Source organism: Thunnus thynnus, chromosome 11 (assembly GCF_963924715.1).
Source record: "Thunnus thynnus chromosome 11, fThuThy2.1, whole genome shotgun sequence".
Lineage (NCBI taxonomy): Eukaryota > Metazoa > Chordata > Actinopteri > Scombriformes > Scombridae > Thunnus > Thunnus thynnus.
The window spans coordinates 14234269-14306357 of NC_089527.1; the positions used below are offsets into that span (position 1 = coordinate 14234269).

The 72089-nt window shown below is 38.5% G+C and overlaps 3 protein-coding genes across 3 annotated transcripts in view; 2 read left to right on the forward strand and 1 right to left on the reverse strand.

The window, feature by feature from the left end:
* Window positions 1–30401: 30401 nt before the first annotated feature.
* On the forward strand, window positions 30402–43317 carry pou1f1 (POU class 1 homeobox 1). Its single transcript, XM_067602635.1, has 7 exons — window positions 30402–30656; window positions 32334–32495; window positions 32981–33079; window positions 40204–40467; window positions 40650–40814; window positions 41552–41612; window positions 41710–43317. The coding sequence occupies exons 1-7, from the start codon at window positions 30521–30523 to the stop codon at window positions 41948–41950; spliced, it is 1128 nt and encodes a 375-aa protein (XP_067458736.1). The 5' UTR covers window positions 30402–30520; the 3' UTR covers window positions 41951–43317.
* A 1122-nt stretch (window positions 43318–44439) lies between these two features.
* On the reverse strand, window positions 44440–55314 carry chmp2ba (charged multivesicular body protein 2Ba). Its single transcript, XM_067603275.1, has 6 exons — window positions 55108–55314; window positions 51881–51972; window positions 49206–49400; window positions 47958–48060; window positions 47536–47642; window positions 44440–46413 (listed from the first exon to the last, which is right to left on the reverse strand). The coding sequence occupies exons 1-6, from the start codon at window positions 55139–55141 to the stop codon at window positions 46300–46302; spliced, it is 645 nt and encodes a 214-aa protein (XP_067459376.1). The 5' UTR covers window positions 55142–55314; the 3' UTR covers window positions 44440–46299.
* A 15564-nt stretch (window positions 55315–70878) lies between these two features.
* vgll3 (vestigial-like family member 3) overlaps window positions 70879–72089 on the forward strand; it is a 3031-nt gene continuing 1820 nt past the window's right edge. The window contains exon 1 of the mRNA XM_067603276.1: window positions 70879–71324. Coding sequence (XP_067459377.1) covers window positions 71220–71324 — 105 coding nt within the window. The 5' untranslated portion in view covers window positions 70879–71219. The remainder of the gene's footprint in view (window positions 71325–72089) is intronic.

The following is a 72089-nucleotide window of genomic DNA, read 5'->3' on the forward strand; positions in this document are numbered from 1 at the left end:
GCATCATGCAGCAGGTGGATGTGACTCCCCTCATTGAGACCTGCTGATAGAGCAGAGGAGAGAGACTGAGATAACCTGTAAGCTGGTATTTGACATGTTTTTTTTCTTCCCAAAAACAAATAACTTTTAAAATATTTTTATCAAACAAATATTCGTATAAAACCCACTATTTGTGGTTTGCCGAATAATGTATTTGTATTCAGGCACACCCCTAGAAGGAAGGCTGGGGATTTTGTCCCCATCACTGAAATTGAAAGCCCATTATGAAAGAATCACTTAATGGCCAGTATGAAAATTAGGGATGATTACAGCAAGAACAATATGTATCAGTGTTTATTTGGGCACCTGACTAACTGTTTTAGGACAGACTTAAAAAATTGTGAACCTATTCTTTAAGCGCATTTACTACACAAAAGATGTACTTAACATTACTGAATCAAACCATAAAGTTCTACATTTCAAGCAACCATTGGTTTCAATGAACTCACAGAGCTTTTCTGTTAGTCAGCATATATTACTGTTTTGTGGTAATGCAGTGCAGTCTTGAGCTGCATTACAACTATATCGCCATGTAATGATGACAATAGGATAAGCGGATATGCATGGATTACCCAAGTCAAGCAAATGCAAAGTGTCTGCAAATTTATTTTAATACAGTAATGAAGTGACAGAAACCAATACCTGTCTGAAATCTAGGAATAAACTTTTTAAATGGTTAGCAGTAGTGTATGTGTTTGCATTAAACAAATTTTATTCCTTGAAGGGAAGGTATCCAATGGAGTTTTAACTGAGCAGCTGGACATGAAGGAAGCGTCTTGCCAGGAAAGTGAGTCAGAACCTCCAGTTAAGTGTGAGTGTGTGAAAGAATACCTAAATATCAGAACAAAATATCCCGCTGCAAATGTCACAATGTGATTAACAAGTGAAATCAATACTTGTGGACAACATGTTCAGAGGAGAAAACACATCATGTTCCAATTTGAGGTCCAACTAAAAGCCTCTGTCTGCTGATTGTTTATTGCTAATCTTAGAGAATCTTTGTTCTTACTGAGTGGTTGGAGTGTTTTTATAATCATCTGAGATGTTTCAGTCAGCATGTATCGGGACATCTTTCTCCTTTAGTTTTACTCACTCTTTTCTATGTCTATTCATCCATGATTTAGGCTAAGTCTACCCAGCTTTCAGACTACAGTATATGCAAGGGTGTTATCACCCAGAGACTGATGTTCAGTGTAATTAAACCCAAAATTTTATAGATAGGATGTCATATTGTCAAAGCAGTGTTTAAATCTCTACACGACCAACTCTATTAATAACCAGATGTGAACAGTCAAGGTCGTAAATATGGGAATCTTTTCATCCCTACTATCCATCACATACGACATCAACATGACATCAGCTCAACACACAATAACTGGTGACTGATGACTGTCTAAACCAAATGTCATTTCAATTTATTACATATATACAGTACCAGTTAAAAGTGTGTCCAAACTTTTGACTGGTACTGTACAAATTGGGCTACTTTTATGTTGATATATATTGAACTTGTTAGCAAACACTTGCTTATTTACACATCCAGCGGTTATGGAGCAACATTATCATTCATTTGCAGTTGTGTTTCTGTCCACCTGGTGAGTATAAGTCCAATATTCACTCTCCTTAAGCTCTGTTTTTGATCTTTATCAACTCCTGAGAGAAATATCGATTATAGCCACTTTAAAAGAAATACATAAGGCAGACCTTTTATGGGAAAGCACAAGCAGACAACTGCTCACAATACAAAATGTAGCATGTAGTCAAAACTGTTTGATAAAAAGCAACTTGCTACCTTTAATATCATCTTGGAAGTATTTTCATTGTTGGAAGGAACCCAGAAGAGACAGAAGATGAATATGATGATCATTCCTCTGTTGTAAGATGTCTTGGGATACACTGAGCTCTGACTGTCTGTGTATGCCCAAACTGAGAGTGAGTATGTATTTCTTCATCCACACCGGTGCAGGATTAGCTCTGCCTGAGTGACTTCCTGCTCCGGTCTCACTCCAGAAGGACCTGTATTCATTTCCACAGTGCCTATTACCCGCAGAAAGGGAATGAAACAACTTAGCAATTACAGGGCAAAAAAGCTTCAAAGCCCAAAGGAATAACTTTCTCAGAGAATGTGTAGATTTCTTTCACTTTTAATTTATTCAGGGAAATTCAACTGAGCATCATGACTCTTTTTCATCAAAAACTGCAGTCTCTGTCCCATAGTATGGTAAGGCAGCTTCCTTTCCTAATACCAGTCGCACCAGTTGTACAAATAGCTGTTAAGCGACAGGCAGTATCGCTTGCAAAGGAGTTTCCTGTGTGGAGGAAACCTTGTCTGCTAGAAATCACATTTATTTACCATTTGCTACGACAAAATTAAATGGGAAACATAATGCTGATTGGATTACGTTTTCTAATAACACTAGTGCAGTGTCCGTTCAAAACATGCCAATCTGCTGCCAATCAAACATGTCTGCACTCTTATTGGCTAGTTTTACTGCCTCTGCTTCTGTTTTTTTCTCCTGTGTATGCTCAGGAAGTATTTCGCCATGTGTACACAATATCTAAATCGGTGACTAGGTCTCTGAAGCCATAAGCATAACAGGACCTCCCTTTTCCCAACGGACACAGACTCACCACTGGTCATGATTTACCGAAATAAGCCTCTTTCAGCTTATCCCAGAATATCTTCCCACTTATCTGTGTCTTATCTGCGGAAAAAAACACCCTTAGTAGCACTGTGGGGGTTAAAAAAACACACACAACAGTCTTTTTTTCTCAAACCTACCAACCACTGACCTCAACACCAATGTAACATAAGATGGAAAATGAAACCCACTTGATAATAAATAAAATAAGTAAATAAACTTTATGTTTCTCTTCAGACACTCGGCAGCACTTGGTTAAGGTTAGGATAAGATCAGGGTCTTTATATAGAAAAATTAAGACACAACATGTTTATTAACCTTTAACTGAAGCCATGATCTTTCCCTAACCATAACCAAAATGAAGCAAAGACTGTGAACTAGTTCAACTCGAGTCACTGCTACACTCACATGGCATATTTTCATCACTGTAGTATTCAATGCACCCTTATAATCATGGGGGTGTACTTAAGCCATCAGTGCTCTGCTCACACTTTGCTGCATGCCTGCTGCCACACTGCTCATACCAGCTATGCCGTTCATATTGCGTTTCAAAGCCCCACCTTCACCCTCAGCATCCTCTTGCAGGCTCTGAGTCTAACCTCCTCTAGGGGGGAAATTAGTATAGTTAGTATTGTCACTCCCCATTCCCTGCTCTGCTGAGCTCAATGTTTCCTTGTAGGGAGTGATAAGGTCAGCGCTAAGATGCCTAACATTAGCGCTGTACATAATCTACATTTACATAATCTACTCTACGTGAGTTGGCTGACTGAAGAGCTTTTGTTTCCTAAATCTAACCACAGACACACAGATACACACTCCAGTCTCTGGTTGAAGAGTCTTGAAGCTTTGTACACATCGACCCCTTCCCTGCATGTCTGGTGTGGTATATAAATGTAGCTCTTCCTTCACTCAAGAAAAGGCTATTCCTGAACATAATCCAGGTGGTGATTAAACTTGCCATCACAATATAATAGGAAAAAAGAAAAAATTTAAAATATAAATGTAATTTCTTGGAGACAAGGCTGTCTGAGGAGGATTTGTGTGGTTGCGTGGAGGAGGAGTTAGAGGAGGTTATATCAGCCCTTCAAAAACAACTGATTCACCTATACAGTCTTTGGCCTTCAGCTGGTCTAAATGTCAGGTGAGAGGCACAGACGTTGGATGGTATTTCATGATGTCAGGATGATGCTGACATAATTTCTGGAACACTCTTGCAATTTTGCTTTTTCCACATAGCATCAAGTCTACACAGCTTATAGCATTATGACTTTTAAAATGAGGATACATTCCTTAATGTACCATAGAGAACGTAAAAGTATGTGTTGTGCATGTGTGTGCATGCAAATTTATTTGTCTTTTTTTTTCCCCGGAGTGGTAGTTGGAGAGAAAAAAAATACAGATGGGTTTTTGTCTCTACACAGAACTACTCTCTCTAATTGGCTGAACATGCTGTGTGTTGCAGCAGTGAGCATGAGCTATAGCTGTTGTGACTCATTGTTAGCTATAACACTCTGCTGTGCTCATTAGAAAGCCACAGTGCAGAATATTCCTGGTAAACTAAACCATTTACCAACAGTTGCTTCACAGCTGAACATTACCAAGCGTCAAAGTCATTCATCCAAAACTTGCTTATTTGATCAAAACATATTTCTTTTTGATACATTTTGTAGTATTGGTGGAAACAAGATCTCATTGATTTTGTAATGTTAATTGGAAGCATTTATAATTAGCCTAATCTGAGCTCTCTAAATTGAAAATGTATCATTGAAGTTTTGATGAAGTGCAGTCTGTAAAATAAGTTTTTAAAATAGCAGGCTGTAATGAACCCCGTGTTTACATTGCAAGAAACCTGAGTGACAATAAAATATAAATTAGTTTTTGCAGTCATGCTTAAACTCTGGGATGACTGATCGGCTATTGTCAATGCTACCCACATCATCCACATAAATGGCTATTTCATAGAATAGTCTCACTCATCTGGAAGTAAGATTGGTAAAATAAGGTTACCTACAATGCTCATTTGTGCAGTCACAGTCTTGCAGTGAGAATAGAAAGACCTCAATTCATCAATTTTTAATAGTGCTGCAAAGCAGAGACACCATGACACTGAGGTAGGGCTTCATTTTAACTTTCAATCTTGGAAAACGTTCTTAAAAATACTCATTAGTTCTACTATTCTTCGGGCCATTTACGTCTCACTGCTCTCCAAAAAGTAGCCTTGAAAACCCTATTTATACAATTTTAAAATAAGTACTTAGTGTTGCATTTCACTCAATAAAACTGTCTAGACGGTTAGCTCACTAAAGCCCCAGTAACAAAAGATACAGTGATGTTCTCTGGCAATGTGGCAACCGCTAATTAGTTAGCATCAATCAAAAACAAGATAAAAAAAATCAATCAAACAAACAAACAAACAAAGTAAATGCAATGCAATATTTTCTACAAGTTTCTGAGACATTTGCCACAGTATATCAGCTTTTTTGTCCATTTTGCACTTGGGAAGGTGAAGTCTACACAGTTTGTCGTTTTAATAGCTAATCTAACACCTGGCCGAGGGACAACAGTTGGACATTAGACTTTTGGCTACATAAAAATGTGCACATAAAAATCAAGTCAATTTCATTGGTACAGCCCAACATCACAAATCATAATTTGCCTCAGGGACTTTATAATCTGTACAGCAATACAACATTCTCTATCTTTAGACTCTCAGCTCAGATAAGGAAAAAATTTGCCCCCCAAAAAGCCTTTAACAGGGAAAAAATGGAAGAAACCTCAGGAAGAGCTAAAGAGGAGGGATACCTCTTCTAGGATGGACAGACATAAAATGTTGTGTGTACAGAATAGACCAGATATCAAAATTACAGAAATACAGAAAGGAAACACAGGATGACAAAATTATAGAAAACATATAAGAATAATAAAATTAATAAAGTCAAATAATCAAATCACATACAAAAAAAAAAAAAAACAAGATGGAAAAGTGACTGATGTTTTGGCTTTTGACGACATTTGTCAGCCTACAAGCTCGTTAAGAACCAGCTTACAGAGCGCTGTTCATTGAGGTCTTGGTTGGCCTTATAAAGTCATTGTTGCACTGATACTCAACACAACAGTCTCTTGAGCAAGCCCTTTATTTTGCTTTCATCTTGTAGGAGCTGGGGAATTTGGGTCTTTGGAAATGTAATCAGACACAGAGCAGCAACCTCCTGTCAGAGAGAGTCTGCTCTGATCTGACGTGGTATTTTGATCCAATACTCAATGGACTGATTACTATTTCAAATTAACTGTGCAATGGGAACATGCAGTAGATGAGACACATTGGTGAAAGAAGCACCAAACGAGCAGTTGGGGTTGAAGCTGTGCTTCTTGTGTAAACCCTTTGGAGGCCCTGTGGATTTGAAGCCTCATGCACCAACAGTTTACTTTTCAGAGTTTGGGGATTCATCGTCAGGATTACAACTTCTGAGACAGTGGCTTACAAAAAAAAGGACACATGGGGTCCAAAGCATGCAAATGTAGCTCATGACAAAAACTGGCGCTATACATTACCTGACATCACTAATGAAACACGCAGGGGGTAATTACAGAAAACACTATCTCTATTTACTGTGTGTAACTCCTTTTTACAGCCTCCCACCTACAGGCTGTTGCAGTCTCTTAAACCTTCACACAAACATCAGAATCTCCCAGTAGACGCTGGGCTCAAGGCTCCACATTAACACTCTAACAGTTTTCCAACCTTTTCTGGCTCATGACCTATTTTTGCCCCCCAAAAGTATCATTGCCCCAGCAATTAGAGAGTTGTCAAATCATCATGGGAGTTTAAAATATGACCGACTTTTGAAACTTTAAGAACTAAGTTTTGAGCAGATTGTAATAATATACTGCATTTCACAGCTGGTTAATTCATTTTGTAGAAAACATGCATAAAAATATCAGTCATAGATTTGATGTTTAAACATTGTATGCTTATAAATAGACCCCATGTAGAGTCTTGCAAACATATGAATAACAGAGAGAGAGAGAAAATCTTAAACCTGCGGTAATACTTGGTCTCTGAACCATATAGTAGAAGATCATGAGTTACAGATCTACCAAATGCCATTTTTACTTGCTCAAGAGAAATGATCCCTGTTCAAAACCCACTTAATGCCACCAATAGGACAAAAAATATCATACTGACTTCATACATTCTCTAGTCCTTTTACAACCACAGTACGCAATATTAACAACAGCTCAATATTACAATTTGTTCAAAAGCATGCAATAATGAGTTCTGCAGGTCTATTCAATGCTGTGAGCAGGTGTAAGGAGTTGTGCTTTGTGGGACTGTAAAACTTACTTGATCTGTTTGACGGTGGTGAAAGACGGCACTTACCTGAAAAGTGTGATGAGTCATTCACCAGACAGATGGTAATATAAGAGTGATACTTAGACCAAAACACAGTTGTGCAGATACCCAGGTTTCCAATGATATCAAATACAAAAGGCTCATGTAGTTTAAATAAAGTTTTAGAAAACAGACACAGTTTATATTTTTGATATTGAAAGATGTAGATTCTTTTTCTGAGTTTAAAGGGGATATACCAGGATTGTGTATGGATTTTAATTCCCAAATGTGAATGAAATGTGTGTGTGCAATGTTGATGTGTTCTAGTTATCCAGGATTTTTTACAGATGGACCCAAGCAGATGGCGGAAGCTTTCGATCATGTGATATAATGAGAAGAAGATACGCAGAGAAATCCAGCCAGAAGGAGGAGACGAATATGAAATGTGTCGGTCATGGTGGAGGAGAGTACACCACAAACTTAGCGGGGTGTTTCTCATTCTCACACTGTGTGTGTGTGTGTGTGTGTGTGTGTGTGTGTGTGTGTGTGTTGGGTTGGCTGGGAATAGAGGCAAGTTGCTGTCTACTGACTCTGCACTGCTGGAGCTCAACACTAGCTGACTCTAATTCTAACACTGACTGTGATCATTCTGTGTGACACTGCAGAGCTCAAACTAACAGCAAAACATTTGTTTTGACATTTCCTATCATCTTTTCACCCTTACCTGCGTCATACATGTACATTTATGAGGATAACTTACAGTACATAATCAAACAGTAAGATAAGATGAAACGTCATTGATGCCTGTGGAAAAACAGAGAAATTGAAGCAATTAATAAAAACAAAATCTGGTACATTTTTAGACACAGTTTTGTGGCTCTAGGGGTGGCCATGTTGGTCAGTTGGTCTACCACTTTGGTCCAGACTGAAATATCACAACAACTATTAGATAGATTGCCATTAAATCTGGAAAAGGTATCCATGGTGCCTATAAATCCTAAAGACTTTGGTAATACAACTTTTCCTGTAATGCCACCAGCAGGTCAAAGTTTTCATGAATCCATCAAAATATCTAATATCTATGTATCTATATCTAATAACATTTACTTTTACAGACATTCATGCCCCTCTCAAGATGAATTGTAATAACTTTTGCCATCATAAGGTGAAAATTTAACTTTGTCCAATACTTTATTGTATGACCAAATACCTGTAAAATAAAATAAAACAAAAAAAATGTGATGGTATTATAACACTGTAGAGGGCTATGAGAACATAAATAAAACTAAAGGTAAATATGTGCAATTTTGTCATTTACAGAAGGCGATACAAGTGTTGAATTCAGTATACAGGTCTTATTTTGTTTGTAAAAAGATAAAAGAAGAAAAAAAGATGAGATTTGGATTTGAGGGAAAGAGGTAATGCAACATCAAACAGACAGCTTTACAATTTGTGAAGTCTTAAGTCTCAAATCCACACAGTGCTCAGCAGAGCTCAGCAGGAACACAGTCTAAAATATATTCCAAAATGCCATGTGCAAAATCAAGCTTAATTAAATTATGTGTATTAAAACTCCCAGCTTGCAGTATTTGGTATTTTACACAAGACAAGAGAAGAACATTCTTTTGTTTTTAACTCAAGACATTTCAAAGCAGCACCACATAACAAAAGTGTTTCATTTTGATGCCTGTCTGTCCACCACCGCACATCCTTGTTTTACTTGATGATAACCAGGTTAATGAGTGACATTCTGTCACAGCACAACAACAAGCAAACCACATCATGGAGGATGAGATCAGAGGAGTGTTGCTGGGAATGACAGCTTTTTTCTAATTTCCCTTTCTTGCTTACGCATTTCACTGTTGTATCACCAACACCTCAGGAATTACAGCTGTCGTCATGCTCATACTGTAATGGCTGCTACAGAGTGATGCAGTCCTGGTAGAAATACGTCAGATGATTTAGACCCAGTGACGTACATTTACTCAAGTACAAACTCAGAGGTTCTTATTTACTTGAATATTTCCCTTCTTCTTTAATACTTATAGTCTACTACATTTCTGAGGCAAATATTGTGCTTATTACTCCATTACATTAATTTGACAGTTATAGTTATAATTTACTTTGCAAATTATTATGAGCACATGAAATACCATGCATTGAAGATGGTAAAATTCTGAATTAACTTCTTACCAGGCACCTCCATTTTTGAGCACAAAATAATGTACCCAAATATAAAAGTTACTGTTCCTCAAGCCTTCATTTGAAAAGCAACTGTTGAAATTTTACAACCAAAAAGTCAGAATGAGTATAAGTGATGTGTGTGGGATTACTGATGATCAACTCTCTATAATGTCTTGTTGTGTGTTCTTTTTTAAAGTTTTTCCTTTCTGTAGTTTTTATTCTTTATGTACAGTATTTTGTTGTCTAGTCACACCCACATACGTTCCTGTAACTGATAATCAGATAGTAATGATAGACAGGCACATCTCTACATTCACCACCAGTAGCTGAAGAATACTGTTAATTATTTTAAGGAGCGGTCAGACCAGAATACACAGTCTGTTTTCTTAATATATAATTTGCATTCTGTTCCTGCCTCATTGCCTTGCACAGTTTCAGCCTGGCTGAACTTTAATGTAATAGGAAACCTCACCAGTACCCTTCTTTGGTTTATCCTTTATATAACTATGTATACTAAAACAAGCAGCAAAATGAATGGGAAGCATTTTCAACTTGTGGAACATTAAAGGTAGATGATGAGTCATGCCAGCACTAACAGCATCAAATACTTGCAACCTTGTCCACTCTCTTGTCCTTCTTGCTTTTTTGCCCTAATGTTCCAGTAAATTTCACCTTCCCCACAGCATTTGAGGCTTGCCATTGTTGGAATTCAGCTTTGAAGGATGTTGAAGGATGGACAAGTACAGGACAGATTGAAAAGTTGCAACACTCAAGCACACATTGCTGCAATGCAGAGCACACGCAACTAGTTGTAAAACCACCTGAGGTAGAAATGACCAATGCCCACTTATGATTTTTCAGAAACTTTCCCAGAGATGGCACCAGAGGAGACAGGCATGAAACAAAGTGACCTGGAACATATGAAAACTTTAAAGAAGCTTTCCCCAGTGAACTAACAAAGTGTTAAGTCCAGCTCTGGTTCCCCCAGGCCGGCAGCATCAATACTAATTACTGTGAACATTCTTCATATAAAATTATGGTCATCTGAATGCAGGTTGGACAGCTTCTTAAGCTGGGCAGACACTGCATTTTTATTAGTCTTGTATATTTTGTTAAATCACATCGTCGTCACATCATCTTTATTATTCCACACATTTTCCTTCCTTGTCAAAACCTTGACTTGATTCACTCGACTGTGTGTTATGATAGGAGCGGCTAGCATCAAGCACAGATGCTGAATGGCCTACAGAGGTCTGATAACTCACTTCTATCTAACTCAACAGTAACACATTTTCAAACTTGTAGTTTCCAACCTGATTTAACACTGACTGACTTGAGGTAGTTTATCAGATTTCACACAGTTGCCTCTGGAGCCACAAAACACTTTATACAACTTTTTCACAACAGACTTTGATGTGTAAAATCAGTGGAATTTATCTTTAAGTGAAACTTAGACATTAGAAGGCATTTTTTTCATCCAAAAATATCAGCACGAGTATCAGTTGCAATCTACTTGTCACAGTCCTTCTCCCACTTTTATCAGCCGATTGGTCTCATCTCTCTTCCATTTGATGGGTCACTTCCTCTCAACATTACATCAGCTCTTCTCATTTCTCTTCTCTTCCAATTTTGTCCACCTTTCTTCCTTTTCCTCTCCCGCTCCTCGTTTACACTTCAAAGTCTCCATTTTTTATATCAAGTGCTCTCAAGGGTTTCTGCTCTTTGTGAAAGCTACAGATAAGCTAGAAACAACAACGCCTACGTCACTTCACCTGAATGGATCAGCTAATCAAATTAAACAGTGTGCATATAATTTCTTTGCATTGCATTGACCATATTTGCATATGTGCTTAAAGTGTGCAATTGTTTTTTCTGGGTTGTATTGTATTATCAGTCTTAATGTTTGGTGCAGAAAATGTGGTACATTTTCAAAGATAAACACAAAGTTATGAAAGGCGTAAGCTGTCATCAAAATGTAGGAAAAAGCATAGCCCCATCCTCAGATTCACACAGGATTTGGAACCTGCCACAACTTTGAAATTGACTGACATCCAGATGCGCACTGTAAGGTAAACTATCTAATTTTAATATTTAAGTATGTTTTTATATACACAAAGTGCATTTTTTCTCAAAAAAAAAAAAAAGAAAAGTTAATTTTTAAGCAACTACAGTTTATTTTTCTGTAGTAGTCAGTTAGGACCACTTTGCAGATCTGCTTGCTGAAAGTACCGTTATATCTGTGTTTCAAAACACCCAGGTGTAAACAAAAGTTCTATGATGTACCTTCTCTGCCTTCTAACAGGCTTCGCTATTGGTTTATCTTATGAGGCTCCACTATGACACCTGAGAAAGATCTTTGCACTCACCAATAAGGAGGTAGCACTCAGTGACCTTGAGAACAGATCATCTGCAAACTTCATTGCGGCATCTGGTGTCGCAGAAGATATTTAAGATGTCTGCTAGTAAGTCTTGCATCACGTTTGCCTCACCTATGCTGCAGGTGGATTTTTATGAGCTAGGAACACCACTTCCGTCACTGGTTTGTTCGACCTTGAGGTAATCACACGAGGCTGCATCCGAGGCCAGGGGCCTTGTGTCAACGTCGCACCTGTGACAAGACACTACAGCTAACTGTTGGGCTGCTGCCGCTCAGGCCGCAGCAGTAGCTAACAAAGGCTGGCTAGCTCTGGTTGCATCATGTCCTGCTAGTACTTGCTACATGGGTTAGAATGCGCTAGCAGCATCGCTTCAACCCCAGTCAACATGGTCATGTTGGTTGAGAAATATGTCTGGCTTAGTCACAACGCTGCTTCCGAAGTAGAGGACCTGTGGTGAGTAGACTCTGCTTGTTAGTCTACTAATGCTCAGGCTGCATCAATGGCTACACTAGCTGGCTAGCCCTGGCCACATCATGGTTTCCTAGCACTGCTACCTGGCTCAGCACTAGCTAGCAATGCACCTTCGCTTGCTGACTCGCTCCCGACCTGTGCGCTGTTTGACATGTTTTTTCTTTCTTCCTGAAAACAAATATTTTTTAAAATGTGCTTTTCTGAATACTGTATTCAGATTCGGCTCCTTCCCTAGTGGTGAGTGCAAAGATCTGTCTCAGTGCTGAGGTGGAGCCTTGTTGGGTAAACCAATAGCGAAGCCCGTTAGAGGGCTACGCACATACTCATAGAACTGGAGTTAATCGAGGTAGCCACTATTTCTAAGGGAAAAGCACAAACAGTAGGAGATGGAAGTGTATCACTTCATAATTTGCCAGTTACCATAAAACACAGAAAGAATAAGAAGGAAGGGGACCACAAGCAAACATGTCAGAGAAAATGCAACAGCCACCATCCACTGGAGCGTTGAGCATTACAAGGAAGAAAAAAAGACTGGCAGACTTTCAGCAGTGACAAAGGGCAGAGTCAGACAAGAAACACAATGGAAATAAGCTAAGCAACAGCTGACTCTGAGATGCACAAACTACCTATCAATCAAGCATAACTGGGTTTATTTTTGTCATTTCTCAGGTCACATGTCATACTGTCATAATGCAATCTTCACATTCCAAATGGGTAACTAAGTTTTAAATAAACCTTTCATTTTAAAACATTTGAATACAGAAACATTTCCTGGTCCCAGACCTGTGAAATTGCTGCTTACATCTCAGATTTCTTTAACAATTCAAATGAGTCTAGTGTCGGCTGTTTTCTCTTGTTGGAAAAACAACAAAGAAAACCAAATAAATGGCCAGAGCTAAAAAAAAAAAAACTCAGAAATAGCAGACTGAAAATTGATGGGACAGATACAGTAAGTCAGTACTGAGGTTGGGGCATACTGTATCTGTCCCTGCTAAACAGCTAACATACAGTAAACACAATGTCAAACTGAATATTGAAGTGAAACCCAAATGGTAATAAAATCTGATTTTCAAGCTAAGGATAACCCCAAAGGAATAGTAACATTTTTTCAAATGGTCTGGAATGTTGAAGTTGTGTAGATAAAGCCAAACAAGAAATTGGAGCATTAAACTTCCTACACATTCATGTATTCTACTATTTTTACAATTCTACTATTTTTACTATTCACTATTTGAACCCCGTTTGCCAGCAATGGCACTCACAAGGTATTGCTTTAGGGCCAATATGGAGAAAAGGATGATTATAACAACACATTACTCGCTCAACATACACATGGCATGTAATATTGTATTAATAGACTCTCAAAAAATCCAAATGTGTCCTTTAATTGTTGAACACTTTGAGCAAAGCACTTGGCACTGGGCTGGTTGACATTTGAACATCACATACTACAGTTAGAGGACATTTTGATGTATTCATCTTTGAAGAATATTGAAGCTTTCGTCTAAATCCACTAGCTCCTCCCTCCATGAGACATTTTGATTGACGGGTGATCTGCTGCTGTGCTATCCGTTGTTGCTATGGAGACTCAGTAACTTTTGGCATAAAATGAGTTTGGGTTTTTTTGTGAGTGTGTGTGTGTGTGTGTGTGTTTCTTTTTTCCAAGGCAAGCCAGTCTTATATCACCCAGTGAGGCATTTTATTAGTTAATGTGGCGAATGCAGATGAGACATCAGGGAAGCACTTGCACAAAGGTGTGGTAGAACAACAGGAGCTCTAATTCAAAGCCAACCAGTTGAACACACATGGTATTTTGTACACATGCTATACAAAACATGACAGTGAGCCACCACAGTGCAATACAAATGTAGTGTCTGGATGTGACTGCTATGCAGAGACAATCCTGGGGAACGACACTGTCCTTACCAGAAAATCTAGACCATTGATCTGTTCAAAGGCTTAAAGTGACTTATGATTATGTTTTCCTAACAAGTGACCTTTTACTGTTAAACCTCTTAAAGCCACTGGAAAATCCACAATAGCCTCCTAACTATTTTAGGGTCTTATTTACATAAAAGTGAGCATCTAAAACGTATTAGAAGAAATTAGTTTCAATCCAAATGAAATATTTGAAATATTCTCATTTAAGTTTTTGTAAACTTTCCTGATATTGGGTTTGAATCAGGCTGGTTATGCTTGGACATTTATTACAGGAATTACGCAATTAATTCCATGAACCAATCATAAATGATGTGATGTGCTGCGGTTAGCATATTGTCTCATTTCCGGTTGCCAGAGTTTCTGTGTCATTGGTAGTATTTCTGCATCACAACCCAGTTAATTTTGATATATTCTTCATTACTATGGCTAATTACCTGTTGTACATTTAAACGTACACTAGTTCTGCTCAAGCACTCTTAGCTCTCTCCATCTTTTAGCAACTTTCTCACAAGTCACACAGTTGTTTACACACTTTTCAGATCTACTAGTTACTCTTGCTTATCAGTTAATGATGGCTTCTATCTCTCCCTCTTGTTCTCCTACTCACTCTTGCTCGGTGTGTCTTATGTTTAGCTATTCCCCTGCCTCCTTTAGTGATAATGGTACATGTAATAAATGTAGTTTATTTACTGTGTTGGAGGTGAGCCTCAGTGAGTTAGAAGCATGGCTCCGTACCATGTAAACCCAGTCATTAGCTACTATAGTTAGCCTGCCCCCAGTAGCCAGTGCGGGTGTCAATCAAAACGTGATGTGCCATGCCTACACAGTCTCGAGAAAAGGTCTAACAGCAAAATGAGCTGTTTTTTTAACTAGGTTTTCTAATAGTTATTAAAGGTTATTTTCACTCAGATTTTTGTGGATGCTTAATGCTTAATTCAACTTTGATGTCATGTATGTATTTTTACTGTTTCAAGCCAAATGTCCAGAGGCTTTAAGGTCAAGGCTGATGTTTGAGAGTGTGACCATGACAGGTAATACCACAGTTTGCTTCCTACCGACAGTTTTTCTTTTAAACATGACCACAACCTGTCCTTCACCAAGTAGCTTTAGTTGCCTTAAATTTGCATTCAATGATTTTTTTGCCACTTGGTGGCAGCGCAGTAAGATTTAACCCAACATGACATCTTATAAAGTAATAAAGTTGAGATGGAAAATATTTTAGCAAGAACTTGCCCTGGGTATGTAGTGCACAGTGGGTTTATCAAAGTGTTTTTGCTGCCTGTTGCTGCTGAAAATGAAGTTGATGAGAGCACTGAGACTGAACAAACAGCCACTGGCCATAAAACCAAAACAATAAACTGAAAGACCTGGGGAGAACTGCAGAGTTGGGTGACTGTTCCTTGTGGGTTCATCACAAGTTAATCCTTTCATACTGTATTACACATAGTCAATTCATCCATTGTGAATATGAAAATATTGATTAGAGCAGCTTTAACTGTAGAGGAAGTTCAAAAAGTATAAAAGCATCTTTTTTGGAAGGCATAAACAAAGCATCTATTTTGTCCTTTAGGTATGAGTAAAGTTGTTATTGAAAGTGCAGTGACTATTGTTCTCCAAATAATGGCCCCTGAATAAAATTACATGACAGCTCCAGCTTTTGTTGAAGAAATGTCTTAAAATAAATTCATAATTTCAGTTTACAGTATTGAAAAGCATGAAAACATACTTTTATGAATAAGAATAATGACAAAAAACTTTGCCACTTTTGGGTTTGCAGAATAATTAAATGAAAAACATTTATCAATGTGAATTTGTAGAACAATAAATAAATAACTTCTTAGCCTGTCTCTTTCACTGTATCCTCCAACAAAACATCGCTGTCTCTATCTTTAGCCTTTATGATTGTGTATTTACTGGGATGTGATGTTCAAATGTGTCGTGTAGGAGGGGCTCCCTTGTGTTTGCTGTGAGTTGTTTTGACAGTAATAAAGGCTTTAAAACTACTACAATTTCCACAACCATTTGTTTGTTTTACATATATTATATATACATGATATACATCGCCTACTCTCATCTTTGCTGAGGTAAATGGGAACATGTTCTGTAGAGCTGCAGAGAGGGGAAACTATGGTCATGACATTCTGTGCAGCATATATTTTCTGAATTCATATGATTGCACTGTTGAAGTAAAGTCCAGTGTTTACCTTCATATGCCTTGGATATATATATCATATATTCTTCACCACACCAGCAGTTACTGCAAAAGCACATTATGCAACATGGTTAAAATCAATAAATGCTAACATTGCAGGTATACTCTGTTACCCAATATACAAAGATTTGATATTCTTGATGTTTAAGCTTTAGTTTTGACATACTGTGTATACAGCAACTTTTAGCCTGTAAACATTTAAATATTGTTAATAATTGGCTCCCCTCCGCTTCAGTAGTTTTGGAGAAGGCCGGCATGAAGCTGCACAAGCAAACGTGATGTGTGTTATGTTGACACAAGCTACATGGTGTCATGGCAAAAGTGACACTGGTAAAATCATTGTAGTTAGGTCTTGGGGATTTAATTCACTCTTATATTAAGCCTTGTGGCTGTACCAGTGACCAACAGGCCACAACATACACTAAATGCCTTGATCGCCAACAACAAAAAAGCATGCAGGCCCTACCTGAACCCTGGCAAGTCCGACAAGTTTTCCGCTGCCTCTCGACTCAATCCCTGCAGTGTGCACTGAGCTCACTTAATTTAGGTTAAAGGATATAGCTGGTGATTTCTATATTTTTCTTATTGTCACCAAATCTCATGTGCAGAGCCAAACCAACAATGAATTGATCTACTTACAAATATTGTGTGTGTATCCAAAGCCTGATATATCTCATTCCTCTATGACCTAAATCTCTGTTGTTTTCCATAAACTATTAAAAACATGTTGATGAGCCACACCATTGCACTGGGAAAAATGTTTCTTGGCCCAAGTTACTTTGTTTAGAAGTGGCTCCAAGACTAATAAAAGCGATCACATCTTCAGTCTCTGGAGAGTAGTTCTGTGTAAGGTGGATGCCACTGCACATGCGCAGGAGCGCAGCTCTGTTTACAGAGCTTCACTAGCTTGTCACAGCCTCTTGACTTTGTAGTATAGTTTACATAAGTCTAGTATAAAGTCAGGAGGTTGAGATGTGTAGCACAACATGCTAGCTAACATCTGTAAATGTAACTACTCTGCAGAGATTGAACACAAGCTAGCGCTGTTATTAGTCTTTGGGGCCGTTTCTAAATGAACTAACATGCCTGTACTCTTCGGGGTGAAGGAACATGCAATGGTGGGGCTGACTGAGGTGTTTCTAATCGTTTTTGGACAACTGGGGTCTATGGCACAGATAAATAAGTTATATCTGGCTTTGGATAAGTAGATAAATTCAATGTTGGTTTGGCCCATGACAGTAAGAAAAATATAGAAAATCACCATCTACAGTGTATTCTTTAACAAAAACATGCAGACAGAAACTAAACCAAAATACCGCAGGGATGAGGATTATTCTTCATTGTCCATCACAATCTCAACACAAGAGTTCAGCAGCATGCTACTCTCACGAGTTTGTATCTCTATTCTCTTGGACCTGTCTTCTGGGATTATGGAAACATACTAATTGTGGGATTAATCATTACATTTACGGTACACAGCTGTGCATTCATTATATGAAGTTTTGAAGGGTCCTCATAAACATCAAACAATTCACTGTCAGCCGCTTGAGTGGACACCAACTATTCAGCTCACTTCCTTTCAAATGCAATTTTGCAGAGGTGGCCCTCTATGCAGCATCTGCAATAGAAAGTAACTGAACTGCAATATGTAAGTCTTTGACTAACATGAAAATGTCTTCAAAGGTAAGCTGATTGAGAATAAGATGTGTGTCATTGTACAGACCCTTCTGTGGCACGTTGACATTATTTGTGTACCATCACACAATTTGACCAATGATCTTGAGTTCATGCTGCTACTCTTTGAAGCTTTTTAGTTACAGTGTGGATCATCAGGGCAAATTAGCCTTCTTTTTGTCCTTCTCTCTGATCTCTGTGTCTCGTCCATTCCTTTCTCTATCAGCCCTTGGAGACCTGCTCTTTTCATCACCATGACCGTTTGATCTGAGCCTCTGAGCTCTGGTCTTTACTAAACAGAAAGAGACTGACAAAGAGAAGGAGAGAAGACTCATTGTTTTCAAATGTTATTGTCCTGCCCATTTTTCACTGATATTTGTGTTATCATCTGTATAATTATCACTCCTTTAATTCACTTTTATTATACCAGGTCTTTGAAAGTAGGAGAGAAGAGCCACACGCACACTGAAATGTAATGCTTTCTCATTCATCCTGTCACAACAGACAAGACCTGGCCTGCATATTAAATCCACTGCCATGTCTTGTGTTTATCAATGTACCAGTGGCAGGCCATGTAGCTGTCAGTGTGATCCTTCCATGTGTAATCTGCCCCCATGGCACCATCAAAGACAGTCAAAGGCATAGCTGGCCTGCAGGCCCACTGGCTCAATTAATGCCATGTGACCAGAATGAACCTTCGTTGAGTGATGGTTCCTCTAAATCCTTAACTTCTTTTATTGACACCATCAGTTAAAAAACCTTGAGTCTCAAAAAGGTCAACTATTCAGGAATAAAGCAACCGGCTTGGTTTATTGCTTAAATTAACTTTTAAATTTGAAATTACAAGGGACATTAAAAGGATTCAATCTGTTGCCGGCCATAAAACTAAAACTGTAAACTGAAAGACATTAAAGCGCTCTGTAGAAGGGGGAACTGCAGAGTCGGGTGACAATTCTCACCATGGCATCCTCTTGGTTGGTCCAACTCTATGAACGAACTTTTTCACATTACAGTGCAGCTTTAAAAAAATTATTATCACCAATAATTGTTAAGACTGTAAAAAAGGACATTGAAATTGAGTGAGATGAATGGCTCAGTCGTTGTCGCCAACTTCTCTGCCTGCCCTTTGTGTAGACTATTTAAAAAGCTAAAATGTAAAAAGAAAAAAAAAGAAAAACCCTCAAGAATTGACATTTTTTTTATGTAAACACAAACTACCACGCCTGGCAGTGCTGCACTGTCTTTTACACATTTACTCATTGCTATGTAGCTCAGCAGAATGAAACAGGCAAACAACTTTTACAACTGCATCAGACATGATAGTATGAGTTGTTGTCTGTCAGAGAGGGATAAGCTGCTTGAGCCTTATTCTGCACATCAGCTTTAATGCTTGTACCTGCACATATTACATTGTCTTTTACCGTATGTGAACAGCTGTCAGTAAGTTACACACCTGGGTGGATCCAGATAATAACAAAACGTGAAGCTAACCAGCTTATCAGTGAGACTGTCAGGAGCCTGTCATCATCTAAAATGCATTATAATTGAGCCTGCCAACAACAAATACTCTGATCCCTTGCAAGGATTTTTCCCTCTAACACCAACTCTAATTTCTCTGTGTAATGAACCTCACACAGACAAGCCTGTTGATAAGACCAACAGCAGCGAGGCTGGTGACCCTGCTGAATATGCTGCTTGAACAAATAGACAAAACATGAGGCTGAGGTCTAAGGACTCAGCAGTAACATCTGGTTTAGGAAGTTGCTAACAACATTTGATTCATCTTGCACCATCTCCCTCTTATTTTCTCTCTGTCTTTCTCTTTTTCTTGCCTTTTGTGATTCAGTGCTTGTTGCTCTGTATCCTCCTGGTGGCCAGGTTAGGCAAAAGCTCAATTTACAAAAGGGAGGAACCAGACAGTGAAATTCAATTTGAAAGTTGAATGCACACTTGGTGATACATTTTGCCTATAAATCCAGGAACTGCCAGAACAGAGCAAATATTTACATATTATATAGTGTGAAGTGTAACTTGAGTAGGCCTGTTCCAGCATCAATTCACTCTTCTATCGGTAAACCTATAAACAAATCCTTAGTCATGCTGCCATTTACCCTCTCTCTCTCTCTCTCTCTCTCTCTCTCTCTCTCTCTCTCTCTCTCTCTCAGCTGTCATCAGCTAACACAGAATATTGCTGAGCTTGAAGACCATATTTCTTTATTGATCAATTTAAAGAAGATGAGTGGCCACTTGACACAATGGCAGAAACAGCATCTAAGCTGACAAACAATGATACCACTCTTCCCGGGCATGGTCCAAATGATATCAGAGAACTCAGCAATAGTCCATTTAATGAGGAACAGTGGCCAGAGCTTGGAGCTCAACCGAAGATCGATGCTACACCAGCTGCCACTGATCCATGGGCTGTTGTTAAGAGTCGATATGTAAAAAATATCTATGTCATCTCTCCTGCCTCACTGGGCCACCTGTGGCTGGCCAACAGGTACCAGGCTTGAGGATCAAGAGAATCCTCATCACATTCCCCTTACTGAGCCCTTGTCAGGTGTATACCGTATGTCCCCTGTATGCTATATCTGATTTTTTAAAGAAAGAAGATGGGAAATGGGATGATGGGGAGATTGAGTTAGATTTTCGTTGACCTATGCCGTTTGCATCCTTTTTTTGTAACCAGAAGAGGAGATAGGAGGAGAGTAGAGGAAAGGAGGAGGAGAGGAGGAGATCATCACACAGACAGACACTGAGACAGTCTTAGAGAGCAGAGGAGAACAGGAGAGAGACAGTCAGACAGGAAAGAGACAGCAACTGGTGTGTGTGTGTGTGTGTGTGTGTGTGTGTGTGTGTGTGTGTGTGTGTGTTTTAGAGATGCACTGATACCGATTATGGATATTCATCCGATACTGACTCAAACAGCTGGACTGGATATCAGTGACAATGGGCTGATCTGGTATTGGATACCATTATTTTAATAAAAAACAATTTAGTCAATTTTTCTCTTTATATTTATTTGTTACATTTTGTTTAGTCTATTTTTGTTTCAGCCTCTGGTTTAAATGTCTATCTTTATTCCAGTGTTGTCATTAAGAGGCTGACTTTGCAGCAGGAATATTGGTCGGCATTCGGCAGGCATGTCATTCTTTATGTCAAGCCTGAGAGAATAATTAATGTCCCATCACTTGAGCCGCTCACTCAGCGGTGAAGAGCTGCTTTGGCTCCCTGCTTCGGTCTCTCTGATTCCACATTAAGGCAAGAGCAGCAATAACCCACTGTTTACTTGATGCCTGTTAATAATGTCCTGGAAAAGCTACCAACATTGCTTCTTAAATACCTCATCATCCATAATATGCTTATTAGATGTGACTTCATCCATCTTCTCAACTTTCTCCAGAGCTGCGGAGTGCTGCGTGAGTGATTCCAAAATCAATCAATAAAAGTCACATCATGAGATGAACTGCACTGTAATCAAGTGTGTTTTTATTTCTGGTCCAATATCCATGTACAGTGTGGGATAGGTCGTTTTAGCAGGCTCCTTAGTTTACATATTTGATTACAGTCCTGTTCATCTCATGATATGACTTTTATTTATTACTCCAATTTATTTTGGAATCACTCACTCTTTTACAGTATAACAGCAATGCCATTCACCCCAGGGTATCCAGTATATACTTTATAGTTCAAATCACACCAAGCACCTGACAATGTGATTCTTGGATCTTCCCATTACCCAATTCAGCTCCACATGCCAATTCCTCAACTCACACTCCTCTGATAATGTGCAACATTCTAATTTTCATCCATACTGTCTCATTAATTTACATAATGCATGCATTGCAGGGTTTCAACCTAGAGCGATCCACCGCAGGAAGCTGCCATCTACCTCATGACAATTAGGCAAAGACAGAGGCCTAAAGATGCGATCTTAATATTCATAACCCACAGTATCCTTGGTTGCTTCCTTCATATTGAGAATTACCATCTCTATTGTGAAGTGTAACCACAATTTATTTGAAATTGAAATGTTGTCTCAAGTCCCTCCTAGTTATGAATTTTACAAATTAATATTTGATCACAGTCACTGAGACATGAATTCATCTCTCTACCTGTCAAAGCTTGCTGTTCTTATTAAGTCTGTACAAAACGGATTTATTATACTGGGTGACGTTAGCTGTGATTGGAATGATTATGTCTTCTAAACCTTTAAAAGTCTGTGCTGCAAAGCTGGGGATTTATCATCTAGTCACTGACTCAACTACAGTTGTAAATACATGAAGCTTAGTTCAAGATTCGAGATTCAATAACTTTATTGTCCCCAGAGGGCAAATGGTTACACAGCAGTAGTACAACCCAAGAAACAGCGCATGAAATGAAGACAGAACACACACAGAGGGCATAAAAAAGATTTAAAAAAACATGTATACAGGTAAAACAGCTCAAAAGCAAGAAATTCATGTAAAGGTATTGAGATTACATGTTTTCCTTCCTTACTGAATTTACCAGAGGGTAAAAAAGAGTGTTTGTATCTGTTGGTTTTGGCAGTCTGAAAAGAGCCAGAAGGCAAACTATGGAACTCTGGAGGCAGGAGACAGGAGCTGTCTGACAGGATGGACTGTGCCTTCTATAAATGGGACCTATTATGCTCATTTCCAGCTCTATATTTTTATTCTGGGACTCCACTAGTGTAGCTTTGCATGATTCACAGTTAAAAAGAAAAATCTTTATTTATCTTATAGTGGTGCTTTATGCAGCCCCTCAGTTCAGCCTCTGTCTCTTAATAGGCAGTCTTAGCTCTTATCCCTTGAAGGCCCCCCTACCGATGAGCCCAGCGTTCAGAGCAGTCTAAAGCCGGTGCTTTTTGTTCACAGGGATTATTTTATTACATATGTTTATTATTGTTCCATGATTTTGCTGCTTATTTTGACCACTTTGAGATTATAAGATTCATCTTAGACTTTCTCCCTGGACACATGACTGTAGTGTTTTCACAATCCAAATAATTAAATTCCTAATACTATACAGCACTTTAAGGTAAACACAACTCTGCAAGACCTGGAAAAACAACCAGTGCATCACAAATTAACTGAACTCCATACCTACTTTTAATAATAACTACTATGGTTAAAGATCCCTTTTCTGTATATGTACTAAAATTGGGTATAAATCTCATACTACAATAGAAGTACTCCTTCCTTTTCATTAATTTACTAATTTAATCAGATATTTCCTCATTCTGGAAAAAGTTATAACCACCTATTTCAATAATCAAGCTTTTATTCCTCCCTTCAAATTATGTGTGACTTGTCTACACATTATAATTTTTGTTCTTTTTTTTCACTGTTCTCTGTCAAATGCTGAATTCTTTTATTAAGTATTTTTACTTAAAAATAAGTTTCACAGCCTTTTCGACTCTTGGATATGAAGAATGTTTTTTGTCTTACTTATTGTTTCTCTGTTTGTCATGTCTTTATACTGTTTCATTACTTTGTCCTCACTGTGTGAGACAGCAGAAAATCTTCTGGAAAAAACTTTCTAAATTGTGTCTGACCCACAGCTGGTGATGTTTTTCCTGCTTAAAAATTGAAATGAAATGAAATACACTGTAGAAGCTGTGTCTAAAAATGAATAGTTATAGCTACAGTATAATAGTAATAGTAGAGTAATGACCCTGAGGGGTAATTTGTGGTACCATTGGAAGAATAAATACAGGAATGCCAAGACTGCTGCTGCAGGTTACCACAGATACAGCAACCCGGAAGTGTCCAGAATGTTCTGTCATATTGAACAATTTCTTGTCGATTTAAGCATGTTTAGAAGTTTATACTTTTTGATTGACATTTTTATAAATTACTCAGATTTATTGTCCTATTATTACTCAATAAAGGGCAGGTTGGCTTTGAAAACAGCTGAAAATGATGGCAAAAGTAAGTGGCAGCCAAGATTTATAATCCCTCGGTCACCAAAAACATTTGAAACAAAAATGCATTTTTTTTCCTTCCATGCAGACCCTCACTACAGTAATTGAGTATAAAGATGCTTTTCATCCCCAGCAGCTTTTATTTGTGGGCGCCTATAAGGCAAAGCCCTTGTTCAGCACATGAAGGGATAGATGAAAACTCATAAAGCTTGTAGACTTATGGGGAACATGTGTAAACTGCCCTGCCTTGGAGCCTGTTGCCTAGCTGCCGCCTACATCCATTCTGTATGATATTTATTTATTCTTTTTTTGCCAATGCTGAGAGATGAAGTGAATGAAGCTGATTACATCACATGCATGTGTGCATGATGTACTGTACTAGTTCACCCCTTTGCTATTCTGTCTATATTGTTTCTCTCTCTTTCTCATTTACTTCATACTTATTTGAACTTTTTACATCACAACCATAAGGAGGAGATGCATTGTGCATCCAGGACAGGCTAGTTTTTAAGGGGCTACTGGTACACAGCACATGAAGCTCATTATGTATTGAGACAGTTTTCTCTCTATGGAAAACAATACTCACACACACACAGCTGCCTGAGAAGATAGACTCAGTAAGGATTCAAAGCCACTTCAGAGAGGAGGTACAAAAACAAGCATTACTTTCAAATTTGCTGTCAATGTCTTCTGAATCTAGAGCAGTGTATCCTGAGGGCTTTCGGTGTTCTTTTTACTTATATTAATTTATCATATCTAGTCCAGAATAGACCTGTGTGTCACTGCTGTGCCTTCTATATTCTTGTCAGTGCTTTTCAGCAAAGTCATCTATCATTGAGATTTACTTATCCTTCTTTTGTTAGTCCGTTGATTTGTCTTTGAGGCTGTGAGCACTGCAAAGAGCGGAGTGACAGGAAAAAAAAATGTCAAGAAGAGCAGAGTCACAAAGAGCAGTATGCCAGCAGCAGTGTTGACTATGTAAAAACCGAGGGCGAAACCCATCCAGTGCCACAATTGTATATGGATTGTAAAATAAAAGTCTCTTTAAACATTCAGCATGCTGTGCAATAAATATATTTAGCAAGTCCATTAATGTTTGTGTGTTTTTTCAGAAGGAACGCGGGGACAGTGTGTGCTCTCAGACTGAGCCTCAGTGGCAGAATAGAAGCTTTTGGGTTCAAGAGAAATGGAAGATCCTAAGTTCCCAGCTGGAGTTTCACAGTAGGTTTGTGCCATAATGGTATCTTTTTTACAGCATTGCTTTCACTGCTCACTCTTTACAGTGGATTACAATTGCCAGATATGTTAGGTGATGCATGTGCTTGAGTTCACACTTGTATGGTGCTGTTCGCCAAGGACATTTGAAGACTTTGCGTGGTTTATTCGCTTTTATTACCGTGTATGGAGGCTTTTATACAAACTGTGACAAGCGGTGAGGACATAAAATTGAACTGAGAAATTACTGTGAATCAAAGGTTAATTGTCAATATTCAAATGCTTGCTACAGTTCTCATTTGAAGGTTAAGTTAATAATGACTTGTGTGACTGAATGTCTTTCAAATCTTATTCCTGTACACTACGAGAAAATGAGAACTCTTTGAGCAGAGCTGCAGAGAGCATGATGCTGTTCCTCTGCTCTACTGTGTTATTTCTTTATATGACAAACAGATCACTTGATTTTGTATTAGTATATCCATACTGCTCTTAAATGAAAAAAAAAAAAGAAAGAAAATAGATCAATAATATTTCAGGACTAATGGGGTCTCAGAAGATACATAAAACACCTGGCAACAAAGTGATGTGGTCCACTTATACTAAACTGAGACCTGTAAATAAACGAGAGATAATGTTATTTAACTGGCAAATATTTGATGGTGACATTTACTTAATGAAGAGAGATAGTAATCTGCGAGAGACGAGGAAAAGAGATTGAGGAGCCGCTCCTGTTTCCTCCTATGGATGGTTAACCTTTGCTGTTTGAACTAGGTTTGTTGAATATGTTGATGAAATTAGCCCTGTGTGATGCATTTGGGCGGTGTTTGTGCTGTGGTTGGTGAGTCAGGCACAGCTCTGGGCAGATGGTGGTCGGAGTAGTGCATAAGGTGCTCTTGATATTCATCAGGAAAGCTGACCTCTGCCATGATGTATTCATCACGGGGCATACATCACGGCAGGGTATGCCTGCATAATGAAAGGATGCAGAGATTCAAAAACAGGACAAAAGCACTTTTCAGCTCTCTGTCAGCCTCACTCCTACTCCCCCTCTCTCACTCTTCAGTTGGATGAAAACAAGGATATTCTGACAAAATTCAGAGTAAATGTTCATGTAGGTTTGGCGAACGAACACTGATTCAATCTTGGATATTTGAGCAGTGATAGGTCAATCAACAAACTTCACCATTAAAAGAGATAAAAATTCTTTTTAAAGTACAAACCCCAGAAAATATTAAGCTGCACAAAGCTGCAGTTATTTCAGTTATGTTGGCTCAGATAGACCTTTGACATTGAAAAAACACTTTTTTGCTTCACATTACATTAGCTGCTTAAAAAAGTGCAATGCCCAAACTTTTTATTTCCTTCTCTGTAAATCCAACAACTATAAAAGCATCATGAATTGAAAAACTGCTTTACAATTCATTATAATCATGTATAACTCTAAATGCATCATAAAAAGTGGATTCATCATCACTTTTAATTGACATTTTAATTGTTAGATAACCATTTGTTGACTAATTATTATGTAAAACAATAATCTGCTTGAGAGCCACAGTGTTCTCTGTAAATATCTCTTTACTAGCTTTAAAGTTATATGCACCATTACACCTAAACTGAAGAATCCATGTTAATGTTTAAAACACAGCTCCATGTATTCAGCCCGATTGTTTTGGCATCTTTGGAAATGTTGAGATTTTGATAATAATTTCACATGAAATTCTGGGGCTGAGCTAAAAATTTTCATCTATATTTATTATTTGTCTGTGACTACCATATACTTTATTACGTGCGCACCAAAAAAGTAGGGTATTTACAGCACTTTTGAGGTAGAAGAATACCACAAAATCATATCTGAAAGCTACAAAAAAAAACACTCAAGAAATTTGCATGAAAGTAGCATCACTGCAGAGGTTCTGGATGTTAGCAATCAGTATTTGTCCATAGGGAATACCACTTCTACAGAAAGGTCTTAGTTATTAATAATTTATTTACATTGTAACAAATATACCATATATATTTGATAATTCTCTCTTTTTGCTGCGCTGACATACTGCATCTTCCCATTTGTAAAATACAAATGAGCAGGCCATTAAATTGTATACCAAATATGTCATATTGTGTTGTTTACTGTAGCTGTATGTGGTGTAAAAGGTCAAGACATTTTCTGCACACAAACACACAAATGTGGGCAAGTTTATTATATATCAGGATGAGCCTCCTGAGATGCACCGTCTCATTTCACACATGCACATCGACACTTGCAAACACACACTGTCCACCTGGTACACTGTACGTATACGGATGTGATACCTGTGAGAATGTGTCACGGTGCTCTGTTCCCACTGCATCGGTAGATGGATCAGTGGTCTTTGGTGTGTGTGTGTGTGTGTGTCTGTGTGTGTGTGTGTGTGTGTGTGTTTTGCGGAAAGGGATATGTATCTACATATGCCTACTCATGTTTTTGTGCTTGTTACTGCATGTTTTATAGTCTGAATGAGATACAAGAGTCATAGTCTGTTTGTCAACATTTTAATATTGTATTTACGTGTGTGTTGGTGTGTGTTTGTGTGTGTGTGTGTGTGTGTGTGTGTGTGTGTGTGTGTGTGTGTGTGTGTGTGTGTGTGTGCGTGTGAAGGGGAGGGAGAAGGGGGATCCAGGACAGGTGCTTTAAAAGAACCCCTTTGACTCATGGTCTCTTCACTAATTAAGTTTAACCTCTTTATGTGCATATGTGTGTGTGTGTGTGTGTGTGTGTGTGTGTGTGTGTGTGTGTCTGCTTATCTATCCATGGGAAAGGTTTGCCTTTTGCACTCCCTCGCCCTTTGGTTTCTTATTTTACTCCTCTAAAAGCACATTTAGTCTACACAAGTTTGATCCAAGCGCTGTGAAGCTTCCATTTGGTGTTTTTTGAAAATCTCAAATTTCACTATATGACATTCAACCATTTTCACTCCAATAATTGTAGTCCCCGTATGTGCAAGTATTTTGTGTTTCTTCTGGAATTTTGCAGAGTATTAAGTCAAACTGTATCATATCTATATCTGACACAATACTTACTGGATGATGTCTGATCAATATGTTAAACATGGGAACTACAGATGATATTTTAAAGGGAGATTTTCTCAATTATAGTTCACTTTTATGTTGTGGATACATTAACCTTGAGTCATCCTTACAGGCTGTTATACCGTAAGATCTTTATGTTTAAGGTTGATCTGTACATTTATCAGTCAAAATGTTATACCAAGATGATATCTAAAAAAGGAAATGATAGGAAAAGTAACTATAATTCATTCACAATTTTTCATCGTTTACCAGCAAGTATAAATGCTTATTGATCTGATGTATTTCATTGAATTCTAAAGGGTTGGATAATTATTTTAAGTATCTGCAGCACAATTTTGGGAGATTTACAACAGTGTGCAGATTGCTATAACAGAGGTGGCTCAATCTCAGTGTGCAAAAATAAGCCTGCATTCGCCAGCTGGGAAGATGGTCTTTAACCTGAGTGGGAGTTGCTGGCTGAAATGAAAAGAACAGAGAAAGTATTTTAAGGAATATTATTCATTGTCACACATTGCATTCAGTTGTCTTCTTAATACTAAAGATTCAGTTCATTTTGATTTGCTTGGCTTCTTATTACAAAGGCTCATCGTGTGTGTGTGTGTGTGTGCTTTTTTTTTTTTATCAAACATCTGATGTAGGATTCACATCTAACAAGGTTGCATATTGAAGGGGAGATGGAAAAAATCTCCATATCATCAGCATTTGGATTTAATGTCTTCATTGCATTCATGATTCGACATGTTAGCCACAGTTAACAGCGGTTCTTTGAAATGGACCTTTACTTTCAAGATTCTAGCATGTAAATTGGCCAATTTTAAGCTCAACTTTTGGGCTTTTTAACAGAATTAAATTTCTTTACCCTACACATGCGTGAATGAATCAACTCAGCAATCTAAATAAAACATGAAAACCTGCATTTTGAGAATAGACATTGTCAAAGAACTAAATACATCCAGTCCAAATTTACACTGTGTGCTTAAGCAAGTTGAATCGTGCCTGCCACCCACACGCTATTTTCCACCTGCTGCCCACCTACATCAACAATAGTGAAGTAGAGCCCAGGATAAACACAAATACAGACACAACAGAGTGCACATGGTGGCCACGCTCTTCAGATTAACCCTCATCCTCCCTGATGAGACCTGTTGTTTTTACCTGAAGCACTCGACATTTGACACAATATGGACACCATACAGAAACAATAATAGCCTCTTCTTCCACTCTGAAGAACATCAATTTTGGTTGTGTGAGGTCAGAAGCAGGTAAGATAAGGCTAAAGCAGTGCTGCTGACCTCGAGATCAATCCAGACAATCCGTCAATCTGGACGAAAAACATCCAGTTTACACTTAAAACTTTGATTTTCCAAGTCTGCACAGTTTTCTGAAGCATTGGCTGAAGATGCACTAATGAAAAGCAGTACAGACTAATTGTTTTGAGAAGATTTGCAGCAACTGTTAGTTATTATCACAAGACACTAAAATGAGTCTTTGTTATGTTAAAGAGCATTGTTCACTTCACTTACCCATTGCTATTACAACTCAACCCTGTAATCAGGGAGAGGGACGGAGAGATAGCGAGAGGAGGGGGAGATCGGGTTTCTCAGCCGCTCTGTACCCTAATCCTGGATTTGGAGACGGGATGAGAAGAACGCAGGTAAGGACAAACACAAGTAATAACAGCACTGACATGGGATTGGTAGGTGGGGGTGAGCAGCTTGATAGGAAATAGGGGGCCTCATAGGTTGAGAGAGGGGTGGTTAGTTAGGTAGGTGGGTGGGGTATAAATACCTGCAGTAGACAAGGACGCAAAATGCTGAGGGTATGACAGACATTGGCTTACCTGCATTTAGGATAGAGACAAAGAGACAGGGACATGCAGGGTAGAGGCCCTAATGAGAGAATTCTCAGAAAATGAGAGACACCTTTCAGCAAATATATAAGAAGCCCATCACTATTCATCCTCAAGGGTCTTAGCTGAGGGTACAGTTATGCTTAGAACGGTGGAAAGTACTGGCTTCAGTGCTTTTTGAGAAAACAGGTAGCCTATCACAGTTTTTTACCTGCATATTCTCAAGGGACTGAGAGTTATGCTTGACTGAGCCAAACAGGAGAGGACAAGACAAGAAGGCGGCATAAAAGGTGGAAGAAGAAAAGACACAGCGAGGAAAAAAGAAGAGAAGGCCACAGAACACAAGACGAAGACAAAATATGACAAAAAGGCAAGACAAATTAATACAACACTGACAGACACTAAAAAAGAAAGACAGGGACAAATTCTAAGAGGAAAGTAAAAGAGCAAGGAGAGCAAAAAAGCAAGAAGAGTAACAGAAGTTCAATGGGAGATAACTCCTAATGAAACAAGAGCATTCAAGAGAAGGCAAGGTACAAAAAAAGTGAGGACAAGACACCAGATAAAGGACTATATCACACTTCAAAAGAATGGCATCTCAGGCCTTCAGTGCCGACTCTTTCACCTCCCTGGCAGGAGATTCACCCTTGCCCATCTTCATGCACCACACCTCTACCAGTGACTGCCTGCCAGCCACATCGCATGCTCATAGCATGGTTTCTGCAGGTAAACCGATCTCAACGGGTCTTCTGTTCTGTAATGTTTAACATATTTTCTTCTGTATTAGTGTCCCGTCATGTGCTTGACCTTTAACTCATGAATGGAAGCTTATGGTGCCTTAATAATATGACCCATAAACCGCATAGTGCTGTTATGGACTTTAAACCTCAACTGCGGGAAGACAGCCCTCAAATAACCACCGCAATCTTCCCCTTCAGTCTTGTGAAGCAAGAAGAAAAAAGGGTATTGGCATTGTGCCGTTTCCTCCATAGATGAGAGCATCCTGGGGGTATTTTGCTCGATAGAGAGTATATTATTTATTTTATAGGAGGTCCCTTGGGTTCTGCAGTTGAGTCATGTCTCATGTTGGGCCATACATTGCACCTACAGGCCTATAATTGATCCAAGTGTGTTCGGTCCTCCCACTAATGCAGCCTTATAAAGGCGCAGTTGCATTTCCAGGCAACGAGGAGGATGAATTGGATTGAAAAATACATTTATTCAAATCCAGTCCAAATTATGTAAATGTATCTAATCAGCTGGTTTAGCCCAGCTGTCTCTACTCAGCGGATAATTGCTTTGAGGATATGTTATCAGTATATGGCAAACTCCCCAAGGTCTTCTTCACAACTGTAGAGGAAACTTCCTGCTGGTGCCTGCTGATTGTTATAAGCTTAGAATAGACTGAAAAGGATCACACAGGACATTAGTCATACAAAATATTTATATAGTAAGGGGTTATCCTGTGAAATCGATTTTGCTACTCACAGTACTGTACTGTACTGGAGGAATTATGGGGGATGGTGCTTTGCTACAATCACATATTAGCCTGTCCTGTATTTGATTGTTACCACAGAAATGTGGCCGTCTAATATTAAGACAAAAGATAAGTAAAAAGCCATAATTACAGCAGGACTTGACCTCAGGTGGCACAGCAAAGCTTTATAAGTTTGTTTTTTTATTTGTTTTTTATAAATTCATGTCTGTGATGTCTGTGGTACTGCATGTCGACATTACCAGTGTGCATGCATTAGTTAGTGCTTGGAATGAACTTCAAACTGCATAAAAAAGATAAAAACATGAATAATTATGTAATTAGCAGAGGACATGACCAGAACAATGTTCAGCTATCTTTAAATACATTTAGCAGAGGACAGCATTCATGACGGGATGTAATACAGTTTTCTTAAAAGAGCAATCTTCTAACCTGGAATTTGTGTTATATTAATTTAAGCTGTTTAAATGTTTGTTTCCATATAAAGGTAGATTTCCCTGATTTTAGAATCTGATGTTTTGGACTGCCACTTTTTCCATGTTCATATAAAGATAATCCAGCGTTCAGCTCTACAGTAGCTGACGTTTCTCTTCAGTGTCTACTTACTAAAGAGTAAATGTGTTCAAATCAGACTGTAACCACATCTTTTTTTCTGTCTGCACTAGCATTAGACAGAAAAGATACAGATACAGGTTTTCTATATAAAACTCAAATATTACCCATCATCATTATCATCCTTGTGTGATAAAATGAAGCTTTATGTATGAGGAGGAATCAGGGCTTTGAGTCTAAATTGTTTATGGACTGTACTGAGCAGTACTCAGATCAGATCCCAGATAACATGTATCTCAACTGATGGTTTTGTTTTGTTCTTTTGGTTCGATTGAAACCACATTTGTCTCCATCAGTGTCGTCGGGGCTTTCCCTGGGTCAGCCCCCCAAGCGCTCACACATGAATCTATCCACCTCCTCACTGGGCAACGCTCTCGGCAACAGCCCCCCCAGCCTACATTACCCAGTCACCCCCTGTCACTACAGCAATCAGCAGGCCACCTATGGCATTATGGCAGGTAAGTGGTGGTGGTATTTGTGACAACTAAGCAATTTATCATGAACAATTCTGATTATTAGTTAATCTATTAAGTCAAGTTATCAAGCAGAAATGAAAACTATTCTTTTGCTCCAGCATCTCAAATGTAAGGATGTTTGGCTTTTTTCTGTCTTATATCATTGTCTGTTGATGTTTTCACTATTTTCTGACATTTTATGAACTAAAGATTAATTAATACATTAAAAAAAAGAAGTAGTGTGGTTTGTCTACTATGCAGGGACACTGAGTTCACATGTAGACACCACATCAGTATAATCATACTATTCTCCAGGTCTGGTGCTTGCAATAAAAATATAATCTTGTAGAAAAAAAATGGTAATGTGCCATGTTAAAGTTTTTGAAGATTATTATTTTGCAGACAATTCAATATATATATATATATATATATATATATATGGTAATGATGATGGAGTAAAGATAATAAAGGCCTCTCTCTCTTTGTAGCTCAGGAGATGCTCTCTGCCAGTATTTCTCAGACTCGTATCCTGCAGACATGCGGTGTCCCTCACCCTAACATGGTGAGCGCTGCAAACCCATTGCAAGGTAATGTTCACATACACACACTCACTATCAGTCTCTTTCTCTGTCTCTCGCTCTCTCTCTCTCTCTCTCTCTCACACACACACACACACACACACACACACACACACACACACATTTAATCATTGACCAAATGGAGCAGACATTTTGTTTATTTCCATTTAATTTCCATTTATTTCCATTTTAAATCCGCTATCAGTTAAAATCAATTTCAGACTTGATTACCTTGCCTAATGCTTCGAGCTCTTTAATGCTCTTGTTAAACATAACTGTCAAAAGCGACGTGCCGCTTCCTCCCCCTCCTGCAGAGAGAGAAGAAAAATGAACATAGAAGTGTGACTGTGAAAATTCACAGCAGGAATGGAATTGTATTGAATCTGTGTAAAGAAGTAATTAATTCGTTATGGCACAAGATTCAGGAGCCAAGGACCAGGTCAGTGATCAGTATTTATATTAATGACTTTTGACATTCAACACTGAAGTTCCAACTAGACCAATCAAGCAGAGCAGTTTGTTTTTTTTAATAGAATTTGACACAACCGCCTAATTCAAACAAAAGCTTCCTCAACCTGTATTTATATTACAGCTTGCAAGTTTGGCCAGCACCAACAAAACATTTCATACTAAAAGCTAATGTGCCAGAGCCGAAAGAGAGATACTGTTGAGTGGAGTCATTTTCTTTACAACACATTGTTGAATAATGTTGCTGTACTATTGCAGATTGCTGTAGATGTTGATGCTGCACACAAAGCTTGGTGGTATAGATCTGTTATTCAATACCAAAGGACAAACACAATCAAAAGAACACCTATTTTTTTTGTTTGGTTGTTTGTTTGTTTGTTTTCGACCAAGAATATACTATGCAAGTAAGATTAATTTGATACCAACACAGTTTCTGTGCTCCAGACAATAGGAAACACCCAGACACATTCATCAAATAGAATCTATTAGACAGACAGAATGAAAAGGTGAAGAAAATAAATGATTTATTTGTTAAAGAAAGTATGACTGAACTATTTCCAGCTGATTTAACCAAGTTGGGGTGCATACAGACCAAAAAGACTATGACCTAAGCTTAGTGGCACAACACAATTAATATTTGCAGATGTGGTGGTAAAATTGCTTCTTTTAACAGACAAAACTGCTAAAAAGTAGGATCTTAACCACTCGAGTGATATTGACCCACCCCTGTAAATGGTATAATGAAATTGACTGGTCCACAGTGTCAAAGGCTATGCAAAGATACATTAGGATTAAAATTAAACAGCCGCCTACGTTTAAACATCATTTGTCACTTTAATGAACTCTGTTTCTGTGCTGTCAAGGGATCAAAAGGCAGACTGAAGGTATCACAAATATTACTGTCATTGAACTTTATAGTAATTGTTTGCAGCTTTTGTCTACAGCCTTATAAAAAAATGACAATTCATATATGGCAGGGTAATTATTTAAGACAAAGGGATGTGGATTAGCTTGAAATACGCATGAACAACTTAATGACGAACTTACCAATTGTATTAAAAACCTCCATTACACATTTAGCAGAGGCTGGTGCGTCATATCAAGTGTGTATGTGGTGTAATTCATGTGAGAAACTGCCTCTGATGAATCACAAAATGAAACTTGCTCGAAATGACAACAGCACGCAGCAGAAGGATATCTGAGAGAAAAGGGCAGTAACAGTGCTAATAGCATTAAACAGAACTCTATAATTTTGTGAGCTTGATGAAACAAGGTCAGAAGAGAAGCTAGCCCTTTCATCTTTAAAGCTGCTCTAATCCATTTTTTATAACGAACAATAAATAAAAAGAGTAAGTGTAATGTGAAAGGTGTTGATTTATGAACCCACAGAGAATTATCAAGTCTGTAGCTCCCCTCGGCAATATGAAATTTTTTAGCTTCTTTCACCTCGTTTTAAATTTTACAGTCGTTAACTCAGCTCTCATCAAAATCTTTTCCAACAGGTAACAGTTTCCAGCAAAAACACTCTGAAAAACCCTTTCTACTTGTCCAACACCAAGAGACAGTCACAATTAATGACTAGCTAATGAACATAGTGGTGTATTTAGCAAGTAAAGAGCAGTTGATAGAGTCCAAAACCAATTAACCCTGGAATCTTTGAATTACTCTGAGGTCATGCTTCAATCAGTAAATACTGCAATATCGATGTGCTATTTAAATATATGACCATTATCATTACTTACAGACTCAGTTAACTGTCAAAAAACAGCCTTTACCTCCCTTAACATATATGAAACTAATTAAAGCGTAGATAATTTAAAAAATGCATAAGAAAGTCATCCTCGCCTAATGTGACTAATCTGCCACTTTATATTACTTCATTAATGTAAGTGTAATGTAATGTAAGGCATATCTAATGGAACAATAAATTCAATGAGCAAAATCAGCATAATCGAAAAAGCCACCGACGTGCACATTTATGAGAATAAGTAAAACTAGAAAATACAATATTTTATAGCAAAGTTTATAACAGAACAAAATGCTCTTTCCAATTTTAAATTAATATTCCAACCACTTTGTATTTGAAAAAAAGAGCTAATAAATGAACGGGTTATTATCAGCTGCCATTGAATTGACAAAACGGGTAAAGTTTCTGTCATCCGTCACTCACTGTTGATTGGGCTGCAGGGGAGGGGCGCATCAAGGCATCAGCAGCAGAAAATTGCTAGTTTCAAAGTCCATCATTTCTTGCACTGTAATTGGAAGAAATGCACCATTTCATAAAAATCAGAAACACATAATTGCCTAAAAGTTGAATTTCGGCCAGGAAACATAGTACCAAGCTGGCAAGAGATGGCCTCAACATCTATAAGCATCTCGGTTTTTCACAGTCAGCATGAGGTTCAGATTGAAACATGAGGATTTATTGGAGATTTAAAAAAGTAAAATATATCTCATGGGGCAGACTCTTGTGATTCTTCCTTTCCATTTTTTCCAAAAGTTTACTGTTTGTAAAGGACCAATGTGTAGGACTTAGTGGCATCTAGCAGTGAGGTTACAGATTGCATCCAACTGAATACACTCCCCTCCCCCTCCCCCTCCCCCTCGTCTTCCAAGCATGTAGGAGAACCTACAGTGGCCTTGAAGCTTGTGAAAGGCTCTCTCTAGAGTCAGTGTTTGCTTTGTCTATTCTGGGCTACTGCAGAAACATGGAAAAGGACCCAGATATAAAGGGCTCATTCTAAGGTAACAAAAACACAACGATTCTTATTTTCAGGTGATTATACACTAATTAAAACATACTTATGAATATTAATTTCCATTTCTGCCAAGTCCGCTCCGCTAGATGCCACTAAATTCTACACAGTGCACCTTTAAAACAGGACTATATTTCGTTGTATACTGGCACTTTTACAGGATCTCCTGGACAGATTTCTTAGCAAAAGCCCCCAAACAGTGAGATCCTTGCACATACTTACAGCATTATATAACTGCAAATAATACTAATGTTGTCTGATGTTAAATGGATGTGTAAATAGGTTTGTTCTCCAATACTTCTGCTATAACAACTCAAGTTGTTTGCTTTCTCTGCTCAGCATAAAGCTGCTGATGCTGCTATCGTACACCCTCAACAGCTTGAGGTTCACTGTCCATGAACCCATAAGCTTGTGAAGTACGTTCACAAACCCACTTCTGTTTTGAAAGGGGCATGCTCAACAGTCTGTCTCCATAGCACACAAACAACTGCTGTGTGCACTGTAGTATATATATATCTAATTTTTCCCAGAGTGATGAGGAGAACAAAATGTCCTTAGCTGAATCATCCAGGATCTAAAAGCACTTTTGATGTTGTCAGGACTGAAGAGATTTGCTCCAAACCCCTTCTTACCAATAGAGAACAAACATATGTGCACAGGGCCCTCACTGTCTTTTCTGATGTTGATGTTAACAGTGGTATCCTAATGACAAAATGAAAGGCACATCTGCCCATTAGGCTAAAATGTTTGTTTGGAAAGGCTTTGAAAGCTGGAAGAAATTGCCACAGATAAGGGACAACATATACCGTACCTGGAAAATATCTCTATATCTATATTAGCCTTAAGAGGAAATACAAGAGAGAGAGTCCAACCTCTCCCCAACACCTTCAGTACAAGAGAAAATCACTGATGCATACGGTTTTGGTGTAGAATGAGCCACTTTGCTCCTCAGCTAGTGAATGGAGCTGACAGTTCAGCAGTTCAATGACAGTATCCTTTTCTCCAATCCGCTTTTGAAAACCCAGCCAGTTTGTTGTGCAGCATGACATGGTACAGGGTGATTGTGAGGGCTGTTACTGTATTTAGTATTCTGTCAGTGTATTCTAGCTGTAGCACCTATAAAAAGATTGTTTTAATACCCACCCAATTTCTTTAAAATAGCTATAATAGATATTTTATGATACCAATGTACAAAATGACTGTGTGTAATGTGAGTGGTGATGAAGAGAATTATCGTCCTCCCATTTACATAGTTTAATAGAGTTTCCGTTTATTGTTTAGCTGTCCAGCTAAAACTTTACTGTTTTGTTTCACTCTCGCTGCTCTCATGGTGTTGTTTTTTGACCACAGCGGGCAGCAACATAAAATCCACTGTACAGTGGAGCACCAAACTGCAAACAGACACAGTTAGCAACTAGCTGGTGAACATAGTGAAGCATTTAGCAGCTGAAGAGCCAGATATTTCCCTCAGGAGTTGGTGGAGACAAAACAGACTTTGGTTTCATGATAGTGGCCCATAGTTTTGCTATTATTTCAATTAGAAACGTTCCATCATCCACTTACATGGCTGGAAACCTTATTTCGACACAGCAAATGAAATCTTGGATAAAGGGTAACTTGATCATATGAGCAGACGGTCACACTGAGCCTGATAGCATCCGGCTACACAACACAAGAGCCACAGATTCTGAACAACAACCCACAGTAGCTTTCCTGCCACAGTCTCCTTCTTATCTAACTTACTAACATGAACACGTCTTGTCCTGCACCTTATCTTGTTGAACGAGCCACCAAACAAACATTTGCCATGTAAAAGTGCGCAGCTCACGTTGGTCAGTTAGCAGGCTAGATAGTGAATTAGCTGCTCAGCTGCACCACATTACAGAATGCTAACATAGCTGAAAATGTCACTTCGGATCTGTTACATGCTGGTTTGATCATTGCTCTTGTTAGAGACACACTGTCTGTCCATGACTTGTAGCTGCGGCATTTTACTTTATTTAATTTCTGTATGGTGTAACAGAAGTAGCCTGCTAGCTAATGTCACAAGCCTCAAGCCAGCTGAGACATGCATGGTGCACTCCTCATTGTGTGGCAGAGTAAGCTGTCCATGGTTAATTAATGCAGGTCACATAGAAGAAGACTAGTTGCAGTTGAAAGTCTGAGCCTTTGGCCTGTTAAGTGTGTGTCTGCGGTGCTGCCGTATTGAGTGAGTCTCAATCAAAGTTTCTCCACACCACAGATGCTCAAGCTGTTGTCAGGCAATATTTACAGCTTTCAAGGTTTCAGATAAAGCATATATGGCAATGACGTCATCTCAAGCTCTATAGAAAAGAGCTATATGTTGTCCCTTATCTGTGGCAATTTCTTCTAAGGAAAAAGAGCTCACTCTGATTGGCTGAGTTTATGGATGTAGAGATGCCCTGGGCAAAATCAATGAGTCATTATACCAACAGAATCCTGTTAAAAGATGAAATCTACAAGTAATAATTTCACTCAGATTAGCTTGTGATACTGGGTTTCCACTTTGGGACTTTGTGTAATATCACTGATCTTTTTTTCTTCTTCTTCTTCTTTTTAAGGAGTTGAGACTAAAACAAGAAATGCTTGTTACCCCTTTCATCACTGAATTTGTAAATTAAGTTATTTCAGCTGTATAATATGGCTTGCACTGCACTGCTATGCCTTTAACACTAGAGGGCGGTGTTGCATTGCTCATTACAGATTCAGCAACGTTGATGTTAGTGAGAGCAAACAATCTTCACAGCAAAGTTTAGAGTGGACATAGACCAATATTTGGCTGCTGTTGGCCTTAAAAGATATCACCTCTTATCTGCTCCTGATATGATGTAGTTTGATTGATTATATTTTGTGAAAATTCATCGATTTAGTTTTTTTCCACTGCAGCTGTGCAAGGGCTGAAATAATCACAAGCATTATCTTCCAAATTACAATTAGTCATCTATCCATCTGGTATTCTGGCAGTCATCTGGTTATTAATGCTGAAATTGCTGCAAAAAAGGAAGAAACAAGGAAAAAGGAAGAAATAGACAACAGCCACCAGCTCCACTGCATCTAACCACTTATCATGAACAGCCACATGTAGAAATATGATGAACCTATTTGAAAAGGTTTTGCAGTGTTTATTCATACTGAAGAAGCTGAACAGTTAATCAATGAATAGGGACGTTTAAACAAAAATGAAAAGTGAACTCAGCTTTGTAAGGAAACACTGAAGCCAAGGATAAGAGGGGTAAGAAGGGTTTTTGGTAAATTATGGGTAAACTGTGGAGATAAATATCTGTAATCAACCCTGTCTCCAAGGTAATAAAATGCCCATCCATTTCCGTGTAATTAATCTGAGGAACACTAGAATGAAAGTTCATTCTTGATGTTAAAAACAGTATGTGGGACAAAATCCTCTCAAATCCATCTACTACCTTTTTTTTCTGAGCCTTCAGCTGCATCTCACATCTCTTCATTGGTATATGGAGCTGGCTCAGGTGTCATTGAGTGACTTAAGTGTGGAACATTAATACAATATTTTGCTCCATACGAGATTTGACTTTTTTCACATCACAGTGATTGTGCTTATAGCTGTCTGATGTAGTGGTGATAGTATATCCGGTTATAATGGAGAATGATACAGTTTTTGACAATGACAAAATTTAATAGGTGGAGGGAATTAAAAAGAAAAATATGAGCTTATGGATAACAGCGGTTTTTATTCTCAGTAGTTCTGTGGGTTTCTCAGGGACATGTCTTTTTTGTGCTGCCGAAATAAAGGCTCTCGGGATACATGTGGGAATAGTGGCCATGCTACTTTCAGTACCCTTCTGACAGTCTGAGGGTCTCCCTTGTGTCTTCTACCAGTTAATTTCCCCCACCTCTCGCTCTCTCTCTCTCTAGGGTCTCTTACTCCTTGCTTGTACAAGTTCCCAGATCCTGGTCTAAGTAGTAGTTCTTGTGCATTAAGCCATGGTTTCTCCTCGCTGCCCTCGGCCCTCCTGTTGACTGATGAGGCCCCTGGGGGCCCGACTGTAGGAGAGATGAAAACTGACACCCAGAGGAAGAGCATGCGGGACCCAGAGGACGCCCCTGCCATGGACTCCCCGCAGATACGAGAGCTAGAGATGTTCGCCAACGACTTTAAAATACGGAGGATCAAACTCGGTGAGTAGGATTACTAAATTATCATCATGATAATAACAGTAATAATAATACTAACTGAAAATGATCCCACTGCACCAATCAGATAGTTGACAACAAAATGTTTCTGTTTGCTCTTGCCTTGCTGCTTCTCAACTTGTGTATTCAATTAAGTATTTCTATTTGTGTTCCCTTTTGACCTTCAGGTTACACCCAGACTAATGTAGGTGAAGCTCTCGCTGCTGTGCATGGCTCAGAATTCAGCCAGACCACCATCTGCCGCTTTGAAAATCTGCAGCTGAGCTTTAAGAATGCCTGCAAACTCAAGGCCATTCTGGCTAAATGGCTTGACGAAGCTGAGCTTGCTGGTGGTGAGTCACACAGATCCACTCCATCAACCCCGATTGCTACTATTACTGGATATCTCATCTTGATATGGTTGATATGTACTGTTTGTTGTAAATACACTTTTAATTTAGTGCAATCAGATCTTCTACAAATTACTGTTTTATTGCCATGATTTTCTTGCAGGATTATGAAGATCTAGGAGCGGCTTGCATGCTGTCTAGGACAGTGGTTCCCAACTTTTTTTCCTTATGACACCTTACAATTAAACAATATCCATTCATGACCCCACATCACATTATGTATACATCACTGAGCTGTGAGCAGCTCCACCAGAGAGTGATTTTCTCTTTTCAGATTGCCTTATTTGAATAATCTTTTAGAGGCTTGAATAGGTAAAACTATCCAGGATTTCACAGGAAAAAGGAAAGATTTAAAGAAAAGTATGGAAAAATGTATTTTTAGATTTATCTTGTGAACTTGGAGGGGTCATGACCCCGATGTTGGGAACCACTGCTCTAGGAAACTTTGACAGCTGAGATATTACATTCTTTAAAAAGATGGCACTGATATTTATTTCAAAGGGCATAGTTAACACAATTACCCATTATAACAATAAGCAATAAAATGCTAAGTCAGTCAAAAGTCCAGTAGGTGAGGTCACATTAGCAATCACTTAGTCAGCCAGTAACTCAAACAGTTAGTCAACTAACCTGTTACTTCGTTCCTGTGGTAACAAAATATTTCTTTAACTTTCCTGCAGCCTTGTACAGTGATAAAATAGGAATGAATGAGCGGAAGAGGAAAAGGAGAACAACTATCAGGTATCATTTAAGGGCAAAGACACAATACAACATAAATCATACAATGATGTTTACTTTTTACAAAGTTAATCTTCTTTTCCCTTGTTCTCCACTGCAGCCTGGGAGCTAAAGAAGCTCTGGAGCGCAGCTTTGTGGAAAAAAGTAAGCCGTCCTCCCAGGAAATAGCCAGAATTGCTAAAGGCCTCCATCTGGAAAAGGAGGTGGTCAGAGTCTGGTTCTGCAACAGACGCCAAAGGGAGAAACGGGTCAAAACCAGCCTCAACCTCAGCTCCTGTCTGACTAAAATTAGCCCAAACTGCATAGCACAGATGAGTAAAACACAAAGGCCAATGACATAATTTAATGAGTATCTGTCCATCTGTCATCTGATGGAAGCTCCTTTCTGAGCACAGCAGGTGAAAATGTATTATTTTTAATGCGGGTTCAGAGGTTATCTGTTGGAAAAACACATTTTGTGAAAGTGTTCATTTAATTTGTAGAGACACCCCTTATTGCAATATGTCCCAGTTTTCTCAATGCAGTTTTAATGTTGTTTTATTTTTTATTCTATTTATTTAAATAGAAGGTTGAAAGAATGTGTCTTAAGAAGTGTTTTAATCTCCCAGAACCCACAAAAACCCAATTTAAAAACATATATAAATGTCAACCCAGCCAGTCAGTTTTTTTTTATATAAAGATAAAAGGTTTTCATTAACTGCATATATTGTGCTTGTTTGACCTGAAGCTACCAGAGCTGACATTTAAATGTACTGAATCTTGGCAGCGCCTTGTTTGCTGTATGTACGCTGAAGCATAACTGAAGGAACCAAATATAATTTAATCCATCAGCACCAGAGTGCAGATGAGTACTGTACCTTTCTAAAAGCAAACAATACTGTCCTTGACTTTTCTCTCTTTTTTTTTTTTAGAGAAGAGAGACATGTTATTGTTGTTGAAATGAAGTGTTTTACATTTACATTAAAGTTTGAGACTCTGTGTGTATGCTTGTGGTTGCATTTGTGTATTTGTGATTAGAGCTGATGTCTGTACATCCTTTTATTAATTACCCATCACTGTCTTATGAAAAATGCCTTATGAAGTTTTATTTGAACCGATATACTATAGTCATGCTCAAAACAGTAACATATTTAAACTTTGACAGACAAATTATTTATTTAAGATCTAATATATTATGTTGATCTACTTTGCTGTGTACAACCCCTTTGATTTATGGTCTGAAGTCAGGGAAATGTGAAACTTTGTGACATTTTTGTCAGCAAATGGATCTGAGAATTTTTTATTTTTTTTATCCCTGTTGTAAGATTGATTCAGTTTTTCATATCAGTGGATGTTCTGTTTTTGTAGTCGCTGCCTGTAGAGCAGTGGATAGTCATGACTCTGACCTGGTTGGGATGACTGATGTGAAATGACTTAATAAAGTGAAGAAACACAATAACACTCCACAAATTCCCTCCTAAGACAGAATCTGGGCCTTTCTATTCAACTTATCATTCAAGGTACAATTAATTGGTGCCTGGAGAGTATAAAAATTAGAATTTCACGTTAAAATAATGCAGAAAATGTGAATTATGTAAAGGCAGATATGCCAGTCAGATAGGTATAAAGTGCCTTTCAGTCAACTTGATTTATATAATTATGCCAAAGACGTATCTGGGTTGCACAAAATTTTCACTTGTACTGAGTAATTGTCACTTTCAGTTCCCAGGCAAAGACAAGTAAATCTGTTTAATTCATTTCTGACAAATAATAAACAAAAACCATGTTTCAAACAGAGCCACATGTGTCATCTCTCATTTTTACTGATGTCATCTCAGCTTATGAATACATATATTTCGGAGAGCAATGTGTGTACAACAAGAATTGTACAACTCATTGGGGTGTCGCGGGAGATTCATAAATAAAGCTAGAAGACAACTTGATCCAGAAACAAGCAGTTCCCACAGTGATTCATGTACAGCTGTCAAACTTGGGTGTTGTCAGGGGAAATAAATGGAGTGTAGTCATCGAACGCTGTCATACTTCTGAGGTGGAAAGTAATAGGCATGATATGCTGAAGAGGAAAAACTACTACATGGAAGAAGCCATAACGTTGGTTTCACAGATGCCTTAATACTGATTCTCTTGAGGATATAAGACCTTGATTTAGAACTTACTCTTGGTATTTTCCCCTAACTTTACGTTTACATAATGTTTACATAGTTTATATATTTAGAGAACTTTGTGGCCATATCACCTATTTAATTTTACAAGATGTGAATGACTAATCACACTTCTCTCTGAGTGCATTACAAGCTTTTACTTAACTAAAAAGAATAAGTTTGTACTCCAGTGTCTTGTGCTTAAAGCATGATTTATCCTCTTAACTACAAATCACATATACTTTACATCGCAGCTAACAGTTTTTTGCAAACCATGCTGGTGTGTGTTAGATATTTGGATGTAAATTTTCTGTTTTCCTAGACATCCACTGGTTTACATTCATTTCTGTATGACTGCATTGCATCATTGCAGATTGATTGAAGTCTCTGCACTGCTTGACATAACGTCACTTTGACAAAACTTAATGCAGACTTGATGTGCAAATGTGACGTATTAGACAATTAGAGCAGATTTCGAGAGTCTGCCATTTAGTTTTCATGCCATATGGAAATGAATGGAAAGGCTACCTGGGATGATGGTAAACTGCATCTGAAAGTCTAAAACTGTACAGCACTGATTTTACAATGTCAGGAAAAACGTTAAGTATACATAATTTTCAGTTATGGAGTTAAAGGCTGCAAAAACACTGGCATGGTCCTTTAAAGGGAAATATACACTAGAGAGTCACCAAAATTTACCTGAAGAAACTTTATTACTTATAAAAGCCCCTGTACATAGTCACTTTACAATGACCGAGGAAACAAACAAAGATGAGGATACATACACTTAAAAAGTGTGGAAATTTCCAAACAATCAGATTACACTCAAACAATGTCAAAATCTGTTAAAACATTGTTTTCGCTCACAATCAGAATGATTGTTAAAAGGTAAAGGAGAGAATTATTTTGCAAGAAATAAACAAAAAAACAATGTATTATGTATTGTACATGTCAGATACATGCAAGAATGACATTTTTATTTTATTTTTGGCAATAGAAACAAAATGCCAGAGAGAGCGTAAGACAAAAGACTAAATCAACGTCAGCAGATGTCAGTGTCACTCTCATGAGGCCTGAAGCTGACTGACACATGATGAACTGATCACCGGATAGAAGAATCAGCTTCAGCTCTGAAGAGGAGAGAAACACCTCCTGGATCACAGTGTGTTAGCAAACACTTCCATCACATCGTGGCTGTAGTGTGTGTTTGTATGTTTGTGAGTGAGGCAACTTAATACAACAAATGAAAGTAACTGCACAGCAGCTGAAAGAGAAGAAGGACTGCAGGACCAGTGTCATCCTACAATCACTGTATAAATCCCATGTCCGATATAAGATACACAATCAGGCAGCAAACATCAACCAAAAAGAAAAGAAAAAAAAACTACCCTAATTTGATTACTCAGTAGTATCAAACTATCGATTTAAAACTCTTTGATATTCCAGCCTTTCGTAAATTCCAATTTGTGTTTGATTACGTTTTCTCAGACGATCTGTACAGCATCACGACCTCAACGCTGTTAATTAAATGCTAGCCAGTTTGCCCTCAGATCACTCCGTTTCACAATCTCATGCATTATTTTGAGGTGAAGTGAAGACTTTATTCTCGCCCGAGGGCAATAACATCAGATACACATTTCACATGCATGTGTTTCTCTGAATTACATCTTCTCCTGTATCTATGGTAACATACATAAGGATTTTAAAAGCATGATAATTAGCTAGTTGTTTCATTTGTTCTGTGACAATTGCGTGATGATGCATTTTCTCGCTTTCACTTGCATGGTGAAATCTTATCTCTGATACTTTATGATGGCAAAGAAATTAAATGACAGCATCTTACCCACAAAATAATGGAAACATTTTACAGTGAATGCTTTAACGAGGACAGTTTGCCTCAGATGGAGTGAGTCAGATGGCAATAAAGATAGTGGGTAACTAGTTTGAGATGGAAGCATAAGTTCCATCTGCTTACTGACAACCCTTCAGCTTGTTTTAATTACCATGTTTAAGTCATTATAACGTTCTGAAAGACCACCCATCTTCAGTCACGTAAAAGCTTATGGAAATTAAACCAAAATATCAGATAGGAAAAGCTAATTTCAAGGTTGTTTACACTGTAGCCCTTATTAAGATGAAGATGGGTGGTAAACAACGGTGAAGGTATTCAGTACTCTTTATGTCAAGCATCTATTAGTCCACCTTCAGGCTGTGGCCACGCTGATGTCATAATAAATATTACTCTAGCATAAATAGATCAGATGTTCTGCCCTCATGATCTGTAAGGCGACCTGCCACAGAATGTCTGAATATATATATGTGATGTACATTAAATCTGTCCGTCTGCATGCCTTTGAATGTTTATATAAATATGTGTGTGTGTGTGTGTGTGTGTGTGTGTGTGTGTGTGTGTGTGTGTGTGTGTGTGTGTGTGTGTACCCATTGTTACACCTGAAGCACTTCAACCATGATCAAACCAGTGTCTAACAGAGTCCCAGTATTAATGTTGCACTGGTTCATAATGAGAACATCAATACAAAGGAAGACAATTAGTCCACTCCCAGGGCTCGGAGCTGTCTCTCGATCTCGTCGTCAGAGATGGTGGCTTGTTGAGAGGAAGCAGCGCCGGGGACACTCTTTCCTGCAGCTGGAGCTCTCACCATCTGGACACACGCACACACACACACACACAAACAGGGGCAGAAGAAAAATCCATTAGCATGCATGTTCAATTCAAACTTAACACATACACAAACACAAAGCTTTGTACTTGGTGTAAAATTGGCAGCCATGTACAGCTGCCTGCTGCCACTCCAAAGTCAAAGCTAAAACCTTTTCAAGCTCACTGGATTTATTGAAGCAGGTCTTGTCAAAAATATTGGAAAAAAACTCTTTTTTTGTTGTTCATCTCCACAGATTGTTGGTCTTATTTTTCCAGCATTTTTTAAGGTTTTTAAACTGGTATTATGTAAGTGTTACAACTCATCATCATAACATAATTAAAATATGTAGATCTCGGTTCAAACTAGAATTACCCTTTACATATGCTGAAAAACATTTGTTAGTTTCCACACTTATAAACATGGCAGCATAATTCCTGTGAATATAATAAATCTTTGTAATTCCTTTCCAGCTTTAGGGTTGATCCAAGCAAGCTTTTATTGTTCTGCTTTTCTAAGAAAGCACATTATACGAGAACATTCAGATTATTATTTGTCTTTTCTTGTGATTGAGCAGTAAGTGCCAAAAACAGTTTTGGGGCTTTTTGTGAAACTACCTGTTTGTTCTCTCCAGCTGTGGGTTCGTTTATTGGACAATTTGTAGGCTTTTATGTTGTTTTGTGAACGGTAATAACTCATTGGGGCCCCCAGGGGGAGCCCGCCTCTCAGCAGATGGCCAGCCTGGCAGCCACACAGACTACAGCAGACACACAGCTAGAAGAGCTGAGGGCTAGCCCCACCGTGTGGCAGCTGGAATACATTTTAACAGTCGACTAAAAGCCATGTGGAGCATTTATTGTTCAGCTAATGCTGCTATGGGATGTGTGCTCCATTAAGACATGTGTAAAATGTGGTAAAACTTTATCTTGTAACTTTTTTACTACAGGAAAATGATCAAATTGTATTTAAATTGTCTAATTTTTACCTGGATAGTGATAGTACTTAAATAAAAGTAAATTAAACTAAATGAAACAATGGGTTTAAAAGTGTTTTCTAACAGCATATAGTGCAAAGTAAGGATTTGTACTATACTTTAAGTATGAAAGCTGCTGAAACCTGTCTTACCTTTCCTGAGATCTCAATGCCGATCTCATCCAGAACCTGGTTGACAATGTCCTGAGATTCCTCTTCATCTCCAGACTCATCAAAGATCTCATCCAAAGTGTCGTTTACTGGACAGACAGTGAGACAGGGAGGGTGAGGAGAAGCACAGACGAGTCAAATATACTGATTTTCAATCACAGTTTGGACTTTAGAGTCAGACAGAAGTTGGCTTTTTTTTGGAAAAGAGCTATTTTGCAATCAAGTGTGTTTAACTGGATGCTTGTGTGTTTGCATTTACACAGAGAATTGAAAAGCTTCTCCAACTATACATCATATATTTTTCAACACGTCACTTCTCACACCGTTCACATACATTCTGACAATCTGGTTTTGAGAAGCCTGTAAATACCAGAGCTCTTAGTGTGTGCACTGCATGTCCTTACTCATTTCCTCGGTCATGCCCATCTTCATGTTCTCCTTCTGGAAGTCTTGCATGGTCTTTAGGGTCTTCTGTGGATCCATCTTTTTGTTCACTGCTTGCATCGTCTGTACATAAGAAGGTTAGAGAATTACTCTCAAGGTTGTCAGCCGATCTCCCATCATACTGGATGTTTCAAGACTTTTCAGTGTGGCCTTCTTTTCAACATAGGACGACAAAAAAAATCCCAAAAACTAAATTCAACTGGGATAAGTTTGGTTAAATTGGTGTTGATATAAAGAACCTCTATTCTCACAAAAATACTAAAGGTAAATCACTTGACATGGCAAATTCCCAAGGAGTAGTTTACAGCTGATTTCTGTACTTAACACATATGAGTGGGAGTCCCAGGGTAGTATTACTTAGGTTGAAATAGGGTTTTAAAAGGCTTGTTCTGCATCCATTAGCACATTAGGATAATAGAGATGCTACAAAAAACAAAAACTAATTCAGAAATTATGCATCCCCCCCCCCCCTCCTCCTTCCTGTGAAAGATCAGCACAAACATGGCCTACTTTCACAGCTGAGCCTGACAATAGATAAGATATATTCCTGTCTCCACTTTACTGTCTTTGACATATTGCTCCGAACCATGTTGATCCACAAGTCTGATAACTGAGAGAGGAAAGTGTTGCACTATTCATCGAATGGAAGCTGCGACTTCTTCTTTCTAGAAAAGCATTTAATCTTTGCATAAATAAACTCTGTGTGTGTGTCTGACATAAAATGATTCTCTCAAACAGCCACACAACAACCTCATCACACTCCATTAATCTGATCCTAATTATATTTGACCTATCTATGTTTGTCATGTCTGACTCTGTACAGTGCATCGCTCCTGGCCAATTACTACCTCTCACACTTTATTAACAACGCTGAGACTCAGCTTTAGACATGAACAGATCCCACATTAATACTTTAATTACAACACTGAAATATTGATACCAGTAAACACTGAAACTAGTTCATGTGCAAAGTCGAAGGATGCAAGAAAGAAGTTCTGGTTTTCTACTTTTAAAATATTTTTGGAAAATCTTTTGTTTCCAGTTTTCTTTAACAAATTTTTGACAACAGCTTGTATTCTAACAGACGTTAATATCTAATCTGTTTTTTATTTGCCTGTTAACAGTGCAGCCCTTTTAACATTTAAAAAACCAGACCTCATACCAGTTGGAATGAACTGACGCTGAACTGCCAGGTTCAAGGATCTTACCTTGGCTGTGGAGGACATGGCGCCGGCCATCTTCATTTGGGAGTTCATGACCTTCGTCTGCGTAGACATGGAGGTGACCTTGGAGCTGACGGCGTACGTGCGGTTCTTCTGCTTCCGCAGCTGGACCAACTGCTTGGCGAGGATCTTACACGCCTCCCGGTTACCACTCTTAGCCATTTTCTTGATCTCTGCCTCCTGGGAAGGGGAGAGAAGGGGGGGATTGGGATTTGAGAAATAGGTACACTTTCTTACACTTAGAGTTGTGTCTGAATATTTTCTACTAAACACTAATAGTGTGTAAATCTTACCGTGTGCATTGTCCATATACAAATTTTAAAAAAAATAGTTTTTGAAGGGGCAGTAAGCAGCCCAAATATACTGTGGATATCTGGAACAAATCCATTGAGGCTACTGAGAGACTAGATATGAATTATGTTTAGAAATAATGTTCCTTTGTAAGTATAAAAATTAAGAATAATCACATAGCAGAGCAGCTATCTTGCAAAACAGAGAAATTTCTATCCAAATAATATTTTGAGAACTTCATAGTGTCGGTGAACGCCACCAATTCACCGTCAGTCTCGGCGATACGACATGCTTAACCGTGTTAAAAGCCACATTAAGATCCAGGAGAATCAGGATGGATGCAGATGGGTGATTTTAGACATCCATCACTTGTCAGAGAAGCTTCTTTTCTGTCTATATTTTCTATAGTGTGTGTACACATGCACACACACACACACCAAGAATTGATAAATAAACATATCCACAAATCTCCAGAGAGACATAAGTATTAGCAAATATAGACACAGTCTATAATAAACACAGTCATCAAGATCAGGCCTTACTTACTGGCAAGCAAATACATGCTTTTAGCTTTAGTAAACATCAGAATATACACAAATGCCCACAGGGATTGTGTGTGTGTGGGCACGAGTGTGTGTGTGAGCGTCCCAGGAGACGAGAGTGGAGCTCCAGGTTACAGTAAGCTAGCCAGACCTCTCAGCACAGCTACAACAGCACCAGCATGCTTTGTTTATTTCTTGTGTGTGCGCTGAAAGCATCCTCTCCAGGAAATAACAATCAATTATTAATGTCTGATTCTCAGCTCTCTGTCTCTCTCTCTAACACACTCACACACACACAACAGAGAGAGAGAGCAGGTGCATTAGTTTCAGTCTATCTTTGTCTGTTTGTGAATAGAGCAAAACCTCAAATTAATGCCAAGGAGGAAAAAAAACTAGAGCTGTATAAGAAAAAAAAAAGAAGACTGTGACAATAATAATGTCAACTGCACTGTCATCTGAAAAACTATGAATGCATTAACGGGGGGGAAAAATGCAGACGAGAGCAGTGGGACTGCTGCCGATGTGAAGCTTATAACGTCTTATTTACTGCCTTGTCAGGGAAGGAGGAAGGGGTGGAGGGGCGATAGATAGATAGATAGACATGAAAGAAGGAAGCACACAACTGTGAGGCTGTTCGCTTTGCCTGGTAGGAACTGGGAGTCTTTATGTATAAACTAAATGCTGCAGATTCCAGCTTCCATCCAAATATCAGGTGGATTTTACAGATGTTGTTTCAGAAAGCCAGATTTCATCTTTAAAATGTTTTTAGCATTGTCTCAAATTGTTCTAACGTCAGTTTAACAGCCATAACAAAAAAAAAAAAATAGAAATCTGTATTGACCCCAGTAAATGAAACTTCTTAAATAGAATGAACAGCAGATTAAAAATTGTTAAAAGAAACACCAAGTGTAACTATGATAAAATAAAGCAGATATTTTTAAGGCCTTATGTTCAAATTTCATAATTTTGAATCAAATTTTGATATCCTGAATGTAGACCTTCATGATATGTAAGTTTCTTTTCTTTAAGTCCTATAAAAATACATAAAAATGAAGAACGTGACTGAAAAGGTGCCTGGGTTTTGGGGGGAACAACCTGTGTCTGTTTTTTGCGGTATTGGCTTGCATGCAAGTGTGTGCAGACACACACAATGCGTGCATCGTGGGGGGCAACAGATGGTCATAATTGTGCTAAACTGCAAATATAGGTCATTTCCATACTGTAGCGAAGGTATCTTTTATTCAGAATGCGCAACAAAGCTTTAAAAACTAGACTAATTAGCGGAAATCATTAATGAGAAATAAAAAATCTGGTTCCCCGGGGAGGTAATTATGTCCTGTATGATATTTACTTAATACAACAAAGGGGAGAGGACACAGCCTGTTTCTTTCATCTTTCAGCCAGGGGAAATGTTATGTGCTTCTGTGAATATAGCCTTATCATGTAACTGTGTGTGAGCCTGTGTGAGTGTGTGTGTGTGAGTGTGTGTGTGAGAGAGAGAGAGAATATGGTCTCATTTGCCCGAAGCAAAGCCACCATACCAAATCTATCTTGTCTATTAATTTAGACCCATTAGCTAATCAGGCTAAATCCCAAATTGTAGGAAGTGGAGGTAGTGTAGATGCGTGTGTGTGTGTGTGTGTGTGTGTGTGTGTGTGTGTGCGTGTGTGTGTTGGGGAAACAGGGGGGTCTTGATTGGGCATTGATGCAATATGTAGAAATCTATGTAAAATGCCGTGCAAATGGATATTTTGTTTTTCCTCAAACTTTGTGTGTGTGTGTGTGTGTGTGTGTGTGTGTGTGTGTGTGTGTGTGCGTGCATCTCACCATTTGTTTCTCTTGTTTCTCCAGTGCCGCTCTGTCCCTGGTGATCTGTCTCTGGGTGCCACGCAGCTCCTTTGACTGTTCCTTGATTATGTCTAATGAGAGACAGAAAAGAAGACATCAGTTCTGTCAAAGCTACAATACCTTCCTACTATCACTTCCAAAATGCAAATACACACTTCTGAATTTATGTGATTACATATATGAACTTTTACTTTTGAGCCTATCGAATACGTATGATCTTTCACATCACTTGAAAGAGCTGCAACAATTGGTCGATTAATCAGTCGACAGAAAATTAATCGCCAACTATCTTGATAATTATTTTATCTGGATATCTTTGTGGTTGTGGACTGTTGGTCAGGACAAAACAAGACATTTTAGGTTGCATCTTGGGCTTTGGGAATCAGTGAGAGATGTTTGTCACCCTTTTCTGACATTTTATAGACCAAACAACTAATGATAAATCCAGACAATAATCACCAGATTAATCAATAATAAAAATAACCATTTATGGCAGCCATACATCACTTGTATTTCAATGGAAAAGTCAAGCTAAAACACCTTTGGATTTGCTACAGTTCTCGTCTTTTGATACTCCCTCCAAATACAAAAATGCAGCTAAGTGAAGTGTTTGATACCTGACATCACTCATGACTTGTACAGCCGACATAATCTGAAGCTGACAGCTGAACAGAAAGCACAGCAACAGCAGAAAAGATGTAGACAAGCATCTTTTTTCATATCCCGACCACCATCTACCATGTCCTCTCTTTTTCTTTAAGTTGCTCTGAAAATCTGTAAAGATGATACATTTTCAAGTTGGACATCTCTACATTTCTTGTGCAATAAAATTAGCTGCACAGCTGTGGGAGAAATCTAACACATCTATTGAGTGCCTGAATAGTGAGCAGACAGTGTGTGAGTGTGTGTGTGCGCACATGGACATGAAATACCAGAGTAATCAGCAGCACAATGAGACGGCACACTGACGCTGCCGAATGTGGAACTGCCCACACAAATACAAAGTGGCATCATGTGAGATGATGCATGACCCTGAAGTCACACCAGTGACGGACAACCCAAGCACACACACACACACACACACACACACACACTCAGGAGCTCCATAAAGAAAACAAATACAGTTACAGCTGTGTCTCTTTCCATTAACACTCTATTGTGGACTGGATACTGACTACAGAGTATGTACAGTGCTGACCTAAAATCAGATTCAGTCTAAAGTCTGAGGTGCTTTTGTATGTTGCAATATACAATGTCCTTTTCATCATTTTAAATGTAAAGGAATTTTCAAGTATTAAATAAAATTCTTAAAAAAAATAAAAAATCAATTAAGTCATGTCAAGTCTGGTTCATTTACAATACATCACCTTAAAAAAAATTACAAATTTGCCTCAAAGGGCTTTAAAATCTGTACAACATCCTCTATCCTTAGAAAGTGAAAAAAAGGAAGAAACCTCAGGAGGAGCAACAGAGGAGGGATCCCTCTCCCAAGATGGACAGACATGCAATAGATGTGTCTCCTGTCTGGAAACCTATGTGGGAATCTATGTGGAGTTTAGACATTATATTGGTAAAAAAAATAATGAAAAATTGAACAATACATTCCAAAGGAATTTATTCAGCTTATATTACCATAATAAATTATAGGAAATATGACTTTAGGGGCTAAAAAACAAACTTCAACAAACTGAAAAAAAATGCTTATTCTTTCTGAAAAGTTCACCAATCATGAACTTGGTCAAAACACGTCATAGCGTTGGACCACTTGTGAGAACGCCGCATGTATACGTATAAGGTGACGTGCCGACAACGTCTCAAAAGTGGGAGGGATATCGTCCTACAAATACGAGAGATTTCACCCCCACCCCCCTCCATTCACCAAATAATCAGAAACAACTTCAACCACCCCACCCAGGGGCAACAACCAAAACTCTGCGTCCAGAAAGCGAGAGATGAGAGAAATTAAGGACATGAGATGGGGATTTCAAAAATGTCTCCGCTGAGAAGATCTGATAATGGCTTGGCTTGGAGTAGAGGTAACACAGCGCAGTAAGTACAGTGTGCAGATGATCCGTATGAGTGAAACTGGAATGACAGTGATGGGAGGAGTAGGTAGGTGGTGCTATGAAAAAAATTTGTGGTAACATACAGAGCCTATTGTCAAAGCTGCAGAAAGCAGACTTTTAGATTTCATAAGTAATTCTCTTAAAATAACTTTGAGGTCCAGATGTGACAAGGATTTATCAGCCCTTCCTCTGGAAATCCAGCCCAAGGAGTCAATATAATCAGTATTTGAAATAGAATAATTGATTCATTAATTTTGACCTTGTGAGGCTGATTACCTCGCCTGCGGAAAAACACTTAAATATTAAGATTTGAAACACTTTTCAGAGTTTTGACAGCACTATACATTACTGACTAAAATTAACATGTCCTACTATGATGACAGCATGACACAGTGTCATTATTTCCAACATTACAGATACACACAGAAAAAAAAAAAAACCTTTGTGGTAATATTGCTGTTCACTCTCACAGCACAGGAAGGCCTAAGTCTGGACGAATAGAAAGTAGTAGCCTTTAACCAAATTAATGAGAGATATAAAAATATGCGAGATTGTACTGAGTAAGAGAAGTCCATGGATTTGGCTCAAATACTTGTGACATGCTTGTCAAAATGTCATTAATCTGACCAAATGATAACACAAAAATGATATAGAAACAACAGTCATATGCTAGCTATATGTTATATCTATCTGACATAAAGTATTCAGTGTTTTGACATGCGTTTTAGTAGGCTATAATTTGAGTTTATGTTTCCCGTTTCATTGGAGAACAATTAGCTCTAGAGTAACAACACAGAAACCCTCCTCCTATATTAAAAGATAGCTAACTAATGATTAACAAGTGGGAGCAAACCTAAATGACCGGAGTAACACCTTAAACTATTGTTAATGGTTCAATTGTAATCCAGCCATATACAAAATGACATGTTCGCCTAAAATACATTAAGTTTGGCAGAGCTTCAATGCCGTTTCTCGACTTCAGTCAGTCGTGTGATTGCTGGTTGAAACTAGTTGGACCCAGAACAGGTTAAACAAGTTAAATGGGGATGGTGTTATCTAATTTTAGATGGGAACAACACGGCAGTCTGTACACTCGGGCTAAAAACAAGTTAGCTAGCGCTTTACACAGAGCAAACTTACCATCGACAGTCTTCTTCTTGAAAAGGGAAGCCATGTCGCCGCTTTGTATCAACTTAAACACCAAATAAAAAAAATCCTGTACTGATATACTATGTGATTCCTAACGTTAATACCGCCGTTTAGCCGTCAAACCGGGGCGGTGGGTCAGGTTAGCAGCCTCGGCTTCCTGGTTGACTTTCTGTTGTTGGAGTTCCTCCCTCAGCTGACTGACTCAACGGCTCCACGTGACGTCATGGCGGGGCTTTTCTTGCTGCCTTCAAGTGTACCTCGTAAAAAACAAATAATGGAACCCTGGTCAGAAAAGTGTGATTCGCGCGTCGAAAACGAATTAGAGAAAAAATGTCAAGACTGTGGAGTCACCGCGTAAAATATACGGATACCAATGTGTACTTTGAACCCAGAAACTGATGTTGTGCAGTGCAGCTACAAGCTTAAAATGTGGCCCCAATATTATGTATTGAAACATTTCAAACACAGAAGAGTTGTGTTGCAATACAGCAGCTGATTGGGATCTAAACAAACAAACAAATAAAAGCTGTTTTAGTTATTGATTTCATCCCACTATCTATACCGTTCATGTATGGAATGAAAAATTGTGGATAGGCTAATGCCAGCCTTTGCAACAACTGCAGTGACACGTGAAGACACGTTGCTACACAAGCAATAACAAAATAATCTAATTTAATTTGTTTAAATCAAATTTTATTGAGACATTAACACATCAGTCCTGATAAGTGCACTATTTTGCGTAATTCATGTTCACTTAACATGGACTTGCATATTTCTTACAGTAATTGAAGGCAACGTAAAGGCAGAGAAACTGATGTTAAAATGTTCATTGGCAACAAAGAAACGTCTTTTTTTCTCTAAATGATGAGGCTAAGCAAGTAAATGAAGTCATGTTGACATGTGTGGCTGACATGATTTATAGTTTGCATGGATTTTATTCTTAACATGTACAGAATATTTAATCCAACTGATATTTTAATTGTTTTTTCCCCTTTCCTTTCAGTCTTTCAAGTTAGTCTATGAGAGCAGTCTATGCATCTGGGTGTTGTCAGTATGAACATTACTCATAGGACACAAATATGAAAACTATTGTAAGAGAACAATCCAAAGGGGATTTTACTGTCTTTAAAATCACCCCCACAGCTTCTCACAGCATCATGAATTGTCCTCTTCTCAATTTCCCTCCTCATCCCGAGGGGTGAGGGTTTCCATACACTCCAGCGTGTATTCATATTGTATTATCTCATATTGATGCTGAGTGCAACTTTATGTGGGCTGGTGGGACTCTTGAACCATAACCAACTCAATTTGGCTCATGCTTGTGTGAGACAGGGTTGGGGTGTGTGTGTGTGTGTGTGTGTGTGTGTGTGTGTGTGTGTGTGTATTGGGGGTGGCAGTGGGAGGTAGCGGAGAAGATGCAAGCCGGATGGGGGGGTCTCAGCCCAGAAATAGTGAGAGATGCCATGTTATGGCTGGAGCAGAGGAGAGAGGGGGAGAAGGGTGACTTTGAGGAGAAGGAGGGGAGGATGGGTAGCCCACAGCTCTTTCCTCTATCTCTAAGGAGGTGTGTGTGTGTGTGTGTGTGTGTGGGCTGTGGGCATACACTCGCCTGTGTGCATCGGCATGTCGTCCTGAGGCGTTGTTCTTGTTAAGGTTATTAGGGAAGATGTTTGGCGCTAATCAGCTGAGGACTACAGGGACCCCGACTAAATGGCCTCATCATCAGAGGGCCCCAGTGGTGATAAATCTAGCCCCAAGCACTCAGAGGCCCTGCAGGTACTAAGCCTGTATCTGACTTTGCCGCTACAAAGTGGCAGCATGTAGATCAATACACAGGGATCGGATTTGGGCCTTCAAGGTGATGGATCTATTGGAGTTTGAGTGAATAGTCATAGTAAACTTTGATCAATGTTACTCTGGTTTTCAAAGGCTTTAACCTGAGTTCATTCTAGTGAAACATGATTGATTTCCACAAGTATATGCCTTTTTTCCATTATTGTTATTAATATTATTTTGTCTAAACATCTCAAAGGTTCCTCCCAAAGGAATCTTGTGGAAACATCTAATAATCACTCTACTTTACAGATTGTGAATACTTGTCCATCATATTTTGTGTCAGTAGGTGCAACCAAGACAGGCAGATTTAACACAATTAAACCACAAATACATGAAATAGAGACATAATTTTTAACTGTCAAATCAGAATAAAGTCCCCAAATAATTCTTCTTAAGTTTTCCAAACCTAATATCAGAATAATTTAACCTTCTTCTGTCATCTTTTCTCTTTTGTCATTCACTGTTTTCCGGCTTCACTTTCACCTCCTCCTTCCTCCACTTACTGCACCTCTGTATCTCTCTTGCTCTCCTCCTCCTCCTCTCTGTGATCTAGCCCGGGGCAAGCAGACATGTAATGTTAAGGCACTAACTACAGAGTGTATGAGCACACACACACACAGCAGAGAGAGAGAGAGAGATGTTCATGTGTGAAATGAGATCTCTGCTCAATCAGTGGGAGTCGCAGCCATAAAGCACATCAAGCTTTTCAGCTGCAAGGTATCATCAGACAAATCGCTCAAATCTTCTCACTTGATGTCTGTGGAGTTGTCTGTTAACAACTGTGTTTTTCCTCCTCTTCACAGATAAACCTGCTCATGGACATCCAGAGATGAAAACTGAGTGTTGGGTCCAGCCTTGAGGGTTCTTCTTTTTTTGTTGGAGGAACAGTGGGAGTGGGGGGGCTGTAAAAGACAAGATCTGACTGATATTTTACACCAATACTAATTAGGCCACTTTCATTAACAACCCTCCAAAGATTGTAAGTGTTCTGTATTTCTAACCACCATTCTTGAAACTTTAATTTAGATGCATAACTTATGATAAAACAAAAACTCTCACTTGAAAGACTAACAAATAACTTACAAATAACCAACATCAGCAGTGTTGGTCTGTCAGTCTGTTGGTCCAGACTTACATATCTCAACAACTACTGGGTGGATTGACATAAAATTGTCTGCAGATATTCATGGTCCCCAGATGACGAATCCTACAAACTTTGGTGATTCCCTGACTTTTCCTCTAGCGCCAGCAGCAGGTTTTTGGTTTTTAGTGACATGTTTGGACAACTATTGGATGGTTTGCAATGACATTTGGTCCGGATATTCATGGTGTTAGGAGGATGACTCCTAAGTTGATCCTTGAATTTTTCTGTTGCACCCCTAGCAGGTCAAACTTTTCACTTATCCTATGAAATATCTCATCATCTACCCAATGGGTTGGTACAAAATTTTGTGCAGACATTCATGGTTCTCAGAGGATGAATCCTACTGACATTGGTGATCCCCTGACATTTCCTCTAGCACCACGATATGGTTGACAATTGTGGTTTTTAGTGACATGTCTCAACACCTATTGGACTGTAATAATTTTGGTGATGCCTTAACCTTTCCTGCCAACTCTAGCTCAAAGTTATATTTGTACCAATACCTTGGTTTATGACCAAATACGTACAAAACAAATGGCCTCTACCCTCAGCCTCAGGTGAGGTGATGGTTTCTTGTTCTAATTAGCAAATATTACCATGATAGCACACTAAACTAAGGTGTGTTAGCATTTAGCTCCCTGCACCACTGTACATAAGTACAACCCAACAGAGCCATTACATGGTTGTGGAATCATAGTTTTGTTCTACTCCACTTCACAGCTTGAAAAATGTGGAACACCTCATTAGAAATCAGATTCAACAACTTCATATTCATCACAACAGAGAAAGACAATACATACTCCATGGTGTCTCATTTTTGCAGTAATAGAGGATCAACATCTGGCCCATATATCAGAAAAAAACATGAATTCTATTATTTTTTTTATTTGTCATTTGCAATAGAATTTCAACAAAGTTTTCTTGTGCCTCAAGGTGTATATATCTCATACCCCATATTTATCTGGTATAAATCCCGAATCATAGTAGGATATAAGATATGACTACATGCTGCAGTCTTCCCTGTGCCCCTCACATGTAACTAGGCTGAAATATGTTTGTATGCAAACACAGAAAGACAAGCGGCTGTGATGGGAGGCATGGGATTTCAACAGCAATTCTGCTGTCTGATGGATGGATACTTCACTGGTACCCAGATGGAGAGAGATAGATAGAGGGAAGCCTCTTTCATGGGGAATACCACGGGGATAAAAGAAATAGGAGAACAGAGGGCAGAATCACAGAGAAGGAGAAATGGTACAATCAAAGGTAGAGGAGAGCAGAGATAGAGAGAGAAGTGTGGTCAAACATTCTGGCCTCACTGGGAAACCAGAGATTAGAGGTCAGTTTAGAACTATTGCCTTCACATAGAGACACATCACATGACTCTGCCACTCTAATAGGTTTTATACAGATTTGTATGCTGCTGATATTATCCTTTTAAGGTCATTTTTAAAGGGGTAGTTTGAAATTTTGCAAAATATCCTTATTGGCTCTCTTGCTTTTTCATGCAGTTAGACAAGACGAGAGATACTGTTCTCATATGCTAAATATGAAGACGGTTAGCTAAGCTTAGCTTTAGCAAATATATCTTGTATTGAATAAGTTTATCTCATATAAAAACAAAAGCGTAAAAACAACAACATGTAGTTTAACAAGGGTACTGGATTATTTCTTGGCCAGGCACAGTGACGTCTGTCAAACCGCTTCATATAGTTTCATATTTAATGGACAGATATGAGAGAGGTATCTGTCTTCTCATCTAACTGTTAACAAGAAATTGGATGAGCGTATTTCACAAAATGTCAAATAGACAAAATGTTGAATGATTCCTTTAAAAATAAGACCTCCCATAATCAGGTGCATGCACTTTTCATGATATGATTTGCTAGTTATAGCACTGATTGGTCTGTGCTAAACTTCATGCATGGGAAGCTTTTAACATTAGTTAATTAATGGCATTAAGTTAATATTAGATATGACATTTTGATCAGATTCCAAATAAAGAGAGGAATTAGGACATATGGAAGACAGCAGGTGGCTAAGAGAGCGGGAAGACATGGAGGGGTGAAGGAAGCAGAAAAAAACAGGGTGATAGCAGCAGGGGAGGCTGAGGGCAGGGGAGTTTGGGATGGTCTAATAAATCGACTGAATGATTCCACTCATTTCTGCCTGTGGGACGGACCTAGTCGTGCTCACCAGCGCAGTACAGCATCAGGGAATTGTGGGTAATGAGAGATTATTCTCCCCTGTAGTGTTTGCTCATCATCATTGCCACCCGCAACCTCCCCAGCCGCCCACAAGGCAGATCGTGAACACACACACACATTTGCACACAAACGTGCATAATTAGATGCAGGTGTGGAGTTATACAGATGAACACGTGCAGACACACACATACACAGACACATTGATGGTTTAGTGTGTAAGGTCAAACAGTGGTGTGTTATTGTTTAAATCTGCTGCTGGCGCCAATTTTGGATGTCACACACATGGTTCAATGACATCCTCTTTTATCCACAGGTCCTTTTTGCCTGAGGAGGACAATCTGTCTGAGGAATCCTACATGTATCAAACCAGAACCCCTCTTTTACCCTTTCTCTCTTTTTTTCCTCTCTCCTCTGTCTCTGAGTCTGTGGTCCTCCTCGCCCCAGGGCCAGGCTGTGACCACAAGAAGTAGGCTGGTGGTCCCAGCAGGAGCTGAGGCTCAGACACCATTAGCATGAGGGAATTAGAGTCATTACAACTAGAAGGGCAACGGAGGACAAGTCCTTCGCTCTGCAAAGGAGGGAGGAGGTTTGGGAAGTTGTGTGAGGATTGGAAACAGACAACGTGAGAGGCTTTATTAATAAGATAGTTGAGAGACATGTATCAAGTATGGATGTATTGTATAGCTTTTCATAATCTGAAAAGCTAGAATATGATTTTAAATTGACATTCTTGGCATCACATTTGAGATGAAAATCTATTTAATCTATGGAGGGTCAATTAGTGTAATTTGTAATAGCATCTTGACAGGTTGGTAAAGTGAGAGGTGAGAATCAAATGAGGTGTAAGAGCAGAGAATCACCTCAGACTAGCAGTTTCACACCAGCAGTTTTCTTTTTGGTGTTGTGTACCACATAATTAAAGGAAGTGTTTTCAGTTTTTTTTATACAATTGGTGTAATAGGTTACCTGTTGGGATCACTAAGGTGGTCAACACACTGAAATTTGAGGAAACAAAAAGAAATGGAGAGAATATCTTAACCTAGTTGACACCCGAAAACTGCATTCATAAATGCAAGAACACATTGCTATATGCATGCAACACAATGGAGCCTAAAGTGACATCAGGCATGTTTATAGATAGATTTATTCATGTAGAGTTTTGGCGGATGTAGAAATCAAATCTTGTCATTTTCACTTATATAGTGCGTGAAAAGATGAGCACAGACAACACAAGCAAACATTTTATTGCAAGATAGAGAGAGAGAAAGACTGAGGGCATAAAAATGGGATATACAGTTGATCATATTATTAATAATACTAATATATAATATGTATCTTTAAAAAAGGCATCCTGCTTTTAAGCAATGCCTCATTGTGTACATGTGATATCAGTGGAAAAAGGTTGAATCGTTAAGATGTAAAGTAGGGGCCCCTGAAGCAAAATCTCACCCAAGGCCCCAAAAATGCCATCCCTCTTCCTCAGTCTCTCTCAAGATGCCAACACAGCAACTGAAGCTTCCTGCGTCTCCATTTATTCCTTTATGTTTTTCATTCACTGTGTGTTTCACCTCTGCCGGAGAGAATTTTGACATTATGAATCTATTTTGCATTCTTCTCCATGCCACTGTTTAAACCAGACATCAAAATCTAGCTCAGAAAGGTAATGGTATGGAAAGGGAACTATGTGCTTAATTTCACACATATCCAGAATATGTATCCTGCGCAAACAGCGCTATATTTTCTTCCAATTTGATGTGGATTTTTAGATTTCATATTTAAACCATGTCCAACTTTTGTTTTAAAAGAAAATTCTCCCCAGTTTGACCCTCCAACGGGGAGCCACATCAGTCATGTGGATTACCCTCAGTCAAAATGACCCAGTCTTTGAGTCTTCATCATCTCATTAACTTCTACCAGGCAGCCGGGGCAGCTTCCATTATCTTTATACGTGCAGAATATGAGTTAAAACTGGAGGATGGATAAGTAATTATCTGCTTTTTTAAGCAAGGTCAGCATGGTGACTCCACAGGAACCAAATATCCACTGGTCACTTTGTTAGGAGGCAAACAGTATGGGTGCAGACCGTCAGACACACAGGCACACACACTGTGAAAGAAATGCACTTCTTTGTCTAGTATTCGCAATTAAAACTCTCATTTCCATTTATAAAATGTGCAATAATGGCTTCAACAATTAAAACTGAATATGTGAGATCATTGAGATAATGAAAATGCGAAAGCGTGGAGGCTTTGTTTGACAAAAAAGCCCTTGTAACAGTTTTTTTTTTTCCTGTGGCTCAAGATGGAAATTTAATTTCCATTCATTTACAAATGACTGTCTTTTTCTCATTAAAGTGGTACCACAATGCAAATGATCCCACCATGTTATTTTGTGTCTCTCTTAAACTGAATTATACATCAAGACTCATGTTCTGGTTTTAAATTAGAGGCGATTCTTGTTGTATATACTGCAAGTAGATTTTTTCCCCCAAAGTCTGAATATGACAGTGAATTAAAATTCACTCGCATTGCATCACTCTGTGTACTTGAAGATGCACTAATGGTTCTTTAATTATACGTACCCCTTCCCCCACCTCTCACACACACTGTAAGCGAGGTTTGTCTTGTTAGGGGATACAGCTTTTCTAACGCAGACATTGCAACAAGAATTTTCACTGAATATACAGGCAGACACACGCAGACAGCATGTGTTTAATAATGGAAGAGCTTCAACAATATCAGGTCACATCAGTTTGGTAATTGGCAAATATGTCATATATCTACAATATACTATATATACATACTTTTATGTATTTGTATGTGTTTTCCTTGAATTTCTGCCTTCATAATCCTTTTTCATTTAAAGTTATATATTGTAAATGACATATCAATAGTAAAATTGATCAATTTAAAACTAATACATGTCAGAAAATGCTGGCAGCTTCAGCTCAATGACATCTACATTGGTATTGGTCTTTGAGTATCCAAACTTATGTACATTAGAGAGAATCTGCATGTGCAGTGTATTCATTTGTTTGCCAGACTCTGCACAGGTGCTTTGTGCATCATCTTCATCCTTATCATCATCATTGTCATCATCATCATCATCAGCTCAGGCAGGTGTGTGTTTCTATAGATTCTCTCTGGGGCAAAAGAACGATAACAACCATACCACAAAACTCATGATGCTGCACTCTGCTTAATGTGAGATATCATCATCAACAGCACTCAGCATTATCTCACACCTGCCTCATCAGGGGTGCGGTGTAAGGTTGAAAAAGATAGATCTTTTAATTAGAACAGTTTCATTCGGCAAGACACTGCATTTTTGCTGAAAAGGAGTTAGACAAAAAGCTTGAATGTTTTCAGTTGTCTGTGAGTTGGGCTCCCTCTTTCTGGGATTTTTTTTTTCTCTGTTACCTCTGAGACTCAGATCTGGGACACAACACTTGTGACCTGTTTTTTGGTTTCATGGGATGTATCCCCTAAACAGCATCCCTCCCACAGAAGAATGTTCCTCTGAAACGTGGCTGTGATCTAAAGTAGTAGAAGTTTATTAGGCATGTGAGATTTCTTTAGATCTAAAGCACCGGAGGTTCCCTTCATTCTTCAACAACAGGAAAAGCAAACAATTTTCCAACTCCACTTTAATTCCTGTCCCTTCCCTTCTCCTCCCTCCGTTTTTCCCCCTTTAAAACATCCACTAATAATCATCAGTGTGCCTCATTAAGGAGCGGAGGAGTAGAGGCACGGGCTGCTCCAGATGTTTGGTGGAAAACCCCTGAGGTCCAGCGTCTGTGTCAGAGAACTTGTGTGTGTATGTCTGTTGTAATATACGCTATCATGTGTGCATGACTGCATGAGTGTGTGCTGGTATGTGTACTGTATGCGACACGGCTGTAAATCTGCACGTCTGACACTTCCTGCTCTGTCTCAAGGCATCATTCTGTCGTGTTCCACTGCCCCACTTCCAAACCAAGCAAAGACAGCGGAGGAACAAGATTTCCTCCATGAGAACACTAGATGGAGATGCGGACTAACTCTCTGCCATCTCAGCACAGTTTAATCATCAGTCTCTTTGTCTGCTGATATTGTCAAACTGAGCTATCTGTCAGGTCAACTGTCAGCACGAGACATGCGGGTGGAAGTAGGATTTGAATGATTTATGGAGCAGATACTGACTCTATTAAAATCTGTCCCACTCACTGATGTCAACCTTTGTTATGATGAATATGATTTAATTTATTTAAGTCTTATTCATTGTAGAACTAATCATTGAATTGAACTGACCACATTCTTTAAATGCTGTTTTGGAGGCTTTTTCAATTTCAGCACTTGCATTTTTGGGGAAACTATTTTCACAAAATATGCTTTTTTCTGTTGCTTTTCAGCCTTTCCTCCAGTGTCTGAAGAGGATCTGATAATATTAAATAATGTTTTTTTAATCATTGACCCTCATGGACAACGCTGAGGTCATCTGAAAACAAGTCAAACTCCATCCATGTGTTTTTATAATTCCCATCTAATTTTTTTTCTTTCAAAATGTCGAATTGCAACATCAGCTTGTGGCTGAATAATTCACGTGCCTATTGTGACATCAAAGTGAATGAAACATGAGTGAAAACGATGAGCGTTACCCACTGTCCCCTCAGGTCTCATTAGATCCAGCAACTGAAGTATCAAACCTGGCGACAACAGCAAGCAGGGCAGGAACGGGAAATAAATAATAAATGTTCCTGTTGTCATATTTACCCTCTCGCTCGATCCCAAAGTGGGGGAAAGCAAACTAAGAGGGAGAAGATGAAAATGAAAAGCAGTGTGACAGAAAAAATATGTCCTGACGCAGACATTAACACTTCATTCTTTTTTGCCGCGTTGCCTTTCATGTATAAAGGTTTATTACCAAGTTGATGTTACAAAATCTATACATTAATAAGCTTTGACTATCAATTCCATTTAAAAATGCATTTCGTGTAACCAGCTTGACACACCTGTGACATATCATATCCCGCAGGGATCAGTTATTAGGGATCATCAAGTGTGATTACCTGATGGATGGATGCATGGTTTGTGCGTGTGCATGCTCAGCAGTCCTCAGCTCAGCAGTACTGGGTTCATGCATGATCTTATTATATTTTATCTAAGCACAGCAAAACCAAAAGTCTCCACTTGAAATGTTATTTATTTGCTATATGGGAGAGCAGAGAGTCAGTTCCTACAGATAACAGACAACAGAAGGTTGGATAATATGATAACTCCATGTAGCAGAGGAGCCAAGTGTCATCAGTCTACTTGCTAATTGAACTGTAAAAAAAAAAAAAAATAGGTGAGTTAATTAAATCTTGTGTTGTTACTCAACAGGGATGAGAATCATTTGTTGTAACATTGTAAGTAAGCTTGTTCTTATGACTTGGAAGAAACTGAAGTTTGCTATTGAGACTCAGTACATTAGCATATGTTTGCCGAAAAGGGAAGAAATGTGAAAATATTAAACATTCCTGGTGTTCATAACCCAGATATGTCTTGGTGGCAACCATGGATAAAGCTGGATGTATCCCTGATATCTAATATCCCAGAATGTCCTGTTTCCTGTAGGCTAGAATAACTCATCCTTCACCCAACTGCCAAATGTCCAAATTCAAACTCGTACTGTTCATTAATCGGCATAGTGCATCACTTTGCCAACTGGTTTAATATGTGTGTTCTTTCTGAACAGAAAATGTGGCAACAAAATGTTAACTGAGCTGCAAATTTCGAAAGTTTCTGCCAATTTCTTTTTTCATATTTTTTTCTGCTGCTTTACATAGGTTCCTGTTCCGTGGTGTCACCCAAATCAAGCAATTTGGTATACATACTGACTTTTTTTTGTCATTTAACTGTGGATGTATCATGTTCTCAAGTATGTAAGGAACTGCAGTACTATCCACTACCCACAATTCCTTGCTCAACAACAGAGAATTCACATGCACTCCTCCTTTCCTGTCCTTGCAGTGAAATTCAACACATAGACTGAGGCTTTTAAAAAGATTTTTCTAAAAAAAAATGGATCCTGATTGACTTGTGATTCATGACAATGACTTGATGAATGCTTACAATATTTATTTAGTCCTTGAACTTTTGGATTAATAAAGATTTTACAGTATAAAACTGTCCAGCCATTTATGTTGGTTAGTTGGTTTCTTTCTATACTGCAGCTGATTTTTCCGAACTACTCAGGAACACTTTACAACTTTCCTTGACCTCAAGATGAAGTGAAGTCTTTTTTTTTACTGTTTGGATGTAAATTTAAATTTACATTTCACTGAACATAAGGTCAAGACAGAATATATTTTAAATTTGTATTTAAAAATAGACATTCCTTTTTATAACCCCATAGACTTTACTTTAAGAATCTATCAAAATCAACCCTCTTCATTCATGACCTGCTGTCACTGAGTTTAAAGGGTTTTAAGGGTCAAGATACCATTGAGAGTTTACCCTGCTGGAAATCACGGTACAGAGAGTCCTCAGGTTTTCATTACAACTAAAGACCTCACTGATTAGTTGCTCTTCTCATGGTTCAGGGAAATCTGGTCATGTCGTGTTTACTCTCTGCCTTTCACATCATGCCTGTCCATTTATTCTGTAGTGCAGTGAGAGGCAGTAGGCTATATCTAGAAATTACACAAAGTACACTGTAATGTACTTAGTATACTGTAGGAGCACACTATTCTCATAGTAAATCAAGTATGCATCTGATTACTGAACAATAAGTTTTCAAAATGAATCACCTCTCATAGACTATAGAAAATCATCATTTTTTATTCATGTCATAGTAATAGCTAGTTCGCATTACATGAGGTCTTACCCCTGCAGGGATGGGTAGAAAAGAAAAAGTTTAAGGGCCAATATTTTACCCAGTATACTTTTTTGTTCCAGTCTGTCCATATTGTTTTCTATATCTACGTTTAAACCTCAAGAGAAAACAATATCAAAAATATAGCAAGCGGCGAAAAGCAGGGCCCAAGCTCATAATCAGACATACATGTACTGGACAAATTTTAAACCACAAGAGCGGATATGTTTAAACAGAGTTCAGGTCTGTAAGGACGACATACACAACAAGGTTACCAAACTGGATTTGAACAGGTGACCTCACAGCGGCAGGGCATGTGTCTAGACCACTTAACTGCAATCAGTAAAGTACTGCAATGAAGTCAATGAGAGTAAATAACCTAATGATCTGTAAACATGAACCATTATGGATTATTGTTCTGGTGATCAGTACGTCAGAGTAAATTTGTAAGAGGGTGAGTAACCTTGGCAACCTCTTAAGAACAGCAACAACTGGCACTAGTTCCCCACTGGATTTGAACGCAGGACTTCATGCCTCGTAGTTAGTACCTTAACCCCTAGACTACCAGGTCTGTTGGTCAATCAGCTGTCTTTTGTTTCCATAACCTCAAAGTTGAATACGCCGGAGGTCTATGACTGAGAAATCACAGGTTAGGCTTTTGCTCAAGGGTTTGAAAGCCAAAATAAAAATTAGGGTCAATTAAAATGCTATGTTGTTGTTTTGAGGCAGCAACAGCAAAAACTGTAAGCGCAATTGCTTAAAGCGTGAGTCAGACCAATGTTGCCAGGAGCACTGTTCTGTGATTGAACTCATAACCTTGTAATCTAACAGAGAAAGTTTACCATGAACAGAACTTAAGCACAGAGCCAGAGTAATTGTTCCGCTAATGGTGTACTGCACCTGCAGCAATCACACACTAATAATCCTCACAATTCCAAGAGGGTTCCAGCACCTTCATGCTTGGACCCCTAAAAATCTATTTGTATTCAAAATACTTTGCTCAAAAGCGAGGAGGATAGAATTGACTTTGTTTAAAAACTATCATTGGGTAGCACAACTGATGCATAAGTATGGTTGCAAGAATAACTAAAGATACTCATTATTGGTGGCAATGGGAGAGAATTCTTCTCTGAAAGTATCTTTGGATTAACTTCCATTTATGACTCAATTGGACTCAAATGAACTCAGAGAAACTAATAATCAGCAGTGAATGGATTAAGGGGAAATGTGGTTGTGAAGTAAACACGAATTTAAAAACCTAAATGTTTATGTCCAAAGCACTATAACAACAACAAAACTGGAATTTGTGCCATCAAATGTTCATCCAGGTTTTAAAAATAGTTTAAATAAAGGGGTTAGTCTCCATGGAGCCTGTGATTTTTATTCATTTTCTACAACTGAAGTATTATCTTCAGCAAATGTTGCTTTTATTATTTTGCGTTCACTTCGGTTTAAATTCAGTTTACTAAAGAACATCTTCTACTAGGGGACAACCACTGTTAAAAACCTTGGAGTTATTTGAGATCAGAACCTCACTCTTGAGTCTCATTTTAAAAGGCTAGCTCTGTCGTGTTTCTTCCACTTGAGAAATATATCTAGAATTAGATCTTTTATTTATTTTAATGATTGTCAAAGACTGATTCATGCTTTTATCACTTCTGGTCTGGATTGTTGTAATGCAATGTTTACATGGCTTGGCCAAAACATGATTGCATGGCTTCAGGGTGTCCAAAATTCAGCCGCCAGACTTTTGACCAAATCACGAAAGCATGATCATATCTCCCCTATTTAAGCTTAACCTTCACTGGCTGCCTATTCGTTTTAGAATTGATTTTAAAATTTTGCTCTTGAACTTTAAGGCCTTTGAACGGTATGGCACTGATCTAACCTGGCTGAGCTTATAAATCATTACTCACCAACCCGTAGATTGAGATCCTCTGATAAGGCCCGGTCAGCTATTCCCCGGTCCAGGCTTAAGACCAACGGTGACAGGGTTTTTGCTGTCAGGATTCCAGCCTTTTGAAACCGCTTACCAGAGAAACCTAGACTAGAAAATTCACTGCCTTCTTTCAAATCGTCCCTCAAAACATACTTCTACAGTATGGCTTTTGCTTAATTATTTTATCTGTTACTTATTTTATCTATTACTCTCATGTGTTACTTTAATCCATTATTTTTATCACTACTTTTAACTGTTTTATGTGTTATTTTATTTTGTATGTGATTGTTTTGCTGCTTTATTTTATTTGTTCTTGTTTTTGAAGCACTTTGCAATGGTTGTTTTGAAAAGTTCTATATGAATAAAGTTTATTATTATTATTATTATTATTATTATTATTATTATTATTATTATTATTATTATTATTATTATTTACAGATTACAGCAGGTGTCCTTCAGGGACAAACTGATAACCATGCTATGTAATTGAACTCACCAACAGGTGGCAGCAAACAGCTCAACTCAGTCAGTCAGGGGGCTTCACACAATGAGAGAAAACTGATAATGAACAGTCACATTACACATGGCAGTAACCAAGAAGTTGAACAACACCTTTTTATTTTTAGCTGTCATAAATTAAAGACATAGAGGCAGGAAACCAAAGGCATCGGTGGAATGTAACTAAGCACATTCACTCAAGTTCTGTACTTAAGTACATATTTTAGGTATTTCACTTAGGTATTTTTATGTTATGCTACTTTGTACTTCTACTCAACAACAATTCAGAGAGAAATACTGTACTTTTTACTCCACTACTTTTATTTGACAGCTGTAGTTACTTTTCAGATACATTTTTACAATAAATAATGTATGATAAGCTTATAAAATACAAAAATGTGTTAAATATTAAACCAGTAGTTTTCAAATGTTTTGGTTTGTAGCCCCTGTGTGTAGTTGTGGCTGTTACAGATGTTTGAGTTGTTATCAGTTCCACCAAATAAATAATTGCTTGACAAAAGAGGTAAAACTTTCCAGTATTTCACAAAAAAGTAAACTTTAGAGAAAAGTCTGAACATTAATCAAACTTTGTGGGGCAGAACTTTGTTTTTTCTCTCCGTCACGGTCTACCTGTTATTTTTTATTTTGGGCACTTAAGCTTTCATCTCAATGATAAAAATAGAAATCCAACCCTTAAATGTGCTTTTGACTGACATGCACCATATAATGCACCTGGATTTAAGTTGCACCTGGTGCTCAACGATAAATTGCAGATGAAATTGTTCACACAGGGCACAAAACACTTCATTTAAATCTGCTCTTAAAAACTAAAACACTTGGCGGATATCAAAAGGTGGATTCCTGTATTGTTTAGAGAAAGCATTTTGAAATTGGACTTTTGAGCCGAGAAAGATCTGAAACAGCATTTAGACCTTCATGTTGTGAAATAAAATGAACATATAATTGAACAGTTACCTGAATAAATAAATAAACAAACACTTTGGATGTCTGTTCAGCAGTCTCTGAGTAAAGCAGACTTGGGTTCATGTATTTCTAAAACCTTGTTACAACCCTGATTCTGACCTCTGGCACACAGTCCTGAGGTCAGGAGTCTCTGCTCTTGACTATGTGACACACAGGAGCATAACATGAGTACATTACAGTTTTATGAATGGATGCTCCCCCAGTGGGAATAGAACCCTTAGACTCATAGTGCCTTGCTAAACTCCATTGCGCTTTGCAGGCCCTTCCCTAGTGGGCGTGCGTAAATGGCTCCAGCCCTCTCTAAATATAACTCCCTTCCAAAACAGAAAAAGAGAGAGAAGGGGGAAAGGAATGCTCACCCAATCAGAAGCGGCCTGAAAACTTGTCAGTGAGGAGTTTTTTTTCGCATACAGTGTTTGTGTCATAACGTTTTGCTCGATTTTGTGGCCCCGGTTGGTGCTGGTGGAGCGCACAGCGGGAGGCGCATTGTCTGTATGCAAACTGGACGACATGGCCATTGTATGCGTTTGGGCATATATAGAGGCACCGATGGCTCGGAGGATCCAGCCCGTCTGAAGTCTCAGGGAGAGTCGCCTTCGGCTGTTTTGTGCGCGTTTCTCTCCTCCGACTCTCTCGTTCTTAACCGCTTTGGTCCGTCGCTATGAGTTGCCTGGATGTGATGTACCATCAAAGCTATGGAGCGCACTACCTCCCTGCAGCGGCGTACAAGGCGACGTACTATAACCCAGATCACCAGCAACAACAGGTGAGATACTCATCATAAAACTTTTGTAGCTGCTGAGTGGCACTGACGCAATGTAATCATATGAAAAGAATTTTTTAGGAGTGAAGCATAAAGACTCATGTGACCTAGGATGAAGTGTAATCTCTCTCACGCTTTACAAAAAATAACTTATATACCATATCTAACTGTAATAACTACAGTTATAAACCATAGTAAAAATGAAAAGGTGTTAAAGATAATGAGTACAGCACAAGATTGCAACAAGAAGTAATTTACCATAAAGTTGTCACAAGGCCTAAATTTAAATATTCTTTAAGAATCGTCCATTTTCTTTCGTTTTTACTCAAAAGGGGTTTTCCTATTGACCGCCTTCTGTTCAATATACCATTCCAAACTATTTTAAGCCTAGCATACAACTCCTTAACTTCAATTTGAGTTTTGAATGATGAAATTCCAGTCTGAGGCTCGGTATTCACCTCAGGTCATGCGTAATGACACCAAACTATTAATCGTGCGGTCAAACGGTGATGTAATGACAGCCAGTCAGTCACTCAGGAATGTGGATGAATCACATTGAGCTTTACAAATAGTTGGAATGCAGTATGGGAAAAAATAAATTAATTTTCACACAACTCCTAAGCTGCGTGTGTACTGGAGTGTAAATATTACTTGAATAAATGTATTTATGGCATGTAAAGTCTAATTTTATTGCACTGAAAACAACAGTATGATGATCAGTATTTTAAATAATTTTACTCAAATGTGAATTCTATTAAAGTCTACTCC

Bases quoted from the DNA above. Each gene is read 5' to 3' on its own strand.
- pou1f1 (XM_067602635.1), top strand. From the start codon at position 30,521: ATGGCATCTCAGGCCTTCAGTGCCGACTCTTTCACCTCCCTGGCAGGA. The intron at 40,468-40,649 runs GTGAGTAGGATT...TTTGACCTTCAG, and splicing joins AATACGGAGGATCAAACTCG to GTTACACCCAGACTAATGTA. The intron at 41,613-41,709 runs GTATCATTTAAG...TCTCCACTGCAG, and splicing joins AAAAGGAGAACAACTATCAG to CCTGGGAGCTAAAGAAGCTC.
- chmp2ba (XM_067603275.1), bottom strand. From the start codon at position 55,141: ATGGCTTCCCTTTTCAAGAAGAAGACTGTCGATG. The intron at 48,061-49,205 runs GTAAGATCCTTG...TCTTATGTACAG, and splicing joins CCATGTCCTCCACAGCCAAG to ACGATGCAAGCAGTGAACAA. The intron at 46,414-47,535 runs GTAAGACAGGTT...GCGTGTGTCCAG, and splicing joins GCATTGAGATCTCAGGAAAG to ATGGTGAGAGCTCCAGCTGC.